We start from the raw sequence: 72089 nt of genomic DNA, 5'->3' as shown, positions 1-72089 counted from the left end.
GACAAGCAATGCAAAACACAAGCAGAATGGCAGCTGCTAGATTCCTTACTACGTACACGTATATGTACCTTCTTCTTTAGGTGCCGTCTCTAAGGCAGGTAATAGGCAGGTGATAATTAGTAGCAGACTCCAGACAGGACAATTTCATTTAAAATTTTGCACAGACAGTATCCCGAAAAAATTTTCTCATACTACCGCATGTCTGTAAAATGTTTTGAAGAACTGCTGAAGCTGGTATAAAGTAAAATAACCAAGACTAAAACCAACATGCGAATTCCAATTGACCCAGCAGAACGATTAGTTATTACAATAAGGTAAATAAACAAAGTAAGATAAAATTTTATTAAAGTAAATTGTTATCAACCGATATGAAGATATCATGGACCGAGCATGTAACAAACAACGAAGTCATGAGAAGAATCAACAAAAGAATGGAAGTATTGGAAACCATCAAGACACGAAAGCTGCAATACCTGGGGCATGTTATGCGTAATGAGAGATACAACCTACTTCAATTGATTATACAACGGAAAATCCAGGGCAAGAGAAGTGTAGGAAGAAGAAGAATCTCATGGTTGCGTAACTTGAGGGAATGGTACGGATGCACATCAATTGAACTATTCAGAGCAGCAGAATCTAAGATCAGAATAGCCATGATGATTGCCAACCTCCGTCGCGGAGATGGCACGTGAAGAAGAAGAAATTGTTATCCTTAACAAGTCGTTAAGGTAAAATAAGTAAAAGTATTAATATAATTGAATTAAAGTATCTTCCGATGCAGCTGGTGATTAAGGGACTAAATACTGTGAAGTTGATTGAGTGGATCCACAAGGAGAGACTATATGAGAGTAAGGCGAGGGTGATTGGACGGACGAAGGAAGCGGAGTTTCTGAGCACTGCAGTGACAGACTGGATGCAGCGCAAAGACGGGTTGAAGATAACGGCGGTTGTTGCGAGCATGAAGATGACTGCTGTGTATACACTTGTTGAGCAGGTTGCATATAATTTAATTGTTGGTTGGTACTCGGCTGATTGTTTATTTGTGGTTGTTGCGAGCATGCAGATGACTGCTAAGTATACACTTGTTGAGAATGTTGCATATAATTTAATTGTTGGCTGGTACTCGGCTGATTGTTTATTTGTGGTTGTTGCTTGTATGAAGAGGACTGCTGTGGATATGGAGACTGTATACTGTATTGTAAAGGTTGCATATAATTTGTAAACATAAATATTCCATTCTCTTTAGTCTAAAATTGATTAAATTATGTTGCGGCATACTATTCATAATTGGCAATAATGACATTAAAAAAGCCGTATTACCCATAACGTCGTCCAATCTCTCCTATTTTTGTAAAGCTACTGACTGCGACAATATCGCTGTGATACTTTTTAAATCTTCATCTTCCTCTAATCTTCGTTTGCGAACATTTGTCTTTAATCTTTTGTTTTCGGGTTCTTCAGCTGTCTGAATTTGAGTATTGCTTTCATTTATTGTTTCCGCAACCTGTTCTCTATCTTCTTCTTTTCTCTCTTGGATATTAGATGACGTTGGCCTCTTTTCCATATGAACCCCTAAAAATGAGAGTTGATCATAGTATATATATTTTCGCTTTCTTTGTGTAGCGGCTTGTCCGCTTTTAACTTTGTTCTCTAGGGTAACTTTTCGTTTAAATTGATCACGAAGTGATTTCCACTTAGTCTGAAGTTCCTTTCCTAAAACAAAAAATATTGTTTTAGATATTTAGCAACCGGATCGAACTTTTCTGCTTTGGAGTATTACTTCCATGTGGCAAAGTCAACCATTGGACAAATAGTAAAAGAAACATGCTTGGCTATATGGGAGACATTACAAGCGTTAGAAATGCCTATACCAACTAAAGATAAATGGATAGAAATATCAAACAAAATGTTCACAAGGTCCAATTTTCCGCACTGCTTGGGCGCTATAGACGGTAAACACATTCGTATGATGTGTCCCAAGAATACAGGAAGTGAATACTTTAATTACAAAAAATTTTATTCCATTGTCTTATTGGCCATCGCAGATTCAGATTATTGTTTCACAGCTGTAGATGTAGGGTCTAACGGAAGAGAGTCTGACAGTAACATATTAAAAAGTTCAGCTTTTGGACAACTTTTGGATAGTAATCCAAAGTTGGTTTATCCTTTTGTATTTGTTGATGACGAAGCTTTCGGATTAAACACTAATTTATTACGGCCATATCCAAGACGAAATTTTAGCCATAGTGAGCGAGTTTTTAACTACAGGTTAACAAGAGCAAGACTTGTAGAATGTACTTTTGGTATATTAACCAGCAAGTGGCGGATATTCCTTACACCTATTTTACTTGAACTTGACTTTACAGAACTCCTTACAAAAACCGCCTGTGTCCTTTATAACTTCGTACGAAGAAGAGACGGTTTTGATTTTAATGATACCCTAAGATCCACTACAAGATATATCGGCCTTAGGAACTGGGTGACGATCATCGGGAATTTCAGTCAGAAATCAATTTAAATCTTATTTTGTAAGCAAAGAAGGAGAATTGGTATGGCAATATGATAAAATTTAAAATTCAAGTAAAAGATACCTACCATAAAAGCAAATGTTTTTTTAAATTGCATATTGTAGTTGAATAAGTATAAGTGTAAGTGAATAAAGTAAAAAAACTCACCTTACTTGTTTTTTTCGTCTGGGGATAAATCGTTCCAGTTTTCAACCATTTCATTTGCAATTTCACTCCACAATTTGGCCTTTAAATCCCTATTAGAACATTCCTTTAAATGTAAAATGTAAAGCGCAGGGCGCCTTTCAATTTCACTGATAAATTTTTCTGTATCAAACATACTTAATTTGAAAAATTATTTTTTGTTGTGTCTGTACCTCTGGCGTGACAAACCTCTCGTCTATTTGAACACATATGAAACAATGAGTTGCATGCTAGTCCGTTTCTCTCGCCGCTTGGACAACGCAGCAGATTGCGATTGGCTGGCATAAAAGGTTTGAAATTGAAACACTATCCACTCACATAACTTCAAAAGATGTTGATGTTTCTTTGCAGCTATACCTTTAGGCTCATTGCGGAGAGTAGGCAACTTGTGTGGAAATGGTGCTACTTTTAACTAGATTTTCTACGAAAGTTCACCGTTTTTAATTGTGTATCGGTAAATTCTGTTTTGTAATAAAGCCGACTTTGCCTATCACGATGTTCTTCTAGCCACACTGCCGATGACATAAGAAAACTTTGCTTTTCAGTATTTATTTTTCGGCTAACAAATGGAGTGACTACAGTATATTGAAGTTTTTAAAGTCATTTAGTTCTATATTCCAAACTGTAGCTCATACCGATCTTACTTAGTGCTGCCAATCCCACGGTGTAACAATACTTAATGCCGGGTGCTTCTTTAGAGTACGTTCAATAAGACCATGAACATGGTTTGCTTCTATGTGGGTATGACCTTTAAGTAAAAACTTATGAATGATTGTTTTTATTAAAGGGGGGCAAACACTCATAAGAAAAAAGAAATTGACTGCCATCATAATATTTCTGTTTTGACTTGGACAGTTGTGTGACCAAATTATCAAGGTCTCTGTATTAGAGTTTTCTACAACTTCTTCTGCCCACTTCAATAAGGCTGACGATATTTCGTTACCACCTTTACCAGCAACAGATTCATCTCGCATCACACACTAGGACTTCTTTTCTGTAGCATCATAAATGGTGATATTTAAAGTCCAAAGCTTTAAGCAATAAAAGCTTTTTGAGTTAGATAGATAGGGGGTGGGTTTACTTTGTCAATCTTTTTACCGATGTATCGGATATCAGCAACTTTTAAGTGCTGATAGTAGTTTTGTTAACAAGTCTAGGGGGGCTTTCTTTTTCGATAACAGTGTCACTGAGTGTGAGAATAATTGGAAAATGGTCCCAGTTCATATCCAATGCCTCTTCTATCTCCATGTAATTTGTTGAAATATTTCTGACTACAAAGAAGTCGATAAGGTCTGGGATTTTATTTGTGTCAGTACACCAGTATGTTGGTTTTCCCGTTGATATTGCGTCGCATTTTATGTATTTCATTGCTTCTAAGACTGTAAACTGCTGTGACGATTACTTCATAGTTTTTACATTTAATTTTTACTGATGTGGCCTGAAATTCTTTAGTTCTGTATCCCATTTCCTGATAGTGCATAATATTTTCTTTGATTATTACTGCACTACCTCCTTGGATGCATTATCAGGGTGAGTAGTATGATAAAATTTATAACCCATATGACTCATTCGTAAAATGGGTTTCAGAAATGAGGCATATGTCTATTTTTTTTATTTCTAGTATCGCTTGTAGTTCTTGCTGATGTTTCAAGATGCCATTTGCATTCCATTCTACTATTCGTAAACTACCCGCAATTACCAAGTCTTTTAGGTATAGCTCCTTTGGTGCTATAAACGTTCAGATATCTATAATTTTTTTTTCGCCCATTTCATTTAGACTGGGATAAAACTTGAAAAATTGTTTATATTTTCCATACTATTTTTTCTTAGTATTTAAATATTTATTTCTTTTTTTCTAATTAATGAAACCTAATTAAAATCACCTCGACTCTTACGTAGCAAAATGTAATTTTCTGATGTGACGCTGATAATATTCGTGTCATATCCGGTGAAAATTAATATTTAAAATGTTTGTAATAGGTGTGTTTGTTAAAACGTTATTGTATTAACATAAATTTTATTATAATCAATAATCATTGACTTGGTAAACATCTACAAAAGTTACGACTGCTTCTGAATTCTGAATGCATCAAAATATCGTTATTGTATTTTTTTTAAGATTCAATATTCTATTGTGATTGCTTACCTGCAGAATAATAATAGTTTTAAGTGTTACAAATTGTATGTTATTGTTTACTGTAGAAATTTTTGTAATAAATTATAAAATAATTTTGCCTAGGAGTTTATAATCTTTATGTATTTGAATCGGTCATTTTAAAAACCACAATATCCACATTTTGTCAAAAATAACTTTACATTATCATGTAGTTTTTACCAGCCTCTATCATTTCGAGAACAAAACACACTAATCTCATCCTTAGTTAGTGGGATATTCATTTAAAAATTTTGAGCTCATTTGAAAACCACTTATATCCGAGATATATGTTGTTTTGTAAATGATTCGTTAGGAAGCGCACTCATCGCATTGATGACATTACGATTTAAAAGCAACAATATTTTTGTGAAAATGGATACCGACGTACGTGAATCAAAAGAAAGGCGTAAAGAAGATGTAAAAAATGTTACTTTCAAGTGCGAAATAGTTAAAAAAGCTCCGGTGCAAGGTGTAGAGTATACAAATTATAAAGGAAAACAGGGTTCCCAAAATTGAACAAGGCAAAAGTTGCAAGTAAGTATTTCGTACTTTATAACCTCAAACAGTCCCTTAAAAAATGTTACTTTTAGATGTAGGAAGAAGTGTATTTCTTAAGACGCAGATGAAATAAGTTAGAAGTGTATGCAAAATTCAGAGGATTTACCACAAAAGATAAACAAGATACGTATTTACAAAACCTCACAGCTCCTCATATACATATTCAATACTGTTTTATTTTGGCAGAAAAGATGTATGTAAAGAACATTTTGAAAAATTACATGGGATAAGAGACAACAGAGTACGTCGTATTTATAACTTATTTGTTATTGGTAAATCGTAAAGATTTACGTGGCAAAAGAACGCCAGCTATTGGCAAGCTTGTTTTTATTATTATAAAATTTGAGAACACATTGAGTCCTTTCCCAAAAAAAAGGGCATTATACCAGTGGAGAATATGAATATTTGAATGAAAAACTAAGTGTGAAAATCAGGCATGAAATGTTTGTTGCGCTAAATCCTAACTTGAAAGTTAAATATAAATTTTACTTAAAAGTATTTAAGCAGAATTATAATTTTTCTTTTGGGAGGCCATAAGTGGATGTATGCTGTGAATGTAAAGAGTTAAACTTAAAACTCAAATCAAAAACCCTCAATGATACTGCAAAACGTGTGGCTACAGCAGAAAAAATGGTCCATTTGCGTGAGCAAAAAAATTTTATAATAAAATGAAGGAAATCACAGAATTATGTCAAATGATCGTTCTGTTGGAGGTATTTGTATAGATTGTATACATTTACAATTTTACCGAGTTCATACACCATTTCAGTATGTGCAAGTAGTATTATCATCGAGTCAGAAAAATAATTTTACTGTATTTTTGATTGAAAATAACAGCTTGATAAAGGTGATAAACTTTTAAACGATGGTGACCTAAATATTATAGAAAAACTTGTCTATCTAAAAACTTCTAGCAGAGATGTACCAAAAGAACAAAAGCAAGCATTCACTATAGCATCGTTCAATCACTTTTCTTACTCTAATACAACAAAAGGATATGTGCTCGTCCGTAACTTCATAGACGGTTTTACACAACATTCATTCAAACTTTCAATAGCAGATACTACTTCTGGTTTTCCTGTAAAGAAAGCTTACCCTGATCAAAAAATTTGTATTGAAGATAAGAAAACGGTAAATTTACGCAAATTTAGGCAATATGTAGAAAATGAAGAAGTAGAAGTCTGTAAAGAGTTCTATTCCGAAATTTTTGACTGGCCTATAGCAGCAATAGAGTACAAAGATATAATACATAACTGTTTATGACAATTTCTTTATTTTGTTTTATTTAAAGTTTAATATGTAAAATATATTACTTTGACATTGGGAAAACGTAGTTTTATATTAGAAAATTTTCGAAAAATAGCAGTCATTTTAAAAACCACATATATCCATCGACTTTGACGTTGTTTTATGTAAGAAATAATATGCCAAAATCTACAACGTACAGTGTGTTCGTAAAGTATGGAATAAATTCGATATTTCCTAAATGAATAGCCTTTTTAAAAAATCTAAAACATGTTGATTTTTAAATTTAATGTTCTACATTTTACAATAAAATTTCATTATACAAGGTGATACACATTACAGTGATGACGTCATCGGCTCTTTTTTTAAATTTAACATTTTTAACATATCCATTAGACCCGAGTATTCTACTTTTTTGAAATCAGCTCATTTTTATCGATCTAAAAATGTCCTAAAGTACATGCTGTTAAATTTAAAAAAAAGAGCCGATAACGTCATCACTTTAATTTGTATCACCTTGTATAATGAAATTTTATTTTAGACGTGTTTTAGATTTTTTTAAAAAGGCTTTTCGTTTAGGATATATCGAATTTATTCCATACTTTACGGACACACTGTATGATAGAAATCATTGCATATACTATGTAAGTTAGTACCAAGCCGCCACAATCTCTCTCTCTCTCTCTCTCTCTCTCTCTCTCCAGCTTCACAATCCTTGGTGAGTGTTCTCTGCCTCTACCTACTTCGGTTAATCATAAATTCTCGTCAGTTGTGTATTCCCATCGCATGTAAATCTTTTAGAATGTTATCTCTCCATCTGAGTTTAGGTGTGCCTATGGGTATCCTGCTAATCGAATTTTCTTTCCATACCTGTTTGATGAGCCATTCTTTATTGGCTCTATGCAAATCTCCTGCCTACCTCAGTCTTTGGGCTTTTATCTCGTTAATCAAGTTTGGTTGGTTATACATGGTCTCCAAGGTTTGCAGTGCTTCTGGAAAATATTTTGCCTTTGAAACGCCCTAAAAATTGTTTTATTTTATTATAGTAAAGGTTACAACTAATCTAATTCTTGTTCTATATATTTGATTCTTTAATCATCTTTAACTTAAGTATGTCTTTATATATTCGTGTTTGTATTTCCCTTTTATGTCATAGTTGTGAGTTATAGTAGCACCTAGATACTGGAATAATTTTGAATTTGATCGTTAAGATTTAATATTTAATACGACTCTAAAAGTGCAAAATTATGTGGAAATGCCGTCTTTGAAAAGTAGTGCTGCAACCCTAATTGTTATTAATAATAACTTATCATAATAACTATTATGATAGTTTTAATAAGATGGCGACCTGCACACTATTATAGTGCAGTAAGACGTTACCTAGATGTGAAATATCGTGGTGGATCGATTGGACGACTAGGTTCGATAGAATGGCCAGCTAGGTCACCGGAGCTCACACCATTAGATTTTTTTCTGTGGGAGTACTTGAATTCTAAGTTTTACGATATAGCATTACGAATTGTTGAAGAATGAAGACAATTTCCTCCGACACATTTAAACGAGTACGTCAAGAGTTTAGAAATAGGATGCAATACTGTTAGGATGTAGATGGAGCACATTTTAAACACTTAATATAAGAACTGGTTCTTAAATCTTTATGAATATTAAATGCAAAATTACAATTTTAGTATTTATTTTATTTATTTATCAAAATCAGCTTAAACCCAAATAAAATTTTATTATGATTGAATAGGTATGTACAAAACCTTTCAAACGAGATATCACTTGCTATAAGGTCCTTTTTAAAATTATTGGTCACAGCGGCTCTGTAAACGTCATCTATCACTATTACGTCCTCTGTTATGACTAGTTGAGAAGCCTACGTCCGTTTGTTTTCTCCCTCCAAATTTCACTATTATAAGTATAACCATTCAAAAGATACGAGTGGGGAGGGTAATTTTTGTCTCACTGTGTGTAGATATTACACGAGATGATTCCAGTATTGAAGAACCGAAATAATTTATCCAGATTTTTGTCATTAATTACCTTTAATAACTTGTTTCGTATTTGTCCTGTCATTGCATGAATTGCAGTAATGCTTTAATACCCTTGGAACCTACGTCTCCACTCTACGACTGTTTATAAAAAATTCCCTTATTTCTTCCAAATAATTTTACTATGTATTCGTTCTACCCACTATTTTCTAATTTTTTATGCAAACCTAAACTGGTTAATTTATTAAACAAGTCCTTCATTTTCTCACATTTGCAAGTGTGAAAATTAGAAAAAACAAAAATATTCATTTTTTTTTATATATAAAATAGTTTTTATTAATTAATGAATATCTAATATCGAAGCCAATTACGCGTTTATTTTTTGTTTTTTATTTTACGGTCTACTTAAATTAAAATAATATCCTAGAAATCTAAAAAATACATTTTACAATTATTAGTTTATTTTTTCTGTCCAATTACTGTATATTTGTCTTCGATTGCTCGTTCTAAATAATTCTGCATACGTGTGCGTCTGACAAACAAGTCACACGACTTTTCGTGTAGAATTTAGTTTGATTATCTGGGAAAGTTCGATAACAAGTCAACCCCTGTCAACATTATAGAGGTAATTAAGAAGATTACCCTTTTGGACTCGTTTTCCATTCCAACGATCCCGTGACGTACTCCCGTTTCAGACCGTGTGGAAGAGGCGACGACGAGGGTGATCGGTTCTTCCCGTTTTCTCCACACACCTACATCTGGATGTCGTACGATTTAGGGAACACTTAAAGGCAAAATTTGCTGATATATTTAACAGGTGTTCTACACTGTCAAAAGATACACTGTAACTAGCTGAAAAATAGTGCATGAAAAATACAAAAAACAAAAATAGAGTTTGAGCTTTCACATTATATCATTGAAATAATTGATTTATGATAGCGATATAATATAAGCTAATATTTGAGACTGTTTCATTGACGTATCTCGAAAAAACTACAATCCTTCATCTTCTTTCTTGTGACTATCTCATTTGATATGTTACTCTCCACCCTAACTTGAGCTATCTGATGCCAGTAGAGTTCCGTAAAGATTCGTAAATCACGTATATCCGTTTTGGTTTTGTATTCTCTCCGTTCCTTCATTATTTTTAGAATCTCGTCGGTCATCCAGGATTGTTTCTTGTCTGTGTTTGGAAACTAACATCCTCTGTCTGTCAGTTAAGTTAAAAGATAGGTTTTAGCTAAATACCATTGTCATTTTTGGTGTGTACATTTTTTTATTTTACAAGTGATTCTTATAAGTTTTGTACATTTATAGTACAGTAAAACCTCGATATAACGGACCTCTATTTAACGGACTTCGGATATAACGGACAAAAATTCCGGTCAAATGCAAAAAAAAATAAAAACGTAGTGTTAATAGTATATATGCTTAACCCGTCCCATATCACTGTATTTTACAAAGAATTTCGATAAAATTTAGCATGAGAGGACACATTTCTAATGGTAATATGTATATCTTTTCTGCTGAAAAATAAATTAGTAAAGCAATAATAAGAGAAACATAATATTTTATCATAAACATGACATACTGTTGAGATATGAGATATAAATTTACACATTGTAGGTAAGAGACAGAAACTGAGAATCTCTCATATATTATGTGATCAATATGGCATAAAAAAGCATATTTCGGGCATAAAAAAACAAAAGCAAAATAAATTTGCATTAATGTATGATGTAGGAGAGAACAGCAATATCAGAAAACGAATGAAATTGGCTCGTGAAACCTCACTGAAAGAAGCAATCGTAAAATGGTACGGCCGACAACGTTCTAATGGGGTCCCGGTTCGGGCAGTCGAATTGAAATCTGCTGCAATTAAATTATCAAATCATATGGACATATCATTCAGAACAAGTGATGAATAGCTCTGGCGCTTTCGCAAAAGGCACGGAATCATGAATAAAAGAATTTACGCTATTAGAATCTCAGATTTACAATGCTGACGAATCTGGTTTGTCATGGCGTACATTGCCTGAAAGCACACAAGCTTCCAAATATGAAAAATCGGATTCTGTAAGAAAAATCAGCAAGAACAGGATCTCGGCACTGCTTTGTGCTAACACCGATGGACCACATAGATTGATACCTGTAATGGTTGGCAAATCTCGTAAGCCTAGAGTTTTAAAAGATATAATGTATCATCTGTCCATTACATATTATAGCTCTAAGAAGGCTTGGTTCACCTCAGATATTTTCAAAAATTGGTTTTTCAAAGAATTTGTATCTTCAGTAAGAAAATTTCTAGACAAAAAATTGGGGATACCGTCAGAAGACGTGAAATGTTTATTGCTTTTAGAAAACGCTTCTGCTTACCCCTCTGAAAATATTATACGTTCAGAAGATGGCAACTGTAGCTGTATGTTTTTGCCAAAAAATACATCACTTATTCAACTTATGGATCAGGGAATAATTTTGGCAACCAAACAAATATATCGCACAAAGTTTTTAGACGAAATAATGGTTGTAGCACAATGGAGCATGGGACGAGATAAAAGAGCAAACATTAAACAAAGGTTGGAAGAACTTGTTTGATGGACGAGATGCAGACATAGATTTAGAAGGGTTGGAAGTTACTGATTTCTGATAATAATGCTGGAGAACATGTAGCTGGGGAAGATGTTTTACAATGGCTAGAAGTAAATGAAGGTGACTCTGGGTAAACATCGTGACTCAAAGTGAAATAGCAGATGAAGTTATGAATCTAAAAAATGAGGATGGAAGTGAAGATAGCGAAGAAGACGACAAAACAACACTGCCAAAAATAAAGCTTTCAGAGGTAAGATCGCATCTCGACGATCTAACAATACTTGATTTATAATTGATTATTCATCAGATAACGAAGTTCAACTGTATTCTACGCATTTTCATAATTTTAAAGAGTTGATCATAAAAAAACAGCAAACATCGAAAGTGCAAACAAAACTTGAATCCTTTTTCAAAACAGTGTCACTTCACGACGAATGTCCGAGACAATTAAATAGAATTTTGTTTGTATTTTGTATTTTATATATATATATATATATATATATATATATATATATATATATATATATATATATATAATACATAATAAATAAATAACAATTTATTTTAAACATAATTTTATATAAAGGACTTTCGCCCCACCCCCCGCAGTCCGTTATATAGAGGTTTTACTGTATTTGATTTAAATTTAGTCTTTTTGCAAATTTTATCTATACTAGGTTAAAAGTTTTTCTAATTAAAAATTACAATATTTACATTAAATAATTTAAACAAAGTCAAATTCAATGCGAATGATTACTTATAATAACATATGAGTGTGCTATGCTTTTCGAATTTTAATAATATTACTTGCAACTATGCAACTTTGTATGTTAATTTAAGAAAACATTGAAACCGGGCAACACTCTTGCAAGCAACTGTAAGTTGGCTACATTTGGCGCAATAAAAATGGAATAATAATTATACTGAGTTTCATGCCTTCATATAAAACTGTGTAGTAAGCATAAACATAACAAGAATATACTAGGTAAGGTAGACCGCTTTATGAATAGAGGTAAAACGCCAATATTCACTTTGAGTGGTCTAGCTGTCTTTGTCATACGCGCGTGATCGCGTGGTAAAAAAGGATAGTTAGGCCGATCGAGTGCTCCGCTTTTCACTATTTTGCTCATGATGCCTTGTCTATTCTTATGAGGACTATGGTAGTAAGAGACGTCTAGTAAAACCGACTAAATATGACGCCACGGTCAAGTACCCGTTATTATATTTTTGTCTTTATTTATAGACCCCATATAAAATTTTCACTATTTTTAAATTTCTGTTTACTTTTTAGAATGTCAAAAGAAATTGAAGATACTGTACTAGATTCCAATTTTATTTATATAATAACCAATTGAAGATATTTTTAAACAGGACTCTCTCATTAGACAAATCTAACAACAAAATCAACAATATTACTGTTATCGATAAATTTGTGTAACTAGAGTCCTTGACAACTGCACTAAAACACAATAAAGAACTTTTGATAAAGCAAATATTAAAAATTAAGAAAAATATATTATGATTAAATTACCGAAAATTTGGATACGCAATGAAATAACCATTGACACCAATATCAGGTTCTAGTCCAATCGTCAGAGAGTTGAGCCCTAAAAATCGTACGAACAAGTTGAGTTTTACCGAGAATATTAATTTTGGGACCCCAAAAGACATGTAAAAAAGTTTACCACTTTTATCAACGGGTTTACTCCTAAAACACCCCTCGTAGGGGGTTAAAAACGCAAAAAAATAAATTAAAAAGAATCTGCATTCCGCAGAAAAAAATGTTTCAAATAAAAAATGTAGCTGAAATAATTTTAAACAAAAATGTTTATTAGCAATTTTTGTGTAAAATGAACGATTCTGTCAGAAAAAAACGCTTGAAGCGTCCGTCAATTTTAAATATCAGTTACACGTGCGCAAATTAAAGCCTTTTAAAAACAGAAGTAGGTTATCTATATTGTTTTTTGAATATAAAATGTCTTTAAAATTGTTTGGTAAATGATATTTAATTTTGTGACGATTGAACTTCTCGCACTTTTCCACTAGCACATGTTTTACCGTAAGCACTAGGTAAACGGCACTCATCACAAATCGAACGTTCTTCTTTCTTGAACAAATGTTCATGAGAAAACCGGATATGTCCAAGTCGTAAACGGGAAATAATTATTTGCTTTGGTTTGGATACCTCGAGAGGTTGCCATTGTCCAATCTTATTTTTTATCTCCTAAAGCTTTGATGTTGTGGATTTCCATTTATTGTTCCAGTTCTCGAACAAGTGCTTTATGAAGTAGCTTTTTGGATCCATACTTACAGATTGGGGTGAAATGCTTGTATCTCTATTATGCTATTTATTTAATTATTCCTTTATTAATAAAGCCACTGGATAGTTCTAGTGATGATATAGAATCTGTCACGATTATTATTTTGTTCATCTTATTTGAATTTGCGCTTGGTAAATTGCATAGAGTTCTCTTGTTAATGTAGTTGCAGTATGTGAAATTCTATATTTGGGAATCTCTGTGCTGTTAAATATTGCCACTACGACGTAATCGGAATGGGAGTCAATTAGATCTCTGATGACAAGATGAGGGTTGGTGGTCTTGTTTTAGAATTTTAATAGGCTACAATTAACTGTTGAAATTTTTAGAATCCAAGGTAAAATATAAAAATATATTTTTGTATTAATATAAGGGTGGAAATTGCTTACAGTTAAGTAGGTTCATTGCATGATAAATTCTGCGGGAATATGGGAGATTGAACTTTGAAGAGTCATTAACCATGGATATGTCCAAAAATGTTATTTATTGGAATTCTTTTATTTACAGTTATGCTAGAAGGGTAATTAAATGTTAAAATCTGCCTACGTAGCTCTAGTGTGGGTTCACCTATTTCAGCTTGTACGCAATAATTTATAGGAGTTGTTCTGTACGCTCCAAGTACTCGTATAATCCTTAGGGAGGAGTTATGTAACGTATCCAAAGGTTTTAACGTTGTTGTGCTGGCAGATGCATATGCAAAACATCCGTAATTAATTTTAGAACGAATTAAGGATTTGTATATATATATATATATATATATATATATATATATAAGCGGGGATCCTACAGCTTCTGCCGCTTCCCGCATTTCGATCGCCATCTTTTTCTATCTCTCCAGGTGTCTTCATCAATGGCTCTGTCTTTCATGGTTTCCATAACACCTTGTATCCAAGACTTGGCTGGTCTTCCTCGTTTCCTTCTATTACTTGGATTGTATTTCATAGCTCTTTTTGGCCATCTGTTGTCGTCCATCCTCTGTACGTGTCCATACCATATTAACTGTCTAGTTTCTATTCTTTCAGAAGTTGTATGTACTCTATCTGTTTTTCTTCTAATTTCAGAATTAGGTATACGTTCTACTCTTGATATACGGCAAGCTCTTCTTAGGTAGTCCATTTCAACCGTGTCAACTTTTTTCTTTCCTTTTGCTGTCATTTGCCAACATTCTGCTCCATATGTAAGAATTGGCTCTACAATTACTTTGTAGATAGTCATTTTAGTTTTCATAGTAGCTTTGTTGGACCAAAGTATCGAATTCAGAATTTGAACACTCTTCCTGCCTTGTTGCACTCTATAGTCTATATCTCGTTCCGTTGTTCCTTTACTGCAGATAATACTTCCCAAATATTTGTATTCGTAGCACCTTTTCATTTGTCTAATTTCCAAATCCGGGTCTTCGTCTTCACTGCCTATTCGCATATATTCTGTTTTAGACATATTCATACTCATCCCCCATTTTTCGTATTCATCTTTGAGCTTTCTAAGCATATAATCTGCATCTTCTTCACAGCTTGCAATTAGTACTTGATCATCTGCAAAGAACAGCGTTGTCAGATAATGGTTGTTAAGCTTTAACCCCATTCCCGCACATTTTTGTCTCCACTGGTGCAGTGCTTCTTGGATATATATTTTGAATAGGGTGGGGGAAAGACAACATCCTTGTCTCAAGCCTTTCGTTACTGTAAATACCCTTGAGAAAGTATTTCCTGTTTTTACAGTGCTTTGAGGACATTTATAGATGTTCAGTATTGCTTTTAGATATGTTTTACTAAGGTCCGTTTTCGTCAAGACACTAAATAAGAGTTTTAAAGGAACTGTATCATAAGCCTTCTCCAGATCTATAAATACCAGATGCGTAGGGAGGTTTCGAGCTGTTCGTTTTTCAATTACTTGTTGAAGGGTAAATGTGTTGTCCACGCACGATCTTCCTGCTCTGAAGCCGCTTTGTTCTTCAATTTCTTTATACTCCTCTTCTATTCTTCTTTTCAATATACGACCATATAACCTTCCCAGCGAGCTAGTTACGCTAATGCCTCTATAATTTCCGCATTCTTTTCTGTCTCCCTTTTTATAAATGGGGCTAATGTGGGCCAAATTCCAATCGTCTGGAATCGTTTGGCCTTCAATTAAGCATTTATTAAAAATATTCACTAAGCTTTCCAAAAGAGCATCCGGTCCATGTTTCACCAACTCGATAGGAATGTCTCCAGGCCCGGGTGTTTTTCCATTTTTCATTTGTTTCAATTCTTTTTTCAGTTCTTCTTTGTTTATCTTATGCACCTCTGAGTTTTCTGTCATTGAGATATGGTCAGGTCTTTCCATAAATTCGTGCCTACTTTCTGTTAATAGCGTTTCGTAATATTTTTCCCACTTTTTATTTTGAATCAGGTTTATATTTCCCTCATCTTTTCTTTCTTTTCTAATACTTTTTATGAATTTCCAAGCTTGTGTCATTTTGGTTCCTCCTAAGCATCGGTCCATCTCTTCGCATTTCTCTTCCCACATTTCGTTTTTTCTTTTAGTGACTTCCTTCTTTGCTTCCCTGTTGAGTCTGCTGTAAATTCTGCGGTCTTCTGAGTCTTTCGTGGATAGCCATGTTTGATAAGCTTTTTTTTTGTCTTTAATTAATTTTCCTACTTCTTCGTTCCACCACTCAGGATTTTTTCTTTTGTCAGCTTCTTCGTACCCCAATGCCTCTTTGGCCTCTTTTCTTGATATTCTTTTTCGGCTGTTTCTCTTCGAGTTAAGTGAGTTAGTTTTGAGGCTAGTCTAAGTTTGTAGAGGAATTGTACTGATTCGGATTTGTATAACATGAGTTATACAAAAATACTTAACTAATTAGTTCAAACTACAAACGCAGATAATTAAAGATAACTTGGAAACGATCATCACCAATCTAGAGGGCATAGCAGCGACATGGAAACAATATTGTGAAATGTTGTTTCATAGTGACCATGAAGACGCGAATCCAGAAGAAATAAATGAAGAAAAGGAACCACAGATTTTAAAATCGGAAATAGAAACCGCAATAAAAAAATTAAAAACTGAAAAATCTCAAGGAGAAGACGGAATCACGGCGGAAGCACTTGAAGAAATGGAAGATATAGGAATTGAAGTAATGTTCAAAATGTGTAATGAAATCTGGAACACAGAACAGTGGCCAGATGATTAGTGTCAGCTCACTTTCATACCCATTTATAAGAAAGGCTTACCAACTTACTGTAATAACTACCGCACTATAGCCTGATCTTCCAGGCAAGTGAAGTTCTGCTAAATATAATTAACGAGAGATTAAAATTAATACTTCTACTACAGATCCCACAAGAACAATGTAGATTTGTCCCTGGAAGAGGCACACGAGAACAAATTCTCAATCTCAGACAAATTATAGAGAATTTAATCTAGAAACATTTATGCTTCGTCGACTACTCGAAAGCGTTCGATAATATAAATTGGCATAAAATTTGAGAAATACTGAGAAAAATTGGTACCCCCGAACATCTTATATACCTACTGAAACAACTGTAAATCAACAACACAGCAAACGTAAGAGTCAACAACATATACTCCAATAATTTTAAACTAAAAGCCAGTATTCGTCAAGGATGTATTATCTCTCCCACGTTATTTAATTATATACAGCGAGCACATCATGCGCATTGTATTCGACGGATGACAAGGAGGAATATCAGTCGGAGGACAAAAATCAGCAATCTCCGCTATGCTGACGACACTTTAGTACTAGCATCGTCAACAAATGACCTTAAACACATCATAAACAGACTAGATACTATTAGTCGTGAATATGGACTTAAAATTAATGTACAGAAGACCAAGGTAATGATAATCGATCGAATTTGAAATAACCAGCCGGAAATACAAAACGTAGCGTGGTTTGAAGTTGTAAGCCGTATCAAGTACTTAGGTTCTGTTATCACAAACAATGGTGGATGCGAAGAAGAGATACGTCGACGCCTTACAATGGCCAGATTATCAACGGTCAAACTTACTAAAATCTGGAAAGATACGGATTCCTATCGCTACCTAGGCGTCAGAAACTTGGACCATTAAAAAGTCCGATTAACGACGTATAATGGCCTTTAAAATGTGGGTATATCGTAAAATGATGCGCATACCCTGGACAAGACATCGCACAAATGTCTCAATATTGACAGAACTCGACATCAATACTAGGCTTACCACAATCATCAACCAAAATATATTAAGGTACTTTGAACACATTACCAGACGAATGGAAGGCATGAAGAGGTTGGTGGTTGAAGGCAAGGTAGATAGTAAAAGAACCCGAGGAAGATCGCCACTCCGATGGTCAGACCAAATTAAGTGCGCTACCGGTTACTCTCTGTCTAAGGCAGCACACCGCGCCCAGGAGAGAGAAAAATGGATATCAACCATTCGTCAAATACCATAATGTCACCACATCCTCACGAAGAATAAAGGATAGAGGAGGAGAAGGATAACATGAGTAGTGTTTTACCATCGGCACCCGAAGTTTTGTGAGCTAGGTACTTCAACAAGTTAAGGCCATTTCAATATAAAAGAAATAACTGCTGTTTATGACTTTTCCAATTTTAACTGTTGATCAAATATCACTCCTAGAAATTTTATTTCGTTTATATAGAAAAGATTTGGGTTTGCAAGCATTAGGTTTAGTTTATCCTCGATCTGTCTTTTTGAAAATATTATACATTTTGTTTTATTAGAGCAAAACCTAAAAACGGTACTTAGGGACCAATTGACTAGTTTATTTAAGTGTTCTTGTAATATTGACGCCATACGATTAATGTTCTTGCCTTTGATATAAATAATTAGGTCATTAGGTTAGTCAGCAAATAGTCTTACCTGAACAGGTTTCGCAATGATTTTTATTATATCGTTTATTGCTAATAAAAATATAGTAGGACTGATAATCGATCCTTGTGGGATTCCGTTTTGTTGTTCTCTAAGATAGGATAGAGCATCATTAGCTCGGACTTGAAATGTTCCTTGAGTTAAAAAATTGTTTATGTAGGCCAAAATATTTCCTGGATAATTTTTTTAGAATATTCAATATACGTTGTTTTCATACTGTATCAAATGCTTTAGTTATGTCAAAGTATATTGCCATACATTTTTGATTATTTTTAAAAGCTTCGTAAATACCGTTTTCTAGATCTATCATGTTGTCGTTTGTAGATCTGCTAGCTCTAAAGCCAGCTTGTTCGATGATATTTTGATCATTATGTTCTAGGTTCCACATTATTTTTTTGTTGACTATTTTTTCAATAAGTTTACATGAAGAACATGTTAATGATATAGGACGATATGATTCTGGTTGTAATTTATCTTTATTTGGTTTAATAATAAAAACATTTTAACTCTTGTAGAAACATCTTCCTGAGATATTTTTTTAATTTAGATTTTTATTATTTTCCAATAGTATTTTCCATTTTTCAGTTGGTTTAGAACTAAATAATTAAAATAATCCGATTAACCAAAAGATAGATTTAATATTTTTTTATAGATAAATTGTGTGTAAAATTATAATTTCATACCTTTGTAACTGACTATCTCTTATATTTTTTATTTTTGTAAATCAGAAGTAAACTATTCATGCATACAATATTAAAACGATAATTTTCATGTATTTTACACACTTTAATTTAAATTTTTGAACAAATTAGAACTTGTATGTCATTTTTAAAATGAATATTTATTACTTGCATAATTTAATGTATTCAATTTTGTGCCAATAACCCCAAAATTAAAATAATGCTAGTCTTAGCCTTGCAAAAGCAAAAATTAACTGATAGTGACAATATTATTCATATTATTTATACATATTATTTAAAAGGTTGTAATTGTCGTTTATTATCATTTACAAATGTTTACGCTAAATTGTTAGGCCTGTCGCTTAATCGACCAGGTAAGATAATAATACGAAAGGTACAATGGAAAAAACTATATAGTCACTTTAAATTGATGCAAGAGGGATTTTAGATATACATACACTACATTTTTAAAATAAAAAGCTAAAATTTGATTCTAAACTTTTATTATTATAATAACTTAAACACAAACGAAACAAACTGTTTTAAGTAATTTCTAACAAAACTTAAGAGCTAATCCGAAAAAAAATGCATAAAAAATCAGAAATAATCACTATTCTTATCACCGCAATTATCTTTCCGGCAAAACCTTCTCAGCGATCTAAATGGATGTTTATTTGAAACGCAATATCGAGTGTCTTTTCATCAAAGAAAAATACCAAAGAATAAGCGTCCGGGATATAAACAAATTTAAATGTTTTTATATCAACTCGGCGACGCAAATAGGATTGAAAATACTTTGGTGTTTTAATACGTACGATAGGAAATGAAACACACTAAAAATATTCTTCGGTGTTTTAGCAAATACGAGGGGGTTTCAATATATACCAAGGAATTTACAAATGCTACAAATGCCATCGACAATAAACTGATATAAGCCATATAAATTATCGGATCCGGACGAAATTTATCCAATTGAAGGAAAATAAACTTCTGTAGAAAAAATATGTGTAATATTATAAACTTTCTTAGGATTTAGGTACATATAAAGGCTTAAAGACTCATAAGGGTAGCTTTTGTAACCAAATCTTTCAAAACTGATTGCAAAACTTTAAAAAATCTACATGTGATGGTGTATTGTTTGAAAATATGATACATAAGGTACAGTCGTACAGTGTAGGTATAGAGTATGATTCTTTACAGGAATCTTTCCTAAAATAAAACCTAAAGTACCTTTTTAAGTAATTGTAGCACGGATGTGGAAGGGAAATATACAACCCAGACTGCAGGGTTATACTTCACAGAACAGTTAGGTGTAGGAGAATATATCTCATTATTTATAGATATTCAAGTGGCTATTAGAAGCACCAAGATGGGTTTTAGCCTAGTGAAGCAATTTTGGGAATAATCCCAATGATTAGCCACACTAATATGGGTTTCAGATCATCGGAGAACACACAACAATCAAAGTCTAGTCGTAGGATTGCTAAAAAGCACTGTATGCGACCGGAAAAACGTCTGGATATAATCATAAATATTTTTAGGAAACTGTAACTACTCAAGCATATGGCAAAATGTATACTAGATATACATGCGTTTCTTCTTTTTTAAGTGACACGTGTGTGGTTAAACGTTGGCTATTTTAACGTTTATAAGCTTTTGGAATGTTTTTCTGTCCGTTGCTGTGGGACATAGTTCTTAAACTGTCATATCGCACCATTGTCTAATATATCATAGCCAAGAGAGCTTTTTACATCCTATTCATTTTTTGCCTTTCACTTTTCTCAGTATGATATGGCAAAATAAACGGTATTTAGATCCCGTAATTAAGTGTCCAAAAGCTGACCAAAACCTGACGTTCAGTGTCCATCAATCTGAAAACACTCGTTGAAAATATGCGGAACCCACGATATCCTTAGAATTCGGCGGTATCACCATATTTTAAACGATTCCAATTTCTTTAACATTGTTGCTTTTACAGTCCATGCCTCGCAACAATTAAATAAGATTGACCAAACATAACACCTCAAAATCATTTTACGAAGGTTTGGTGACAGATTACGTAGAACTGGTTACCATGTCTTAAATGCGTTATGTGATATATCAAGCAGTGGTATTATCTCCTCATAAGAGTCTGCATTTGTTAATAAACGAGCTGTATATTTAGAATGATTTAGACGTTCTACTTTGAACCCTGTTGATAAGCAATTAAGAGACATTTTAAATAAAAATTTTGCTCTTTGGAAAAAAGGATCAATAGAAATTGCTAAGAATAATGATAACAATTTTTTTTGTCTTTGTATGCGAGCTACAAAAAGTACCTGAACATAGACGGATCCGTATAAAAATACAGCTTTCAGAAGTCATTTAGGGGGCTCTACAATTCACACATTCATCCAGCACAACAGGGTTATCACTCGTACCCATCAATACAGACCTACAATCAATTTGGTTACGGGTCAAATCATTAAAGCGAACGTCCAGTAATACAAGATAGCTTCTCCGGATACATAGGTTACAGCAGCAGTAAACACCCCTCATTCTCAATCTGTATTAGTGGAGCAGCCTAATCGCCATCAAGCACTTTTTGTGTAGAATGAACCGTTCTCTTACAAACAACGCTTGAAGCGACCGTTGGTTTTGAATGTCAGTTACGCGCACGAAATCAATGTTTAATAAAATTTGTAGTAACTCGACGGTAAAAATTCGATTTCTTTTGGTTTAGGTTTTCTATCAACAAAAATCAAGATGCGTTTTAAAGGTAAGGAGTTCAGGTTTCGTATGCAATGTTTGTGTTTTGCCACAAAATAACTCAGATTTTATAAAGGTGTGGCGCGAATAAACGTGGCGCGATTTTTCTATTTTTATGATTTTCATGAGATCAATACAATAATATCCCTTTTATTGACTGCCCACTATGAAGTTTCAATTACTAGAAAACTAAAGTTTAAAACCTATAGCATGAATTTTTAGTTTTGACTTTTTGCAACAAATGTAAGGCATTTGAAATATGCTTAAAAAACGCTGGATTGACGCTTTTGCATAACAAACGATCTACAACGTTTAAAACTTTTTTTCAATTACACTAGTACGTTTTTCGAAAGAACCAAACATCTGCTATAAAACTTCAGCCAAACTTTTGTTATAAACTACAACCAAAACCGTCTTTTTGGAGGTATTTCTCATGACGTCCGATCTATTGTAATGTAAACCATTAAATTCTGCGTTTTTTATTCATATTTCAAATGACTCATATTTGTTGCTATAAATCAAAATTTAAATTTTATGTCATAAGTTTTAAAAATTGATTTTTAAAAATTCAAATTTTAATACAACTGGTAAGAAAAGTGATCAATTCTATTGATCTCATGAGAATCGTAAAAACTGGCAAAAATCGCGCCACGTTTATTTATTTAAAATCTTTATAGAAACTGAGTTTATATGCGGCAAAATAACAAAACTGCATACGAAAGCTGCTCTCTTTACCTTTAAAACGCATTTTAATTTTTGTCGATAGGACACTTGGATAAAAAAATATCGAACTTTTACCGTAGAGCGGTAAAGCGGTTTATTCTACAAAAAAAGTGCTAATAAACATTTTTTTTGCGTTTTTACCCCCCTAGCAGGGGTGTTTTACGGGGAAGCCCGGGAGTAAAAGTGGTAAACTTTTTTGCATCTTTTTTGGGGTTCCCAAATTAATAATCTCGGCAAAATTCAGCTTATTCGTATGATTTTTAGGGGTCAACTCTCTGACGACTGGACTAATATATATCTAATTAATATGAATAAATTAAAATAATCAAAATGCTAAATATTCACAAGGTAATAAGCCATCTTGACTAAAGATAACATTGAAGCTTGAAGCTATTTTCTTGTGGCATTTTAAAGTAATTACTATTTAAATGGGAACAAGCCACAATCAAAGGCCAAAGCACGTTTATTGAGAACGATTTTTGAAGTGGAAATTGAAACGTCAATAAACGTGCTTTGGCCTTTGATTGTGGCTTGTTCCCATTTAAATAATAAAGATAACAGTTCATTAAAAAAAGTTATACTCATATGGAAGTAGTTAAAAAACTTTGGAGGGTATTCCTTTCATTTTGGATAGAGCGTCACAAATGACCCCGTGGTTAATCAATCATCTATTATAGTTGTCTTTGTTTTCTTAGCCTTGTCTTGTATCTACGGTATAACAACCAAAGAGAAGTTAACTCTTCTAACTCCATACTCGCACTGGCTACACTAGACTGTTTCAACTTGTATAATAATCCTAAAACGCAGCGTCAAGCGCTGTCATCATGTGTACAGTAACACATTTTGCTAACGCGCGTTGAACGCGATGTTCAACGCCCTCATGTGTAGTACAGCATCCAGTCGGAAGTGACTAACTATTAAGCACCTATTATTGTATATAATTCCCAAATTTATAGAAACCAAAATATTCTTTTATAAATAATTGCTGGCCTAAAAGTTAAATATGTATAATATTATCAATAGTTCATATAATTCAGTATAATAAATTGTTAATGCAACATATTTTTAGAAAGTACAAAATTAATAATTAACGCTTTGCAATTTGCTATTATAAATATTAATATTGCATATACAAAATATATTTTAAAAACCTTGATAGTTAAAAAATATATGCGAGATAACAGCGACCATGCATTTTATCTTTTCAAAACGATACGTAAAACAATTTGTATGTAATAATAGAATAATTTTATGTTATTTTAAAGGCATTGACATACACTTGTATCTCATTACAGTCTAGTAATGTTAACAAAATGCTTTAATCAGTTTATTTAAGTAACAAATACGACTAAAAGTTATATAAACATTCAAATAAATAAAGATTTAATTTTTATTGGAAAGTACAGAAAAAACAAATTGACAGCCTTAAAAAATGCAAGGCAAATAACAGTTTCTCATGCTTTCTATTTTTTCTTTAATCTTCGAAAATTATCTCTATTTTATGATTCTTTTCTTTGTATCTTTCTCAGAATTATTAAAATTGTACTATTTGATATCGATTTCTGGTCAATATATTATAATATAAATAAGATCTAAAAAAAACAAAAAAAAATTGTTTAATTTACTAGTGTTTGTATTTTGAGAACGATTTCCGAACTGGAAATTGAAACGTCAATAAACTTACTTTAACCTTTAATTGTGGCTTATTCCCATTCCCATAATAGTAATTACTTTAATATGCCACAAGAAAATAGCTTCAGAACAATAGATAGAACGTTTATTGACCACTTTACATAAAGTTTGAAGTCCGTATAAAAAATACAATAAAAGATATAATAATGTAAACTTAAAATTAACTTAACCATATTGGCTAAAGTAATATACATATGTAAGTATTAGCAGAAGAATTAAAATTAAAAATTTAAGATAAAAAAATCTCTAACCAAAAAAAAAACAAACCTAAACTGTCACATAAAAAATCTTTGAAATATGGAAGTAACAAAAATGTGCAAATAATTAAGAATATTCCCGAATCGATGACTAAATAAACTAATACATAAAACTTAGTACATTTTAATAGCAATAATACAATGTGATATGTAGATAGTAAATCGACAGTATTCTGACCAAACTGGGTACACGTTATAAAGGTGTATTGAGGTATTCTGTCTTTGAGTAAAAACAATATGTTAAAAAATGCTTTCTGATCCTATTTTTAAACAGTGGTGGAGACAGAATTTTTATTTCGTTAGGCAGATAGTTATACAAGTGAATATCAATTGAATTCTTTGTGCTCTTTGATAGTCTGAATCGTTGTGACCTAATTAAATCCCTCGATCTTGTTAGATGATCATGTAATTGGGAGTTTATAGTAAACTTATTTTTATTATCGTGAATTTCCAACAGTGTTGCATACATATAAAGCGAAGGTAGAGGCATAATACCCATGTTCAAAAATAATGATTTACAATGATCCCTTAAATCCGCTCCAGCAAGTATCCTCACCACCTTCTTTTGTAATTTAAATATTCTGTCGGCATGACCAGAGTTGCCCCAAACAGCTATTCCATATTGTATATGACTATGAAACAATGAAAAGTAACACATTTTAAGGGTACTTTTAGGTACCAAATAAACCAGGTTACGCATTACAAATATTGTACTGGCGAGTTTAGAACTTAAGTTGTCTATATGGATGCCCCAATCTAAGTTGTCATCCATAAAAATCCCTAACAATTTGATGCTATATCCAAAAATGTGTCTTCGATCTGAACTGAAAACTATATTTTGATTTTTATCCTCGTTTAGTTTTAGTTTATTATGTGTAAACCAGTTTTTAATTTTAAGCACATCGTTTCCTATTTTGTTATTTAAATTATATTGATTCTGGTCGGTACTAATAACGGTTGTATCATCTGCAAAATATATACACCTTAAGGGGTGGGTATAATGAAATATATCGTTGAGATATAGAAGAAAAAATGTAGGTCCTAATATAGACCCTTGGGGAACTCCATGTTCAACATTGTGAAAATTGAAGTAGTTATTATTTAAAAAAACGGCCTGTTTTCTGTTTATTAAATACGATCGAAATAAATTAAGAGCATTTCCCCTTATGCCATATTTGTGCATTTTGTCTAAAAGTAAAGTGTGTGAGACAAAATCAAAAGCCTTAGATAAGTCACACAATGTTAAAGACACGAAGTGACCTCTCTCTAGGCCATCAACTACTTCCCTTACAATTTCCTGAATTGCTTGAGTAGTGCTGCATTTTTTTCTGAAACCATATTGATTACAATGAAGTATTTTGTACTTTTCTATGTACTCTATTAAGCGGTTATTCAAAATACTTTCAAAAATTTTATCAAGAATGGGAATAATAGAAATAGGGCGATAATTTTCAATTTCTTCTGGAGATCCTTTTTTAAGTAGCGGTAACACTTTTGTTACGTTTAATATATCGGGAAAAATTCCTTCGATAAGGCAAAGATTATAAAGTATGACCAGTTTATCAATAATAATATCCAGAGTTTCTATCACTAATTGTTTGTTTAAGAAGTAAAAATCAGTGCATTTTGAGTTTTTCAAGCTGTATAATGTATTTCTAACTTCAGTATCACTAACAGGTGTTAAAAACAACGAGTGGCAAGGGGAGTATATTCCCTCCAAAAAATTCATGGCATCATTTTCATCTGTCTCATCTAACGAGTTTAATATATTTCCCGCTACCGAAGTAAAGTAATTATTAAAGATGATTCCTACACTCCATAGTTTGTTAATATTCATTTTACATTCACTATTTTTAATGAGAAGTAACCACAATATTTAACAGATAACCAACGAAAATCACTTAAACGTTATTAGAGCAAGACACTTCATTTTTACCGAGTACCGAAAATTCACAAAATAAATTACATCATTATTTTAAACCTTTTTGTAGCATTTAAAAGTATCTAAATCCTAAAATATATTTGTTTTGGGCCATAAAGCAACAATTTTGTGCCGCTCACGGTATCACGGTTAACAATTTCTAGTCTCTAGTATTATAGAGATATGAACGAACTTAGTAGTTGATGCCAAGATGATAATTTTCTGCCACTGAATAAGAATTGGAGCAACTTTTACCTAATCCATACATCAAACAACCTGTAGAAATACACAAATCAAATTGTACCTAAATTCCCATCGAAAACCCAAGCAATTGTTTTTCTTCCAACGGAAAATATAAAGTTGGACGAATATTTTTTTGCAGTCTGTGATTTAATACACCAAAAAAATACCCAATATCTTATTATGTATCTTTACTTCTAGCTCTCTTTCACAGTGTTTAACCATAAATTTTTTTTGTGTTTTTACCCCTGCTGCTTCTAACATTTTTTGTCCTCTCTATGTCAGGTCATGTTTCTGCCGCGTATGTCTTTATAGGTCTGATAGCTCTTTTGTTAATTCTGTCTTTCATTTCTCTTGTTGTTTTATTCAGCCAACCTGCTGCTATGTTTGCTCTATTACCTTGATCTCCCAATTCTGTTTCGAGCTTTCCGTAGCTAGATAATGTGATGCCCAAATATTCAAACTCCATCACTTGTTCTATTATCTGACCTTCCAGCTCCAATTTACATCTAAGTAAATTTGCTTTATGATCATGCATTTATGATCAATCATCTTCACTTGGAGAAAGTAGTATTGCCTCGTCTGCATAGCTGATTATTTTAAGTTGTTTTTCTTCCATTTGGTATCCTTTTGTATTTCTTATTTTTTTTAATATTTCATCCATAATCAGGTTGAGCAATAGAGGACTCAGGATTTTTCCTGTCTTATCCCTGCCAGTTTCAATAGAGTCAGTTAGTTTCTCTACTTTTACTCTTATTGTGTTATTTTTGTTAATATTTTTGATCATTTTGATTATTCCTAAAGGCATCTCACTTGCGTACAATAAATGGATAACGTGCTTTAATTTGACCTGGTCAAATTCCTTTTTAAGATCCACGAAACATAAATATGCCGATCTGTTGTATTTTAATGATTTCTCTTCCACTTGCCACATTTTAAATATAGCGTCGGTGCATGATCTTCTCGACCTAAAACCTTGTTATTCTTCTGCGAGTATTATAATTTGTTATTCTATTATTTTTTGGATTAGTTTTAGTAGTTGTTTGGTCATATCTGGTCCTCCTTACTTTAGGAGTTTGTTCGGTATTCTCGTTCGTACGGTCTTCTCCTGGTAATTTTTTGTTTTTTAATTTCCTTATTGCTTCCTTTACCTTTTTCTCCTCAATATTTATTTCTTCGTTAACTATCACCTCCGGTGTTGGTGGTTTATTATCGTTACCTTTAGTAAATAGGGATGGAAAGTAGTCTGCCCATGTATCTTTCTGAATGTGGTTCGTTTTTATTGTTTCTTTCATCTCTTTTCTTTGTCTGCTGATCATTCTCCATATTGTTTCCTGTGTTCCGTAGAAGTCGTGTTCCATCTGTTTTAAGAAGCTGTGCTAGGGCGTTTGATTTCTGACTTGTTTACAGTGGTTTTGTGTTTGTTGTGGTCTGTATTGTAAAAAGGCTTTCTTCTTTTCTTCTTCCTCTCTAAAGTATTGGGGTTTTATTTTTTGACATGTTAATATTTGTTACTTTCCTCTCTACAAGTGATTCTGTTGCTGCATTAATTATGTTATTTTTGAGTTTTTCCCAGCTTTCCTGGATGTGACCGTTTTCTAAAACTTCATTGGAAATAGAAATTGGTATCTAAATTTGCACTGTATACAGAGTTCTATGTTGGGGACGGGCGTCCACGGCCAATTGGCTTTAGTTCTTTCTTCGAACCACTTTCTGTGCCTCACACTAGTTTTTTGCATTCCTTTCTGACCTTCTTTATATCCGCCCGTCTCTTATTGTACATAGTTATATTCTCCTTTACCATTCATTAGATTGGTAAATATCCCATTTTTTAAATAAACTTTCAGAAATTTAATTTAATTTAAATAATATTTTGTTTTGATATAAATAGTCTATTTACAAATATGCCATTTGATATTACCTTGAAAATAAACAGAATATAATTAGGACATGACGATAAATAGCCAAATAATGCTTATATTAAAAAAATTTTGGTGTAGCAATGAGTTCCGATTGATCCCCCTATAGCCCTAGCGCTACCCTACCCTATACTTATAAAAAACTTTCACATAAATCTTAAATCTTTGAAAATGTATCTTTTTTTCATTTCATTTAGCAATGAAGATGGCCTGTATATTTTTTGCAAAAAATATACAGGATTTTCAATTTTCAATTTTTTAATCTCGGCTATGTGGAGATGGAGAAACTAGCAACCCCTTGAAGAGTTGTTGCGATCCCATGCACCGCGGACAATGGAGAAGAACTTGCTAAACATCATCCTCTGTTTGTATATCTTCGTATCTTCATGTATTCAACTTGGAGTTGTAGCCAAAAATGGACTTCTGATGATTTGGATCTTATCTGAAAGAAAATTTTACTATATTTAACTGTTTCTGAAGATGGTTGTTGCCTGTTTGTCCATCAATTGTATTATCTTATATTGTTTAGTTTCCCTAGCAAGAGATTTTTGCACAAGATATGGAGGAGGCACAAGAAAGGATGTAAAGTCAACGGAAAAATTGCTATTGCCGATACGTCGACGATACTGTACTACTTGCCGGAAGCGAATAAGAACTACAAAATCTGATGATCAAGGTAGTGAGAAAGAGTGAAAAATATGACCTTAAAATTAATGCAGAGAAAACAATGGTAATCACAAAAAAAGAATACTGTAAACATAAAAAATGACAAACTAATTAAACAAGATGAAAAGTTTAAATATCTATGATGCTGGATACGTGAGATCTTATGTAGATTCCGAAAAAGAACTCAGATGTAGAATAACGTATGGTCCTAAAGTTTTGGAAAAAATTTCACCTGGTCTGATTGAGAAGCAAAATGCATTTAACAAAGAAGGCCATGGAATTGAAATGTCATCAGTTATTGACATTTAATAAACAAAGCAGAATATTTTGGTTTGTGCTCTGCAAAATGTCTCATAAAATTGATATTCGTTGAGGTGTTTATTGTTAGTATTTATCGAGATCAAAACATAAGCAAATCGACAATTTATCGCACAATCAGAGAATGTAAAGAAGGGATACCATGTGTTAACTTGCTTAAAAGTGGCCGACCGCGGATTTTGAACCATATAAGAGAAGCAAGACTGATTGAAGCAGCTAAGAACAAAATTGGGGTCTCACAGCGAAAACTGGCCAGAAGATTTCATGTTGGAAAGACTACAGTATACAGGACCCTATCGAGTAACAATATTATCTAGCGGAAAAGAAGGAAAGCTCCGAAATACACAGAGGATCAATTAGAGAGAATTCCGAGATGTTGCCGCGCGTTAAGGCGAGTGCATTTCGTCAACAAGTTGATCGTGATGGACGATGAAAAATATTTTACTTTGTCCAACTCTGAGATGAAGGGTAACGATGGGTTTTACACAAACGATTACGAAAATGTATCTGATGAAATAAAATTCAAATGTAAGAAAAAATTTGAGGACAAAATTTTGGTATGGTGTGCAATTTCTGAGGCTGGCTTTATCTCACAGCCCTACGTTGGTGTTGTTCGAGGCGAAGCCTTAAACGCAAATATTTATATTCAAAGATGTATCTCTAAATTGCTTCAGTTTGTGAACACACATCATGCAAATAATCAAATAGTCTTTTGGTCAGGTCTTGCTTTATGTCATTACGCGAGAATCACAAGGGACTGGTACGAAACTGACAATATTACCTTTGTACCGAAAGCAGACAATCCCCGCAACTTACCTCAGGCTCGTCCAATTGAAGAGTTATGGGCAATATTAAGTCGGAAAGTCTATAATAACGGATGGGAAGCACAAAATCCGGAACAGTTAAGACGCCGCATATATACAAAAATTAGAGAAATTGACGCCGAGGTCGTCCAAAGGATGATGCAACGTGTCAGGGGAATTATTAGGCAAATCGAAAATAATGGTCCCTTGTCTGTCATTTGAATTTTGATTTATAATAAGGATAGTTAAGTTAAATTGTTGAATAATTTGATATAAAAATATTTATTACTTTCTGAATTATACGCTGTTAAAAACATCATGGAATACCCTGTATACACAGTATCCAACTACATGGTGTAGAAGCATCAATTCATTGCGACGCCTGAAAGTCTTTGAGATGTGGATATTTGGCCTCACTTTAAAAATTCCTTGGGCTGATCATGTTAGAAATAAAGAAGTTTCAAAATGTATTAGTAGAGATCGTGATTTTGTAGAAATTATTAAAAAACGGAAAATATCTTAGATATATATTCAGACATGAAAAATGTAACTTCCTTTAACTAATAATGGCAGTAAAAATAAAAGAAAAACACGATCCCGGCAGACGACAAATGACATGGCGTGTAGCAACTAGGACTAGACAGGACTCGACCTACAAACCTTAATATGAAAAGCTCAAAATGAGAAAAAAACTTGCAGAAGTCACTGCTAAACTCTATTAGGCAGGTAATAGACGGGCGTAAGATACGCTGCGAGAGATACGCAGCGTATTCTAAGTTGTAATAGGAAAAATGCATTTCAATGGACGGTAATACACGAGCGTTGCTCTCGCAATCACAAAGAAATGATAACAGCGCAGCAAGAGGAAGAAAACGTCGACGCAGACTGAATTTCTTAGTTATATTATATTTTCTTATTTAATTTTTTCGGGTAGATTTGGAGTTACAACTTTCATTTTCAATTCTTTTAAATTTTTTACCTGATTTTTTATTTAGTGGTAAACAGTCGCAAGTGCCTCAATTTTGGTCAGGTACAAGAAATTTTTGATATTTTTGACACTTTTATTAAAAAATGTTTCCATAATATTAAACATAAACCTTGTTTTCTCAAATACTGCTAAAATTGAAATACAATCCTTTACCTCTAAGGTACAGATATAAAAAATTTGGCCGTCAACAAAACTTAGTGATCGTTTTTTATTTCTAGGATTATTCTAATATCCAAAATTTAAATTATATTTATCAATCAATAAAACCTTAAAAAAAACGTTACAATATCCACAATACTGTCTTATCTATACAGGATTTAAGTGTTTATACTTTACTATAAATATTCAAGCATTTCACAACGCGATAGAGTAAAAGAGTGCAACTAATGTTATATTAATGCGGTTCTAAGAAACGTTTTTTCTTGTTCAAATCAGATAAGAGTGCAGACTGTTAGTCATAATATCCTGTATGTGACCCCATGTATAGTTAAAATAAACGCAAAAATGGGTTAACGTACAAACATGCACTTCTACTGCCTACACAAAAAATAAAAATGACTGTTAGTGTTCGATGTATTTTAAGTGCGCGAAAAAAGAAACAAACAGTTTTGTTACTTTGGGCGTACCAAAAAAAAATTTAAGGGGGCTATATTTAAATATATATATATATATATATATATATATATATATATATACATTTCGGGAAAATATTTTAGACCAAACACGAGCAAAACGATTCTATTCTGAAACCGAGTCTTCTGCTCGATACACAAAAACACTCTTAAATCTTGAGAGCCCGGCATGTCTCTGTCAAGGTGTTATTATATGACGTTTGGAAAAGTGATCAGAGCAAAATACAGATTTAACGAAACTGTAGAGGAAATGGAAGAACATGCACCTGCAGGATAATTACTATTCAAATGGGAATAGCTTCAGCACAATGCTGGATAATTGTTCGAAACGACAATAAGTAGCCGAAAAATCTGACCAGGATATCTTTTCGAAATAGATAACATGCTTTCTTACAAGCGTAGATCTCTTGATTTACATAAAAAATCTTTCGGATATAGTGTGAAAAAAGGAGAACTTTAACTTAAATACAAAAAATTGTACTGGTTGCTTGAAAGAAACTCAAAGCTCTCTGTAGATAATAAAGTAATAAGGAGCAGCATCCATGGCCATCGATAAGGTTAAAACAGTTTCATTCACCGAGACTTACAGATAAAGGCTAGTGAATAAATAATATTATAGCTGACGGAACTGTTTTAAGTAAAGGAAAATAATAATCAACACAATAACCTACCTGAATTAAGACACGAAATAGAAATTAGTTTTCAGGAAGTAGAGATAGCCATGGATTCACTCAAAAATAGAAAGTCACCAGGACCAGACGGAATAACCATCGAGCTTCTAAAACACGGAGGACAAAGTACAACCCTAGAGATGACAAAACTTATACAAAAACTAATATTGCACTGCAAGATACCAGACGCATGGAGAAACAGCATAATGATACCAATGTTCAAGAAAGGAGATAAAGAAGACGGCAACAATTATAGAGGTATAAATCTACTAAACACCGCACTTAAGCTTACCAAAAAAGTCCTAACCAACAAAATCAATAAACTAACAACTTTATCAGATGAACAACAAGGATTCAGATCAGGAAGATCCTGCGTAGACGCAGTATTTGTACTAAGACAAATCACAGAAAAGGCCATCGAGTACAATAAACCAGCAGATCTATATTTTATAGACCTGACAAAGGCTTTCGATCGCATCGAAGTAGAAGACGTCTTACACCTGCTGTATAAAAGAAATATACCAATCAATATTATACAACCCATCGAAAACATCTACTTCCATAATCGAATACAGGCAAAGGTAAATGGAAAACTAACACAGTATATACCACTACAAAGCGGAGTCAGGCAGGGTGACTCGTTAAGCCCACTTCTTTTTAATATAATAATGGACGAAGTAATACACGCACTACGTAAATGTCATGGCTACAGAATGGGGAAGAAATAAATCCAAATATTATAATAAAGCAGGAAGCAAGGTTTAGATATCTGGGAATAGATATAACTAGTTACTGAGATGTTGAAGAAGAAGTACGACAACATAACTTAAAAGCAAGTAAAACGGCGGGATCTGTTAATGGCACAATCTGAAAGAACAAACACCTAAGACAAGACATAAAAACAATAATTTATAAAGCAGCAATTAGACCCATATTAACATACACGGCGGAGACAAGACCTGACACATCTAAAACGAGACGACTACTAGAAACAGAGATGAAAATACTCCGACGAATATCAGGGAAAATTCTGTTGGATAGGGAGAGAAGCGAAAATATAAGAAGAGCATGCAATATAGAAGACATAAATGTATGGGTGAAAAAGGGAGACAGGAGTGGAACGAACACATTAGTAGAATGGCAGAGGATAGAATAGTACGAAAAGCACGAGGTAAGTGACCAAATGGACGAAGAAGTATCGGCAGACCAAGAAAAATATAGTGCGACAATTTAACCCGGCAACTGTGTTGTGGGGTGAAAATCACCCACGTCGTTCATTAGAGCTTGTTAAAATAGTGGCAACATCGCCAGATTCATCTGGCGCCACGAGTACCTTCCCATAATATATCAGATCTTGTATTGCATCATAAATTTCAGTATATAAATAAGATTTGAACGAGTGGTGTCGCGTTCTTTGGACTTTTGGGTGATTTTAACCCCACCACACAGTTGAAGTGCAGTAATATTTAGTTTTTGGGTAATTTTAACCCCACAACACCGGTTAATTATTAACAGGTAAGTTCTTATACTAGCACAATTAATCTTTATTTTTTTAACAAAAACATAATGTAATTGGTAGGAATATTGAAAATTGATTAGATATTTTTAATTTCAGACATATAGAAATATGTGTAGTTGGAAGAAAGAACAAGAAGCTCTCTTGAAGCTTTGGCAGGATGAATTAACTGGATCAGAGTTAGGATCAGAAAGCGAATCTGAAAATGAAAGTCAGCAGGTTAGCCTTCGTCCCAGTGAGGATGTTTTAGAAAACCAACTTCAATCAGTGGAAAATTGTCAGCCTGGAAGTTCTAATCAGAAAAATCAATCATCGTCGGAAGATTCCTCTCAAGACAACAATAAGTTTGAAAATAATAAAGTAAGGCAATCTAAGTTTTTTATCGGACGGGATGGGAAAACAAAATGGACAAAGAACTCTCCTAATAAATCGGTTAGAACACGACAAGAAAATTTAATAGCTTTACTTCCCGGTGTTCGAAATAATGCAAAATATTGCAAGTCGCCCATTTCTTGCTGGGAATTATTCATGGATAATATTATTGTGGAAGATATTGTCCACTGCACTAATAAAAAAATCAGTTTAGTCGCTCAGAATTATAATGACCAACATAAATATATCACCAAGTCTACGGACGCAGAAGAAATTCGTGCAGTTTTCGGATTATTATATCTATCAGGCGTTTATAAAGCCAACAGGTTAAATCTGGAGGATCTGTGGGCTACAGATGGAACAGGAATTGACATTTTCAGGCTAACAATGTCCCTGCAAAGATTTATATTACTTTTAAAATGCCTACGATTCGATAATATCGAAAATAGAGAAGAACGAAAAAGAGTAGATAAACTGGTAGCTATACGAGCTGTTTTTGATCGATTTGTATCCAATTGTCAACAATATTTTATTCCTAGTCAATACTTGACGATCGATGAAAAATTGGAATCTTTTCGGGGATCGAATTTGAATCTTTTCATTCCTTTTCATTTCCTTTCCTTCAATATATTCCCAATAAGCCGTCCAAATATGGAATTAAAATATTTGCCTTAGTGGATGCCAAAACATTCTACATTTTAAATTTAGAGGTATATGTTGGCTCACAGCCTGAAGGACCTTTTCAATTTTGTAATAGACCGTTTGATGTAGTAAACAGGCTTGTAAATCCAATCCGTGGTACTAACCGCAACATTACATTCGACAACTGGTTTACCAGCATACCGCTAATGGAACATTTGATTAATGAACATCGGTTAACATCTGTTGGAACTATTCGTAAAAACAAGAGGGAAATACCGACAATCTTTTTGAATTCCAAAAACAGAGCTGACAACCACGCAATTTTCGGATTTAAAAAAGACATCTCTTTGGTGTCCTTTGACCCGAAGAAAAATAAAATAGTGTTAGAAGCTTCTTCACTTCATCATGATACAGAATTTGACCACAAATCAAATAAACCTGAGATTATAGACTTTTATAATCACACAAAAGGTGGCGTAGATATGGTTGACGAAATGTCTGCGTTATATAATGTGTCTCGTGATAGCCTAGCGATGGCCTCTAACAATTTTTTTTCACTGCTTAATAATGCAGGAATAAATAGTTATGTTATTTATCAACATAACAAGCCAACTGAAAAACTAAAACGCAAATTTTTTTTAAAAGAACTTGATTTGGCACTAATTAAACCATATCGACGGTTGAAAGGCAAAAGTTACCAAACGCCAATTTGGGCGATATTGAGTTATATATATCATTGGAATCAGAAAATTTTTCTGCGTCGATTGGTTCTATCCTCATGTGGCTACGATGAATTTTTTGTCGCTTGGTAACTTAAAATAATCGTCATTTTTAACAATTTTCGGCGACCAAGCGACTAGAATTTTGTAAATTTAAGAACAACTTTTTGTTTTTTTCATTTGGTACCTCTTCCATTTTAATCATTTACAATTAGTAAGTTTTTATTAGATTTCATTTTAAATGTTTGGGCGCCTAGTGATTTTTTACAAACAATATCTAAAGTTTTAATTTGCTTAAGAAATTTTACTCGACCCAAAAATATTTTTTTTATCACTTATTACTTTTTTTCGCACACTAATTGAATAACATTTTTTATTTAGTTAATTATATCGAGATGTAACTTTCTTAAACAAGATGAATAGATCTTTCTTTCTACCGAAAATAGGTCGAAGTTGTCGCTTGGTAATATTTTACCTGCCGTTTTTTTATGTTTTTTTTACTTAGATGTAATAACATTTCTTAAAAGGGAAATTTTACAAGATTTCACGTAACCTGTTTCGCTGCGCCGTTTAGACGGGCTCCAAACCATAGTTTGATTTATAGATAACAGAATACCCATCAGTGTGCTTCGAATTGTGCAACAGTTAAAATCGATATTTTTTACGATTGGGTATTACTAAATCTTAGAACTTTGGAATAAAGAAATTAATAAGCAATTATATTTTGGAATCAACAGTGTTGTTTTCTTCATATTTATAATGGAGAGTAAAAAACGGACACATAATATCCTAAACCTAGCTTTGGCAAGCGCAGGGACATCTACCAAAGGTTTACCTTCGGTAAGTACATGTGTTTATTATATTTTAGTGTTTCTAATACTATATTAGTGTTTGGTGTTACTAACTTCTTCTTTAAGTGCCATATCCTAATCTGAGGTTGGATATCATCATCGCTATCTTTACTATATCGACCGCTGCTCTGAAGAGTTATATAGAACTGCATTTAAACCAGTCACTTAAATTCTTCAACCATGCCACTCTCCTTCTTCTTATACTCATTCCGCCTCTTATGTTTCCCTGTATTTCAGTCTTAGTATTTCATATCACTTTCTCCTCATATTGTGTGCCATAGATATTGTAACTTTCTTATTTTTATTGTGTTTATTATTTCGCATTCTTTTTTCTATGTCCATGCTAATCTAAGCATCCTTCGGTAACACGACATTTCAGATGACTCTAGCTTATTTATGTGTTCTTGGTTTAATGTCCAGCTTTCAAGTCTATATTGCAGTATCGAAAACACGTAGCATCTCAAAGCTCTTAGTCCCAGTTCTAAGCTAAGGTCTTTGTTGCAGAAAACTGTTTTAATTTTTACAAATGCATTTCTTGCTATGTCTATCCTGCTCCTTATTTCTTTTGTTTGATCATTTTTTTCCGAAATACAGGTACCTAAGTATTTGTGTTTATCAACCCTTTCTATCAGTATATTTTCCAAATGTATGCTCGGTTGTATGTTTGTTTTCTTAGTTATTATCATGTATTTGATCTTTTTTATTGGTTACTAACTACATACAGGGTGTTTCATTGGGAAAATAACATACGTTAACTGTAGAAAGATGCGGTCTCAAAAATACCATGCTTAATGGGTCTGACTTCATTACTGACATAACAAAGATACTGAGTGTTTTATCTATCTTGCCATTTTCTTGTTTGGTCCATAACTTCTTAATCACACTGTATATTTATTTTATATTTGGCACGCAAATATTCTTTAATGAGTACAATCAATTAACTTATTTACAATTGTAAAAAATCCAGGTCCGGATTAAAAAATATTGAAAAAATGTTTCGATCCAAAAACAACACCCTGTACATTAAATTAAATATACACTGTGGTTAAAAAGTCATGAACCAAACAAGAAAATGACAAAATAGATAAAACAATCGGTATCTTTGTTATTAATGAAGTCAGACCAATTAAGTATTGTATTTTTGAGACCGCCTAAGTGTCCTTTTTCTTCAGTTAACGTAATGTTACTTTCCCAAAGAAACACCCTGCATAACTAATTACGATTTTATTTTCAGAGTGAGACCGTATCTGACGATAATCTTTCAATGACGTTAACTGGGAGTCCTACAGCTGACGATAAAATCGATATCATTGGTCCAATAACTGAAAATTTTTTGATAGATGAGGTATTCGCTGGACCATCTGGGCCTGTTCTAGAACTTGTAACTGAAAATCAACACGAAGATCAGAAGGGAGCTCCACCAGATGATTATTCGCTAGTTCAAATTGGAATTCCAGAAAATGAGCCAACAGACAATAACCCTAAAGGTATATTAGATATGTCAGAAATGAATACTTTTCCTAATGTTCAAATAAGTGCTGAATCTACTAACTCTACAACAATGGGAGATTTTCAGGCTGGTGGATCTGAGTGTATTAAGTCTAAAACCGGTCGTAAACGTAAGTTCAAATCTGATAAAATGTATATTGATTATCTATCGGATGACGATTTTTCTACATTTGTTGATTGTGGTGAAAGTTCAAATTCAGAAGAATGGTCAGGAGTCACATTTTCTTCTGATGATGAGGTATCGCCAAATACACGAAAAACAAAGAAAACTAAGTCTAAATGTAAACCAAAAGTGTGCAACAATAGTTTTACTGACATTCATGAAGATACGGTAGCAGAAAAGGGTTTCAGAATGAAGAAAAAAAATTCGAGAAAAGAGCTTTCACAGAAAAGAGCATCCGGACAACAATATGAACGAAAAGATGGCAAGATTATTGAACCCAAATCTGTTGAACCAAACCCTTGCATTGGGAAAAGATGCGGAAACAACTGTGAAAATATAGATACTGAAAAAAGACAAAAAGTATTTGATCATTTTTGGGGACTCTGTGCTAATCGTCGAAGAGATTGGTTAGTTAGCGTAAGTCAAAAAAAAGATATTAAACGTAAACGGACCGATACTGTTAAACGAGAAGCAACCTATAAGTATCATATAAATGAAGGAGAAGGAAGAAGAGTTGTTTGCTTGCAATTCTTATCGGCCACGCTAAACATATCGTCAAAATCTATTTACCACACTGTTAAGAACTCTACTTGGGGTTGCGCAAAAAAGGATTTACGTGGAAAACACCTACCTCCGAATAAAACGAAACCAGCTACCATACAATCAGTGTACAACTTCATCAAAAGTTTACCAGCAGTACCATCTCATTATTGTCGACACGATTCTACAAGAGTGTATTTATCACACGAACATAAAAATATTACTAATCTCTACCGAACATACAAAAAACAATCAGAAGAAAATGGTACCGATTTTGTAAGTGAGAGGGTATATCGTAGAATATTTACTGAGGAGTTTAATATAGGATTCCATATTCCCAAAAAAGATAAATGTTTAAAGTGCTTAAAATTCGAACAGGAAAATATTTCAGACCCAATAAAGGCAAAAGAAAAATCTGACCATGAAGTTGAGAAAAATGAGAGTTACAACCGCTTTTCTACACACAAAAACATACACAAAACAGACCCTAATACACTTTGTGTGAGTTTTGATTTGGAGAAAGTCTTAAACACTCCACATGGTGATTCAATGCTCTTATATTATTCACGAAAATTGGCAGTGTATAATTTATGCTTTTATGAAAACGGAACGCGAGAAGTTTTTTGTTATTACTGGGATGAAAGTCACGGCAAAAGGGGTGCGAACGAGATATCCACCATTCTCAATAGGTACATTATGAAGGTTGACCAAAGGGGTAACATCAAAAATTTACTTCTTTATTGCGATTGTTGCCCTGGACAAAATCGGAATCGGGTGGTTTTGACAATGTTACACTCCACTTTGCAACAGTGTAAAAATTTAGAAACAATTCAGATCAATTACTTACTTACAGGCCACACGTATATGCCAGTAGACAGTGTCCATGCTGTCATTGAAGCAAACCTAAAGAATACTATTATTTACACACCATCTCAATGGTATACAGTGTTCAGCACAGCACGAAAGGATCCCTTTCCTTATAACGTTGAAAAACTCACTTTTGAAGATTTTTATAAGTGGGATTCTATGTCTGACAAGTACTTTAAAGGTAATCTCACCGGGAAAATCAGTAAAATAAGAATAGTAACTTTTAAAAAAAGCGATCCCTTGAATGTTACAGTAAAATATTCAATGAATAAATCTGCTCAATCGAGTAAGGTTGAATTACAATCGAGGACCAAAGTACCTCTAATGGCATGCTATCAATCACGGCTACCGATAACAAAGGCCAAATATAACGATCTCATTAAACTTTGTAAAGAAAAAGTGATTCCCGGGCATTTCCAGAACGAATTCACTGATCTACCTTATTCCGAAAATATAAAAGATACTTTACCAGAATCAGATATCGAAGACGTTGAACCTGATGATGCTCAAAACTTATTGTAACTTTTTAAAAAATTCAAGAATGTTCTGATAATAGATATGATGTTTAAATGTTTAAATGAAAAATTTTTTGTTTTAAATGAAAAATGTTTAAATGTTTAAATGAAAATAGATATGATGTTTAAATGTGTCTTTCATACGTAGTTCTAATGTAACTAATTAAAAACCTTATTAGATACTATTCTTTATCCACGGTTAATTTTGATCATTTATAGAATCTAAGATACCACTGAAAATTGTGACTTCAAACTTAAAAATAATTGTAATATCCATTTTTTATTTGTATTTTTACATTAGATTTATCTTTTTAATTGCTGGGTACAATATATATTTCAATAAACTACTAAAAAAATAAATTATTTTATTTTATTTACTTCCTTCTTAACCTCTTATAGACCAGCTTCCTACTTATAGAACTCTGAAAATTTTATTGTTTAAATTTAAAGAAAAAGTTTACCCTGTATATTTTTGGCTTTGTCTATAAATAGCTTCAAATTATAGATTTTGTTTGATTATAAAATCCATTCAATAAAAACATTCCACAAATTTGCTGACGTTATCTTCAGTTTCACATACTAATTAATAAATTTCGTTCTCACAGTTTTTTATCTTTCAATGGGTTATGTCGAGTAAGGATTATTAAAACCAGAAGTTATAAATAAATCTGGGAAATACACACTGCTGAATCGTCACCTTAAAGTATCATTTTACTGTTGTATAAATAGGTCAATGGTATTATTTACTTAATATCTTAACATTTGCAAAGTGGTAAGTATGCCTAGAAATCAGTAATATTTCGAATGAGAAATTTATTATACATGCAATGCATGTCGTATAGATAAAGACGACGCGATTCAAAGTAAGATCTGTTAGTAATATAATAATTACTTGTATATTATACTTTTTAGTTTTCTAGTTGAACCATCTTACTCGTTACAAAACATGAATGATTTTCGGATAGGTCTTATTTCCGAAAATACAGTCAAACGTGTATCAAGTTTAGTCAATTTTACTAGGTTCCGATAATAAAAATTAGTCACCTTCAGTATTTTTTTCCAGTTGAAGGTACAAAAATATAGTCGGTTGGTAACTTTTTACTGGTTGCGATTTAGCAGAAAATATTACTAACCGACACTATTTCATAAACTATTAAAAAAATAGATAGTCTACAAAGGGCAGTTTATAAAGTATCTAAACTGCATTTAAAGTTCGTTGGAATTATGCAAATATAACCACTAAATCAGGTTTTATGAATTTTTTTCAAAATTTTCAAACTTTAAACCGCTCTACTGTAAAGTTAGCCAAATGTCGCTTGGTCATTTTTGCCTTTCAGCCGTCGATATATTGAAAAAAGAGGTAACAATCAAAGAATACCATCAGGCATAAGAGCCAAACTAAACAGAAATGATGGCGGAGAGGACTCTCAAGGACCTCCAAACAAGAAGCAACGAACAACATCCAGATGTGGAGTGTGTCCCCGTGGAAAGGACAGAAAGTGCCAAAAAAATGTGTGAAATGTGATATTTTTCTTTGTCTTGAACATTGTGTATATTTTTGTTCTAAATGTGCACATAATTGTTAATTATGCTATTTAAACAAAAGTTCCTAGTTACTTTTTATAAAATTTGTATTTTTTTTATTCTATATCTCTAATAAAAATTTTGGTAACAAAAATTGTGGTAGTGGTTTAAATATAAACTAAATTTTAGTATATTTTTTAAATCGTTGAATTTTTAACGGAAATTTTTTAAATGATTTATCTTTGAAAAATATTATATAACAATATAACCATGATTTAAAATCTTAAGGTTGCATGTAAAAATAAAATATTTTCTCAATTTTATAAATAAAAAAAATGGGGTGATAATTACCCCAACACACAGCTCCTGTCAGAAAATTTCACCACACAGTCGCCGGGTTAAACAATTTAGGAGGCTAATATTGAAGAAGAAACAGGCTTTTAAGCCTACATACAAGAAGGAAGAAGTAGAAGAATAAATAAGTAAATGTGCCATCAATCTTGGGCAAAGATTGCATCAACATGTGAATATCGAGGCTCTCCAACTGTGGAAAAGTAAGAAGACTGAAAGGGTGGAGTCCTTAGAATTAGTGTAGTGAATAGTTTAAAAGAGTATAGTGCGACTTAGAGTTCACGACTGCTTGTGTAAATAATTGCTATAAGTAGGAAAGACCCTGTAGAAACAATATTGAATGTAATTATAGTTATAAGTATGTGTTAGTATTAATGTAGGATGAAACAGAACTGCTCATTGATCTAAGTTATCCGTTCTTATAGTCTAACTACATGAGCTATCCATCATGTCTCACGGGAGTCAATATGTTTCTTAATAAACGTTTGTATTTAATAATCTTACATGTGCTAAAACACCAAAAAAAAACAAACTAATGACATAAACTTGACTGTTTATTTTAAAGAACATTATCTGTCTAAAAAGGAATTGATGGACCCTCACCTTATATGAAATGTAATCAAAGAGTTATACAATTTGCCATTTATTTAAATAAAAAATAAAATACAATACAAATTAAATTACAGAACAGTACACAATAGCCTTTGACATTACTGGTATTTTATATTAATTCCTTTGACCAATAATGACCAATCTGGCTGACTCATCACTTAATCTATTTCTATGTTTTCTAATTACTAACGATGTTTTAGAAAATAATCTCTCAGCAGGTACTGAAGTTGCAGATATTGAAAGAAAATCACGAGCCATTTTCGATAAAGTCTAAACTGTCTTCCGAGCTGGCGGCTCTGGGTTTACTTAGGTACTTTTCCAAGTCGTCAAAAAAAAAAGCCTTGATGACGAGATCCAGATGACGTCGAGTGGCATACATACAGTTTCTCAAAGTCTATTAAGTCTTCATTTTCATCATATTCACAAACTTTGTTTTCATTTCTTGATATTTTTAGAGATTTATTCACTAAGTGTAGAGTTTTATATTCTTTATAAAGTTCATTAAATTTGCGCAGGCTTTCTATTTTAATTTGCTTTCCCCATAATGTCATGTGAAAAGTCTGAGCTTTATGCCTTGGGTCTAAAATTAAAGAGATACAACAAATCCAGTTGCTCTCCTTATAATGTTTAAGCATTTTACCTCAAGCTGCTTGAAAAGCCAAAATGAACCTTTTATGCATTTCAGATCGATTAGGTTTCTCATCTATTTGTTTTACGATGCATTCAATTTTATCGAGCAAGAGATTGAATGATACTGGTAATGTAACATACTTTTCTTCACCAAGTTTCGTTGACAAAAGTTTAAAGTTTATTAGAAACCTCTGTATATTTTTGAATATTTGCCATTCACTATCTGTGATTTGGAGTGGCTATAATAGTAAATAGAAGTTAACAAATGTGTACTTAGTTTTATAGGAATATCAGATAGAGTTGCAGTACTCAAAATTAATGCTAAACCAGATAACGTGAACAATATTCAAGCATATGCTCCAACTATGAAAAGCTCAGAGCAGGAAATAGAAATATTCTATGAACAATTGAAAGAATCCCTAAAACATACCAAAAAACATAAAGTAAATATACTGTTAGGAGATTTCAACGCCAAAGTAGACAAAGGAGGTGTTGGCAATACTGTGAGACACTTTGGACTAGGAACGCGAAATGATAGAGGAGACCGCCTTGTTAAGTTCTGCCAGGAAACGGATAGTGCAATAATGAATACCTTTTTCCAATTACCACCTCGAAGACTCTACACATGGAAATCTCCAGCTGACTGTCTAAAAAAAAAAGATTAGAAACCAGATTGACTACATCATCATCAACAAACGATTTCAGAATTCCAAAAAGTCCATAAAAAAAAAGCACAAAAACTACTGGACATCCAGAAATTGAACGATAAAACCACAAGAGAAGAAGTCAAAGAGCAGATCAACAACAAAATAAACAGCATGGTAATCTCAGATATTAATCAAGAAAATATAAGTGTGGATGATATTTGGAATAAAATAAAAAATATCTGTAATTCAGTGGTAGATAATAAACTTAAACCAGAAAACAATATAAAGAAACAGCCATGGATGAAACAAGAAATATTAGAACTAATGGAAGAACCAAGAAAACACAGAAATAAGAATGAAAAAAGGTACAAAGAAATAAACAAAATCATTAAGAAAAAGATTAAAGAAGCAAAAGAATCATGACTACAAGATCAATACATAGAAATAGAATCCCTAGAACAGAAGCATGACACTTTTAACCTACATAAAAAGATCAAAAATTTAATGGGAGGAAACGGATCACGAAGTCACAACTTAATACTAGACGAGCACAACAATCTGCTCTACGAAAATGAGAGAATACTTGAGAGATAGAGGCAATACATGGAAGAATTATTCAAGAAAGAGCAAGAGATAGAAGTCAGTGTTTCTGGATGTTCAGGACCAGAAATAACGCTCAGTGAAGTAACATATACAATAAATAGACTAAAAACCAACAAAGCACCTGGACCTGATGACATACAAGCTGAAATATTGAAACTATTTACAAACAACCAACTTAAACTCCTAACGAGTCTACTGAACAAAATCTATGAAACTGCAGAATTTCCTACAGATTGGCTAGTTTCCACCTTCATCCCTCTCCCCAAAAAGGCAAATGCCACAAGATGCTCTAATTATAGAATTATAAGCTTAATAAGCCATGCACTCAAAATCCTTCTTTCTGTTATTCACTCTCGTATATATAGAAAACTTTGGGAAAAGATTAACAGTGTTTATTTTGGGTTTAGAAGCGGACTGGGAACGCGAGAGGCCTATTTTCCATACAAATATTGATAAAAAGAGCTCTAGACGTAAATTGCGAAGTCTACGCATGCTTTAGAGACTTTGAAAAAGCATTTGACAAGGTGCAACATCAAAAATTATTTCAGATACTAAAAGAATCTAGTATTGATGACAAAGATTTACATATATTTAGAGCAGCTGCCAACAAAGTTATATGGATCAACGTGATTACCAACATCCACAGAGGATAGACACCAAAAGAAGAAGAAGATCTGTAATTTGAAAATAATTCAATTCGGTGACAGATGTGCACAATATGGTAATGCCAGTTCTCACTTTTAAACCAAATCCAATCATATGTGTGAAATTCCATCTCGTTGGAGAGTCGAGTAATATATTCAGATTTGATGGCAGGTCAGCTGCTTAGAAGCAGACAAAAATTTCATCTTCACTATCTCACTTCTTTTTATTTTACTGGAAATACTGCGTAATTTTGTTATAGCTGTACGTGAGTCAGCAATATTTGACGCATATATCTTCTTCAGTTTCATCTTTATAGGTTTCATACTGCTGTTTTTGTCGGTTATTGTCAGTTTTACTGTGTAATGCTAAGGTCTTTAATAGATCTTATACACTAAGACATAATTATTAAGTATAACGTTTTACTTCGTTACTTCAAATATTTCGGTATTATGTTTACATGGTGGCCGGCATTATCTGGTTTTAATTTGTCTTGTTACTTTTGAATATTAATCGGGCTTTCAGCAAATTTTGTTTAACCGAATGATCTCATCGCACACTAAGCAGAAACGATGTTTAGTCTTGGGCTGATAAGATTTTTGGTATTTAGATTCCACTTAACTAAATTATAATAAGGAAAAAAATTAAATTATTAAGTGAGCGTCCTTAACAGTAGGTATGTTAACCTTAATTATATTTTTAATCAGCTAAGGTGACATATTTTTAAAAAGTTTCGATACGATATTACTGTCGGGGTCGCAACGCAAGAAGAATATTATATGATTAGAGGGGATTAGAGAGATTAAGAGATATTCTCAAAATCTGGACCATTAATTTCAGAGCAAAGAAGTAATCTGCTGGAAAAGAATGTACAAAATATTTTATTTTTACATTGTAATTATGTACGTGTCAAATTCGTCAAGTGTTTTTTTAATGAATATTTTGATTCGCTATATATGTTTATGGTATTGTTTGTAATGCGTATAAGTCGAATTTTCCAAATTTTTGTTACATATTTTTTTGGGTCTCATAGAGTCTCTAAGTATATACCCGAACAACTAAAATCCCTAAAACGATACTCAGTCCTAACTGCAAGACGCCACAGTCTCGCACGCTTAGTCTTGTTCTTGGTCAAATCTTGCACGGTCAGTCTTGGTCTTGGTCTTGCTAAAATTAGGCGGTCTTGGTCTTGTGAAAACGCAAGCACAAGACCAAGACTGCAACACCAAGACCAATTTAATTACTATTTAAATGGGAATATGCCACAATTAAAGGTTAAAATACGTTTATTGACGTTTTAATTTCCACTTCGGAAATCGTTCTCAAAATACAAACATTAGTAAATTATTATTAATTAATTATCGTCCAATATCACTACTATCACAACTTTATAAAACATTCACAAAAATAATTACAAATAGATTGACAACAAAGTTCGATGTATATCAACCAGTAGAGCAAGCCGGATTTAGAAAAGGGTTCAGTAGATGTGACCATCTTCACACACTAAAGGTCCTAATAGAAAAAGTTAACGAATACAATTTACCAATCTGTTTAGCATTTATAGACTACGAGAAAGCTTTTGACAGCATAGAATTATGGGCTATTGAGGAAGCACTGGTCAACAGCAGAATAGATTCTAGATATAGGATATTAATACATAATATATATCAACACGCTGAAATGGTAGTCACGATGGATAACGGAATGAAAACGAGGCCAATAAAAATCAACCGAGGAGTAAGACAGGGAGACACCATATCTCCAAAACTATTTACTGCCGCACTTGAAGACATCTTTAAATCACTAAATTGGGAAACGAAGGGACTATCGATAAACGGAAAGTATTTAAACCATCTAAGATATGCAGATGACGTAGTACTAATAGCCGACAGCTGGAAAGAACTGAAGACGATGATCGATGAGCTTCATACGAAATCCATAAAAAAAGGACTGAAAATGAATCTGAGTAAAACTAAGCTAATGTCGAATAAAGATGATCAACCGACGATAACCATCCAAGGAACAAAAGTGGAACATGTAGAAGAATACATATATCTGGGTCAGAATATCAAGGTAAACAAAGAAAACCAAACTACCGAAATAAGCAGACGAGTAAGAATGGGATGGGCCGCATTTGGAAAACTCTCATACATACTGAAAGACAAAAAGATACCCCAAAACCTTCGAACAAAAGTGTTCGATTCTTGTATCCTTCCCGTTCTCACTTACGGAGCTCAAACCTGGACATTCACAAAAAAGAACATGGACAAGATTCGAAAAACTCAGCGAGCCATGGAACGACAGATGCTTGGTATCTCACTAATAGATCGGCAAACGAACGAAGCAATCCGGAACAGAACAAAAATAAAGGACGCAGCGAAACAAGCAGCTAAATTAAAATGGAAATGGGCTGGACACAACGAACGTCTCGAAGATGGTAGATGGAACAAAGAAGTCGGAAACTGGCGACCATACGATGCGAAGAGACCAAGAGGAAGACCTCAAATGCGCTGGAGCGACGATATCAAAAGAGTCGCAGGACCAATGTGGAAACGCCTAGCACACAACAGGGATGCTACATTCTTACAATTGCTTATTCGACAATTCGGATAGAAAAAGGGCTATAAAAAAATTTTACTAATGTAATGTAATGTACTGTTTGTATTTTGATTTCCGAAGATTTCCGAAGTGGAAATTGAAACGTCAATAAACGTATTTTAACCTTTAATTGTGGCTTATTCCCATTTAAATAGTAATTAATTTAAAATGTCACAAGAAAATAGCTTCAGAACAATATCAAGACCAATTTTGCGCAACACTAGCTGTATACCATGAATCACAAAAATTTAAATTTAAAAAAACTTTTATAAAAGGTATATATTCTAAAAAGACCTTTTCCGGCTACGTCACAGGTAGTTTTTGGACTAATAAGTGGCTAGAGCCCATAGAGAGATGTTTTTTAGGGTCAGCAACCACTGGAAGTACTGCGTTGCCATGTAGTAAATCTGTTTAAAACTTCAATATCATTTGAATTTATCAATAATGTCGAGCCATTCTTTGTAGATTTCTCTTGTTGCTTTTTACTCATTTTAATATTAAAAATTCTACCAGTTAGTTGAAACATTACTTTTACTTACTACCAACAACAAAGACTATTTCTGGAAAATCTGATGTAGAGAACAAGGTTAAAAAATAATTTTTCTTTCTATTAGTGTTTAATTCCCCTTGGAGTTTGTGAGCAAACATCCGCACCTGTACTCGCCTTTTTATTATTGCACAGAGTTCTATGAATAAAATGTTTGGCAAACTAAATTTAAAATTCTAAATACGTTTTAAAAATATGTTATATGCACTCTAAGCAGCATTTGCTATTTTTAAATTTATTTTTATCGCCTTCAGGCGAGTACATTGTACCCGAATGTTTAGGCTTCAGTTTATCTACACCTTCCCAAAAATTCGTTGCATTGTTTCCACAAATGCATTATAATATATACAGTTAAAAGCAGTATACATGTAAGATCTGTTAACACTACTTTATACTAATAATAATACTAATATATACTACTCTCCAAAATTAACGCACCACCTAAAACGGACCATAATTTTAAAACTATATTTCTTCTGAACCCTTAACTGGATTTCGATGATTTATTTTTCACATTATAGGTACATTTCTAATTAATAACTATATTATTGTTTTTTTGAGAAATGTCAACGTTTTACCTTTATACAGGGTGTAAAAATAAAGTTATGTTTTTTCATCTAATTTTGCAAACCCTGTGCAATGTATTACTAAAATACAGGAAAGGAAGTGCTTAAAAGCCACAGGACTGAACAGTGAAAGTGATAAAGAGGCCTATAAAGCGCTGAACAGTCAAATAAAACGACTCTGCAAAAAGGACAAGAACACATACTTGAACAAAATCGGCACGGAAATAGAAGGGCATAAAACCGAAACTAAGACCAGAAACATGTTTAAAAAAATAAAGCAGATAACACGTTCCTTTACACCAAACTACCTTGCTATCAAAAATGATAACGGAACTCTACTCACTTCTAAAAAAGATATTTTACACAGATGGAAAGAATACTGTGGACGACTGATGATGGAGGAAAGCACAGACGCCCCATCACAACAAGAAGATGCCAGTTTGGCGATGGAACCTGACGTACTCAAAAGTGAAGTTGAAGCAGCAATTATGAGGCAAAAAAGTCAGAAAGCTGCCGGTCCAGATAACATACCTATTGAAATGATTTGGGCCCTAGATGACGTTGGAGTGGATATAATACATCAAATTTGTCAAAGAGTGTGGGAGACAGGTAAATGGCCTGAGGACTGGACACAATCACTATATATTCCCATACATAAAAAGGGAGCGAAAGATTTATGTAGCAACTATCGCACAATTGCTCTAATTGCGCATTGCAGTAAGATACTCTTACACATAATTCTCGAGAGGATAAAGCCCTTTTTACTACCTAACATTGCGGAGGAACAAGCAGGTTTCGTCCCTGGACGTGGTACTAGAGAACAAATTTTAAACGTACGACAGATTGTAGAAAAATCCAGAGAATTCAACATCACAACATATTTGTGCTTCATAGATTATAGTAAAGCTTTCGATTTGGTCAACTGGAGTAAAATGTGGCAGGTTTTGTCTGAAATGGGAGTCCCCAATTATCTGATACTGCTAATTAAAAGCCTGTACAATAAAAATTATGCCAGAGTTAGAATAAATGGAGAACTAACCGATAGTTTCAGGGTCACAAAGGGCGTGAGACAAGCCTGCATACTATGCCCAATTCTATTTAACATCTATGGTGAATGGATAATGCGGAAAGCTACTGAGGACTGGAACGGTGGCATCACCATTGGCGGGAAGAAGATTTGCAACTTGAGATATGCAGATGATACTACTATCCTCGCTAGTTCTGAAGCTGAATTGATTCACCTGCTACAACGGATAGAAGACGTAAGCTTAACGATGGGCCTTAAAATAAACAGAGATAAAACGAGAATCATGATAATTGACAGAGCTAACAACAGTCAAAATCATCTGGGCATGATAAAAATAAAAAATGTCAACGTTTCACGCATATACGGGGTGTAAAAATAAATTTGATTTTTCATCTTTATTTGCAACACCCTGTGGATTTTATTTAAAGCAAATGCTAGATCTTATTAATCTTTCGAAAAAGCTTAATTTTGGTCCAACATTTTCGTAAAAAAATCATCGATATCTTTATTATCAAAAAAAGTACGTTCAAATCATAACGTGATTTTATCGAATTGTAATACTTATTAATGGAAGCAGTTAGTTGGCCATTCAAAATCGAACAATTTGACAGGACAGTTTTAGACTGTCAATATTGTTTACATTTCGAAAAATTGTTTTGCTATTTTGCGTATGTTAGTTAGTTGACATGAGCCGAGATGAATGTGTTTAGGTAATTACTTTAGCTGATCCAGGGTTCAGTTATCGTAAAATAAGCTTGAGGTTAGGAGTATCTCATACTATAATATCACGAGTCATTCAACGTTTTCGATAAATAAACGACCATACAAGACGCCGTGAACAAGGAAGAGGAAGACTTACAATACCACAACAAGATCAGTTTATCAGGCTTCGTGCTATAAAAGAAAGTTTTCTCACAATGAGGCATCTACAAATATAAAAAGTAGATGTTCATAATATTTAAATTAGTACAAACATTATACAAAGGCGTCTCGTTGAACAATACCTGCATATAAGGATACTAGTCAGAACACCAGCTTTAAACGTAAATTATTGTAGAAGTGGATTACAATTTGTCAGAGAGCACCTTGACTGGAATGTTGATGACTGAGAGTACGTGCTGTTCACTGATGAATCGAGGTATTGCTTATATTGCTCAGATAGACGTCTGAGAGTTATTTGACGGCCAAAAGAACGCTACGCACAGTGTAATATACGACCTATTACTTTATTCAAAGGAGGATCTGTAATAGTTTGGGGAGGCATATCGCTTACAGTGCGAACGGACCTTGTTGCTTTACGAAGAGGTTCCTTAAAAAGTGAAAGGTATATTACAGATAGTTTGTCTATGTAGTTATATTTGCTCCTTATATAGAAAATAATTTTCTTTTAATGCATAATAACGCCCGACCACATACTGTGTGGTGCGTGAATATTTGGACGAAGTTGGAATACAAACCATGAACTGGCCACCCTGCTGCCATGATCTCAATCTTATAGAACATTATTGGAATGTTATTGATCGTCAACTCAGGAGCCGACAACCACCACATGTCTCTCTTAATGACATAGAAGTTATGGTGAGAGAAGTTTGGAATGCAATTGATCAAGACCAAAAACGCCGCTTGATTTTAAGTATACCTTGTCGCTCTGAAGAAGTAATTAGATGTAGAGGTGAAAATACTCAATATTAAGTGTTTTTCGGAAACGGGAATTGTTAAAGATTATTTAGGTTATATTTTGTTAGGCTTTACTTGTATTAAATGTCAATAAAGTTTATGTAAGTAATGTTTTCTTTGCTTTAAATGTTAATAACGTGTTACATTTAAAGTTTTGCATAATCTTTGATAAGAGAGATATCGAGATAATTTTTTTACAAAAACCTTGAGCAAGAATAAATCTATCTCAAAATATTAATAGGATGTAGCGTTTATTTTTAATAAATTCCACAGGGTGTTGTAAAAACGATGAAAAAACACAACTGTATTTTTACACCCCGTATACGGGTAAAACGTTGATATTTTTTAGAAAATATTAATACGTTGATTTACTAGAAATAGACCTATAATATAAAAAATTATAGTAGTACTAGAAAATGAGCCATAAAGGCACTCCATGGAGTAATATGGAACAACACTACAAAGAAAACAAAAACGGATCTTTCAAAGCATAGTGATGACTATTCCCTCATGTGGAGTGTAAGTATGGCCAATGGCAACATCAATACGAAATAAAATAAGAACAGCTAAACTGGACTTTATAAGTACACATCTACAAATCACCAGTGAGGATAGAATAAGAATACAGGCAATATATATAGAAGTAGAATGCTCAATTACAAAAAGTTGGAAAACATGACCCTGCAATAGTAGGGGAATATACAAAGAATGTCAGAGCACAGATGGCCGAAAATAATATTGGATTGGGACTCACTGAGAAGAGAACGGAGAGGAAGACCTGCTACAAGATGAGAAAAGTATATAGGGAATGCAATGATAGACAGAGAACTCAGAAAATGTGACTGGGAAAATAGAGTGCTATAGAGGATAAAAATTGCAAACTCATAATGTTTTCTATCCTTCCGACAGTCTGTTTAGTCTCAGATTGAAGAAACTATAATAAACAGAAAAAACCTGAAGACGGATTCCGATTCAGCACTTAAAGTTACTAAGGCAAAAATTGTCAAAACGTTAATAGTTTTGACAACGAATTCGGGACCAGTGTGCAAAAACACGTCTAAAAACATATCTGGGTTAACTTCCGGTCATACAAATGTTTCACTTCCGGTAAAAATTTTTGTTGACTTCCGATTTATTTTTGATATTTTTAGATGTAGATTTAGTCGTAGAACATGCAACATTTATTAAAAATTAGGAGTTCTCATTATTTAGGAAGTTCCTTATTGGATTGAAATAATGTCGATCCACGACTTTACTTGCAAAATAACAATTCGCACAGAAAAATTTTAAATATAACCTCTTAGGAATATATGTTACTACGACAAAAAGACAGAAGGATGCAATAATAAATAGATGCGTCAGACAAATTTCTCAGAATATAGTTCATTTCCAGAAAAATACTTTATTATGCATCCGTAATAATCGATGTCGGGATACGGATTTAATTTTTGTTTGACGTAAGTACCTATTAAATGATTTCGAAAAATGTTGGAGAAGCGTAAAAATGTACTGAGAGCAATTAAAAAGAAAAACATTTTGTTTATTTTGTTCATAAAACAATTAAAAATTATATTAGTAAAGTATGAAAAATATAAAAACGCCTTTTTAAACCACCTTTGAACTTTCTTAAACCCTCTTTTCACATTTGAAACTTGTAAATTAAAAGTATTTTATTTTGTAACACAAAACATTTTGAGAGTATTGCACAAAGCAAATTAAAACGTTTTAATTATTTTTCCATATCAAAATGAAAATGACAGTGAATAACAAATTTGAATAAAATTGTGGGTTTGGGCATTTAATTAAAACGTTGAGACGGGCCTGGGGGGTTAGAGAGGAAATGGAAGGGGGAGGATGAATGGGTTGGCAGTAATTTTGATGTTTTATACAGTTATACAGTCAAGGCAAATTTACATTTCCATGTAGACTATGCCATAATGAAATATTTTTGGTAACAAATGAAAAAATAACTTTGAACAAATAATGAAATATTTGCTAATAATTATATGATTCGGCAATAAAACTCGTCTTATTTTTGTGAGAAAATACATTTCTTTTATTAATGAATACCTTTCCTCTATTTTTTGTTCGAATTCTTGTTTATTTTCCTCTCTCTCCAAAGACGCTTCAGGTCAAATCAAGCCTCGACCTCCTTCAAACTATGCCGGTCTCGCGCGGCTCTTTTACGAGTTTACACTTCTAGCAAATTTTGCAGATTCGCTGTCACTTTATTCTACCAATTTTTTCTTACCATTCCTTTTGACCCTAAGCCCTGCATTTTACTATCTACGGCTCTTTCTTATTATCCGGTTATCATCCTCACCACATGACCAGCCTATCAAAGTCTGTGTAAGTTTAACGAATTCTTAGATCGGTGACTCTTTAAATAGTTGGTTTCATGGTTGTACTTGGATCTCCATACTCCGTTTTTGTTAATAATTCTAGACCACAATATGGTAGGCCATTTTCATGCGAGTCCTGGCTTTTTGAGGTATGGTAGGGAGGAATATTCGGAAAAATTGGAATAAAAAACTTTAAGCTTCCTTTATGTATTGTATATCATCACCCAAGTCTTGTCTCCATAACATAATATTGATCTGATAATACAATAAAATGTCGACACATAGACACTCACCGACTTAACGCGTGCAGTTAACATCATATGCATCAATTTCAATAGCAACTTACTAATACATCAGTCACTTAAGTTCGCAACTGCATTACAAGTGGATACCACATTAGTCAAAAACAGCTCAAGCAGTAGCATTATTAAGAGAAGACCTAAGCCAGAGGGCCTAGGAAAATCGACTAAATTTAAGTTAATCTGCTGTGTCTTGAGTATATTGTCGGTACCAAGATACTAGTGATTATGCATGCCGACAAGGAGGAGGCCGTAAATGAATAACAATGAAGAAAGATGATCGATTTCTTGTATCGAAGTCTCTGAGACATCGACATTTGACTGGTGCTAATCTCAAAGAAGAGCTAAAAGCGGTTCGAGGTGGCTTAAAAAGGTTTAAAACTTAGTAAAACATAAACAGAGTATCTGGAATGTTTATTTAAAGATAAAGTTACTACAAATAAAATAAATGTTACCTTTCAATAAAGATTTCAATAAAGCTAAAAGGAAAATTCTACAAAACTTCCATAAGACACACTCCCTGTAGCGGAAATTGGAATACTTAAATTGGAAATTGGAAATTAGGTTAATGTTCTGTATCTTCTGTTGGATTTTGTGTAATTTTTGGTAAAAATCTTCGGCTATTGCCAGAATATTTACCCGATTGTTACAAAATTTGCACATGACGTGACCTATCCAGAATATTATCAGAATTTCTACGTGGGAGTGTTTCTTTATTCCTGTATTTTTCCATCAGTTAGTTGCCTTATAATGAAAATTGCATTTGTTGTTGATTTGCCGTGCATAAAACCAAACTGATTATTGGATACGTGTATTATAAGGGTCCCTTGTTTGTAAACAGGTACTGAAATATTGCTTCTCCATTTATGCGGCATTTGTCCCACATACATAAGTATATTAAAGCTAATAGCCAACTTGTTCTTGTCTCTCTTAAAGCTGTCCATATTTCCCGAGGAATATCATCTGTGAGGGAAGCAGCTAAAAAGTGGTTGGGTCAAGTAAAAAAGGGGAGAGATAAAGACGAAAATATATTGACAAACCAAATGACAAAAATATAAATTAATATAAAGCAGAGAGAAGACACGCCAAAAAAGTGTGTAGGAGGAAGAAAAGAGAGCACATGGATAAAAAGCTCTAAGAGATTAAAGAGCACTATATTAAAAATGTGAAAAACTTTTGCCAGGAGGTGAAAAGAATCAGTGACCAAGGCGCAAAAAACAGTATTACTACAAGAGTAAAGAAGGGCACCTAATAGGAGATAAGCAGGGGAAGCTAGATAGATTTCAATACCATTTCAGAGAACTGCTTAATGAAGAACGATGTAGAAATGATACGAAACAAGTCAAATGGTAGGAAAAGTCACCGTCATGGTAGAAACAATGGAGACTTCCACCGTGGAAGAAAAAAGAGAAATCATGTTTGGCATAAAAAACAATAAACGTGCAGGAAAGAATGGTATTTATGCAGAACTAGTCCAGCATAGGGAAAAACCACTTTTAACGCGGATTTGTAGCCTGGTGACAAAAATCTGGGAGAGAGAGGAAATGCCGGAAGTATGGAGAGAAGCAATAGTATGTTTCATTCATAAGAAAGCAGATAAAACAGTGTTCGAAAACTCCAGCGGTATCACTCTTCTGAATGTAACATATAAGGTACTCTTCAGAATCATAAAAAGTAGACTGGAAAGGCATTTAAATGAGCAGGTTGATAAATAGGTACCATCGAGAATTCAAAATGGCAGATCCACCATAGATCAAATATTAGTGTTAAAAATGATTCAGGAAACAAAAATCAAAAAAATTTGCTTTACAAAATACAAATATTTGTTTTCTTCTTCTTCTTTTTATTTACTTAGTTTTACTACTTTATAAAACTTAGTTTTTATAAAGGTGCTAAATAAATAAACGTAGCGCGATTTTTGACAGTTTTTATGATTTTAATCAGATCAATAAAATTGATCACTTCTCAATATAGAATAAAGAGATCAATCTTTAAAACATATGACATTAAATTTTAATTTTGAGTTATGGCAACAAATATGAGGCATTTAAAAGATGAATAAAAACGCAGAATTTAATCTGTCTGTTTTTTAAAGTTCTCGTTCTATCGTTTTCGTGGTCATCCTACTGATCGTCTTCCTATTAGACAACCTTATTTTGTCTTTACTACTCTTTTTGTTGTCATTTGGCGTATATGATCGTTTTTTTCTACTCTTTTATTTCTTAATTAGTGCTTGTAGCTCTGTCTATAGTGTTTTACCATCAATTGTTCCAAGTGTTTTCATGTCTGCTGTTTCATGTCAAATGATGTTTCTAACATCATTTTGGTCCTCTTTGTGTTAGGTCGTGTTTCTGCTGCTTAAATCATTATTTGTCTGATGACTGTTTTGTAAATTCTGCCTTTCATTTCTTTTTCGATATATTTATTTATTCAGGCAACCTGCTGCCCTGTTTACTCTATTCACATGAAATTCCACTTCTGTTTCGAGCTTTACGTAGCTAGATAATGTAATGCCTAGATATTTAAACTCTATTACTTGTTCTATTTTCTAACCTTCCAGCTCTTTCTTATATCGTAGTAAATTAGAAAGGTATTCGGAGGAGTTAAAGTCGATGAAGATGTTTGGAGGAGAGGAACAAATGCAGAGATCGGAGAGCTGTACGGGAATCCAGCTTAGATGGTTAGGCCATCTTACGAGAATGGCAGACAAAAGGTGGGCAAAGGACCCGCTGCTGAGAAGGGAAGAAAGGGGAAGAAGGGAAGAAAAGAAGAGAAAAGGACAACCACGAAAAAGTGGCAAATTGGAAAACTGCAGCTATAGACAGAAGAAAACGGAGGAAAACAGTGGATCAATTCCAAGCCATGGGTCTATAGGGCATGTTGAGCTATATATATATATATATATATATATATATATATATATATATATATATATATATATATATATATATATATATATATATATATATATATATATGTCTGCTAATTGATGATAGGAAACATTCTTCAATTTCACCCATACCGATTTAAGAAGCATACCAGCACACAACATTTAAAACTTCTTTATCAAGTAAAAATTTCAATGACATTACACTATCAGCCTTTCTTAAAATTTCATCTACATAAAACTACTACATCATCCTTTATTTACCTATGAGCAATTATACCAACTCCATTCCTAGGGTTACTTTTTTCTACATATTACAATTTGTTTTCTTCACCTCGTCTCTTGAATACAAGCAATTTGTACTCTCCTTCTTTTAAGCTCATCTATCAACTCTATACTATTACTTACATACCTGTAACACTTCAATGATTTCAAGACTCTCTCCTGATTTTTCGAACCTGTTTTGGTGTTCTCAATCAGGAGATGTCATCATTTCAGTATAATTTTTGGTATAGTGGAGATGGCCTCTTCATTGTTATGGCCTGACTTTCGGACATTTGATGCCCAAATGCCATTTCTTTTAGCGTCATATCCTGCACGATTTAGCTAACAATTTACCAATTCAACAAAAGTGCAGTATTATCCCACATCTGCTTATATTTTTCGAAATATTAAAAATAGAAGCACTTCATTATCGATTAAAGTTTTTTATATTTGAAATGGATTTTAGTAAATAACTTGAAAGTATACCTCTATAATTTTGAATTGAACGAACAAAATCGTCTGAACTATTGAAGTATACAAAAAAGACTCCACTCATACGAGATTAATAACCGAGGATAGAATATGTACATTTTCCATTTAGCAACAACTATTCTATTCATAACAGACGGCTAAATATAAATATAATTATTTCTGCTATTTTGAAATAAAATATAATATTTATAACGATTTTATTAATCTCCATACAAACGATACTCATTAAAAAAATAGGGTGCAAACGGCACTCCACCGGATGCTGGATCCGATTCCCTTTACCCCACTCCGCATTCTAGCCCGGTACTTCCGCCCCGGGACTTCCCGCAGTTTACATTTACCCCCGACCCTTCATCCTTTTGCCCCTCTTTCCCCTTCGACCCTTCCCGCGCTCCGTCGTAGCCCTTCCCCCACTCCTACACACAATTTTTGCTAGGGATCTCATTGTACATATTTTCGCATCTCTATTTTGCGTTTTTAGCTTTCTCTCTCGATTTTATTCCGTTTGCAGCAGGGACGGCGTGTAAAAAATTGATAGAAAATTATTAGGGGCAGTAATTAATTAAATAAATTATTGATTTTGTATTAGTCGAGATATTTTTGTACATTTCCTATTGGAGATTTTATTATTTGAATTATTCTTTTTTCCTTCATCAATATTAAAGTAATAAAAATTGGATTGAGAACACACAAAAATAAAACTAGCTGTTATTTTATACTCAATTATGACTTTATTTAAGACAGACACACGTGCTCTAAATTTTCCAACCACCTTAAATTTTATTTCATCTATTCATAAAGCTTCTCCTTTTTTCGATTTCCATTTTGTTCTGTATTACTGTTTTCCTATTGGTTGAGTAGATATTTAGTTGTTCTCTTACGGTTTTATTTCTCTTTCTATCAAGTATTTTAATTTCTTTCACTCCCATGTAAATTATTATTTCTTAATGCCTTTCTCAACTTTAAATGCAATGTTCTTACATAGTTTTGAAGTCAACAAACTATGTTCCTTTATTTGATGATATATTGAATTAAAAATATTATGTTAGTCAAAAAACTAAACGCATCAGAGTTAAAATTTAACAAATATGAAGGGTATGTAAAAAGGAGGGTATATATAATTAATTCAACAAAGAAAAGTAGAAGGAAAACGAGGACTAGGAAGGCGAAGAATTTCCTGGCTGAAAAATCTACGTACGTGGTTCAACACAACAACCACACATCTTTTCAGAGCAGCAGTTTGCAAAATACAGATTGTCATGACGGTGGCCAACATCTGAAACGTATAAGCACTACGAGAAGAAGAAGATGTACTCTTAAAATAAACAGGATGGACGGGATTCGATGAATGGTACGTGAAATCAGAAGCTCTATCATCAATACTTTTAGTATTGACCCATAGCAAGATTTCATTTCCATCTTCTTCATCTTCATTTAACAAGGTTATTAGAAAATTATGACAATTGATATTTTTAGAGTCAAATTTTTAATTTATAATGTAAAAATAAAGTTTATCTGAAACTATAGGGTGCAACTGTAGTGTGGATCTAAAATTCAATCTAACCATCAAAATAAACATCTTCGACTAATTACAAAAATATATCGCTTGTTATTAAGTATTAACTATACCACGACCTACTAATAAGATGGATCTACTAAGTTGTTTACTATGTCACAATAATATATAAAAAAAGCTTACTATTTCATACAACCATCTTCTTCTTCTACTTCTTATTCCTTAGCTTTTCTTTTTTCAGGGGTTGCTGTTACTTAACCCTTCGTCGCCACTCATTTCTGTCCATCCAGTCTTTTTCACCCAAACCTTTTTCTCTCAAGTCCTCTGCCACACAGCCCTTTCATCTTCTCTTCGCTTTTTCTCTACCTTTTCTTCCATCAATTTCTAACAGCTCTATCCTTCGTCCCACATAGCTTTTATGTCTAAGTCTGGCATGACCAAACTATTGCAGTCTTTGTTCTTAAATCTTTTTTAAAACTGTAGTCACCCCGGCTCTTTCCCTAATCAAGTTGTTACTGATCCTGTCCCTTCTAGTCTTACCCAACATTCACCGTAACATTTTGATTTTAGCTACCAACATATTCTTTTCCTGGATCTTCCTTATAGGCTACACTTTAGCGCCGTACACCAACGCAGGTCTTACCACACTCTTGTATATCTTTTCTTTTAGCCCTTCTCCGATTTTACGATCGCACATATACTCCGTTTTCGACCTGATAACCTTAAGTCCTCCACCTTTAATAGCCCTTCTCCAACACTCCAACTTCTTCTCCAATATTTCTTTGTTCTCCTATACTAACACCATATCATCAGCAAAGATCATTGACTTTTAAATTGTTTTGTATGAAATGTCTCTCCATGCTTTCACAATCCAAATTAAGGCGTTAACAATCGTTATGGACTTCTCCAGTTTAGCCCTTAATAAAGAAAATTCTATAGATGATTCATCTAATGAACATTCTTCCCATCAAAAACTTTCTGTACAGGGTTTTAAAGTTTTTAATCATTCCTTGGTCCAACGGTTGACAATGTGCTGTATGCAGTGTGCATGTGCAGTGTGTAGTATTAGGTGGCAAAATTATTACTTATATGTTGTTAGATAACGGAATATCCGGATGGGATGTTGCGTTGTCTAGGAATAAGAAAATTTTTCTTTTTTGACGTTGCATTTTTCTGTCAAATTTGTGCAGCCAATCTGTTATGATATCTCCATTTGATCCAGGCCTTCTTGTTGTAGTACCAGTCGACTTGAAGTTTATCAACAAGAAAATTTTTAAAACATCGAGGATTTTTATTTTTACCAATCACCAAAGGTTTTTCTTTTTCCCCATTTAAATTTGCACACAATAATACGGTCAGCCTTTCCTTAACAGATTAACCCCATGTGTACTTTTCATTACGAAATGTAAAAGTTTTACTTGGTAAGGCTCGATAATACAGACAGTCTCGTCAGTGTTATAAATATCTTCAGGTAAATAGCCATTTATTAAATTTGGCAGTTTCTTTGCCACTCTGAAACGTCGTCAAGGTAAAAATTTGCAGCTTCTCCAGAAATTGTTCTAAATTTAATGTTATGTCTTAAGCAAAACTTGTTAAGCTGGCCATTGGAATTTTTAAAATTCAAATTGAGTTCTTTCGCCGCCTATAAAGCTCTTTTTTTTTATTATCGATCCAGGTAATGGAATGTTCTTACTTCTCATTTTACAAAACCAATCGTACACTATAGTATCTATGGCAATACCTTCAGTTTTAATCCTCTTTTTTTGTTAAACATTTCCACTTTCACTATACCACTTTGTTAAATCGGCCTTTTCCTTTAAAATGACACTAACTTGAGTTCTTCCTATATAAAACATTTTGGCAAAAACTCGAACACTACAATTATTTTTTCCAGATGATTATATCACCGATATTTTTTCTTCCAAACTTAAAAACTTTATTTTAGTTGAAGACATTGTTACTCTTAGATCAGAATATGGCAACTAAATTAGAAATGTATACAAAGGATGAATAAATTCTAAAATGGGTTTTTCCAAACCTAAAGTACCTAGTTGCATGACCATAAGTACCTACTTATATAATTAACTATAATAAGTTATGTACATATTTGGATTTCCCGAGCCCCAATTTTAATCTTTTAATCGCCTTTACCTGACTGTCCGTGGTTGGCAGGTAAAATTACAATAATTTCTTAGAAAAACTAAAGGCAAATTTTGTCCGGAGTCGTTCTGAAGAGTGTCCGTTGTTCGGAGGTGTCTTCCTATTTACTCACGTTCGGTGACTTAACTTGGAAATATCAGGTATGAAGCTATTTGAACCATGAATGAACAACTAATTTTGTTTTGAGAACCTATTATATACATTTTTTTTAATGTACCAGTATATGCAAAATACAAAAGAAAATACAAAAATATAAAAATGCATGCGCATATGCACTTTTGCATATTTTCCTGACTCCTGGCTCATGATTATTGTTCCCCTTTAAATCAAAAAGTATGCAACTTAGGTTTATTTTAACTATCCATGATACGTGGTAGGAATTCTTTTGTTGTACGTTTCTAAAAAATGATTCTGTCAAGCAGGGAAATCTTAGAATTCCTAGTGTTGATTCTGTCAAAATTTTCCCAAGCAGTGATTCGACTATATAGTAGCATTTAAATAAATATGACCATTATCTCGATTTTCTATAAAATAAAATAAGAAGAATAAAATGTACAGACATTTTTTAATTTGATTAAGTTTTATTGTTTAGAAAATATATTGGTGAGTGGTACTGTATATCTAACTTATAAGATATGAGTACGACGACATTAATTTGATCGAAGAATACGAAATAAAATCAAGCAATTCAATTATTATTATTATTAAATCTATTTTAAATACTTTAATGTTAAACATACAAAGGTGTTGCAATTAATAAATCTTAACACTCTTAGCATAGATACATTTAAATAATCAAACAACAGAACAATTCAACAAAAAGATATCACAATATGTGACGTTTTCTAATATGAATATTAATTATTATAATATATTAATATTAATTAATAAAGGGTGTTTTTTAGAGGTATATAAATGTAAGTTGGTAGCACTTTTTAATTGTCGGACATTTTGACAGCTGTCAAGACATTTATGTTAAATTGGGTTTGGCATTTCACCATAGATAAAATTACACCTAGATTGGTAACAGGGATAGCCAAGGTCTAATCACTTTCGGATTTCGCTCCCATTCGTTTGGTGGCGCTGCTAGACTCGTTCCTGCGCGGAGGGAGTGTGCTGTGGACGCTGTGGTCAATTCAAAGTTGAGTTTAGACAAATACGGCGCCATATTTGTATTTGTTTTATTTTTTATATAAGTAGTGCAAAAAGGTACAATTTTAGACGATTTTTTATTATGGCATCAAACAGATTATATGGAATACCAATGGAAAAACGAAGAAATGAACAAAGAAGAAGATGTTGTGTTCCAGATTGAATGGATACTACTAGCAAGCATTACCGTTTTCCAAGTCCTCGAAATTATATGGATATGTTTGATAAATGAGTGAGTGCTGTTAAGAGCCCTAAATTGTAAATTTATGCGACTGAAATTGTAGTAAAATGCCTTTTGCAGAATTAGGCTTTTATTCACATAAAACTTGACATAAGAATGACAAAACAATTATTTAAATACTAACCAGTTGTTGTCACAACGTTAAGAAAACTAAATTATATTACACTTGGCTTGTATTAATATTTCTTGTAACACATATAACATTTCTTGTAACATCTTTATAAATAAAGGTTTTGTTCTATATTTTATTCTTTAATTTTTTTAATCACTTTGACATTTTAATGTAATGTAAAATAAATATAGTCTCAACTCAACAAGAAAACCCAAAAGGTATACGAAAAATATTTATTATCGTATATGATAAGGATTTTTCTTGTTATTTTAGGATTATATCGATTTTCCTTTACTTTAAAATGAGTTTACAATCCTAGGCAATATTACTAAACTTTTGAATTTAGCGCCATGTATATATAGTTGCGCTCCCGATCACTAGGTGATGCGCCAATCATTGTTTTATTCGTTAACAAGGAAGTTTCAATGCTAGGTGGTAGTGTGCTATGCATTTCACCATGAATAGACTTGACGCCTGAACAACGCTTCCCAATTGTATCCCAACGAAATATGTATCGCGCACTACGTCCATTTTATGGTCAACATAATAGTCCATCAGAGCAAGTAATTCGGTTAACCATGGAACGTTTGTGCACCATGTTTACTCTAACTGATAATATGCATCCAAAGACACGTCGTACAGTGCGTACAAAAGAAGTTGTTGCTGCTGTAGAGCGTAGCATACAGGAAGACCCGAATCAGTCTATCTGCCATCCAACAGCAGTTGAAAACGTCCATCCACTTTATGAAAGATTTTGCAGAAGTATCTTTCTTTACGTGCTTACAAAACCCAACTTACGCAAGAATTGAAGGTACATCATCACCTAGCAAGGTGTAGAGTCCTAGATTCGGTGATTGCGTCCAAAACGATTGCTTTATGGTCTGGTGGAATCACTGGACCGTACTTCTTCAAAAACGATAATGGTCAGAATTGATTTATTGAAGGAAATGTTTGGTAACCGCATAGTTTCACGTATCGGACCGTAAATTGGCCTCCAAGATCGTCGGATTTAACACTGCTAGACTATTTTATGTGGGGATATGTAAAGGTGCTAGTCTACGACTATAAGTATGGAACGGTTAACCACTTGGAGGACGACATTCGCCGCGTTGTTGTCGATATACGGAGACAAATATTGGAAAAAGTTATCGAAAATTGCACCTCCAGATTAGACTTCGTCAGAGCCAGGCATGGCGGTCATATGCCAGAAAATATATATGTAAATTATAATACCAAGAGATTATCTTCTAAATAAAGTCAATTTTATGTAAATTTCTAAAAATCATTTTTGTTTTATTCCACTTCTATACCTCTAAAAAAACACCCTTTACTTATTATTAAAAGTTTGTTTGCGGTGATAATAATTGTCTATTATCATATAGTATAATTGTCATATAATGTTATTAGATAAAACAAGACGATATTATAGGGTAAACATTATTTTCCCTCAGCTTTAAGATAAAAGTAGAACTGATAATTGATCAGAGTGATGACCAGATCTCGTTTATTATTAAACATTCTACAAAACAAGCACTATATTAACCTTAATATTTGATTTGTTTTAAAAATTATAGATTAAAAACATACAAATTAATCCCATAGGGGACAATCTGATAAATATCAAATCTGTTTACCCTATCTATCTAAAAATAGTAGTAGGGGAGAGCGGGGCAAGTTAAGACAAATTTCGTATTTTAATTTTTACAATTTTAGTTTAGATTTTTTTCGTATAAAAACGTTGCGATATGATTTTTCATATGTTGCAAATTTTTCTAAGGTATTAACTTTTTGATTAAATTGATACTTATCTTAAAACTGACATTTTTTGTATAATGGTACAAAGTGTATCAATGTTACCCACATGAGGGCAAGTTGATATTAGCTGGGGGAAGTATAAATTAAAAAAAATGGATTTAAGTTAGAAATTAATCACTCAATAGAATATTAATTTATTTAACAAAAATAAGTACAAAACTGAAAAGTAAAAATCACACACAACCTCACAAATTGTGAGGTTTTTGTTTAATACTTTTGAACCGGTAATTTCAAAGTCAGAGGTACAATGAGTACAAGTGTACATTTTAATGACACATACTCTATCCAGTGTTGACCAGGTTTGGATTTTGAGTACGGCTCAAAACATATAAGACACAAGGTATCATGCCATAACTTCTATGTCGCTGACAGCCAAGACCACCGTTTGCCCTCTATCCGCTGACGTAGCTTTCCGTACTTGACGTATTCATTTTTCTGCTACAATTTTATTTTACCTGTGTACTGTTTGCACTTTACCTGTTATTACCATTTTACCTGTTATTTCAACTACATTCTATATATCCTTGTTTTCAAATCTGTATATTTCTAAAACGGATTTTAAATCATCAAAAAATAGAGCAATATTGGTTTTATTAAAGCTGGTTGCATGCTAAGGCCCTTAGTTTCAGGCTCTCTGGTTGATAGTCGATCGTGTATTCTCATAAATAATGTGAAGTAGTCATTTTTAGCCATTTTATGGTTAACCCTATGCATGACTTAAAAGAAATGACCAAAAAAAGAGATCTTTGGAGGAGATCAATATACGACATCACGATGACCACTACACTTCCTCCGGAGAGTTAAGATTGAAGAGGGATGGTTAACCCATGTTTCAGGTAGGTATAGCAATAACATTCTCATTAGCCATAGCAAGTTCATAAGCTAATATTTTAATGTTTTGTGGAGTAAGTCCATAATCAATTTTCGATGAATGTATTATGTACTCTTCAAGTTCAGACTCTAGGCGATCTGAGAAAATCTATTTTGGTTTAGTACATCCCATTGTAATCTTTCGGCCGTCGAATTCGTCGTTTTTTCTAATAAATCTAAGCAAAATCATTTTGTCGATCTCGAAGGCTATCGCTGCGTCCCGCAGAGACATCGTTTGGGCTTTGACGGCTTCATAGGCTTTCTCTAAGTTCTCAATTGGGATTCTTCCTCGATTCATCTTCCTAGTATAGTCCTGCACCATATTTCTGTATGAAAAGAACAAGATATTGGACCGTATTAATGGATCCCGGCTCCTTGTACCATCTTGCCCCTATTGAATATTTTGCTCTTAAATCAAACTAAACCCTAAACCAAAAAGGCTGGTTTTCAATTCTAGAAGATATCTTCTTGTTGTTATATTCAGTCAAACACAATACTCAAAAATTATGTTGCACTAAGAAAACAAACATTCAATTATAAAATCGCCTAGAGTGTTTCATTATCAATCAATAAACAGAAGCTTCTACTCAGTCATTTTCTTTCGGCATGCGCGTCGGCCCGCTGTATCAACTTGCCCGCGTATCAACTTACCCTGCTTCACCCAACACATTTTGAAATAAAGTGCTTAACAATTGATAAGGAACGAGGTAATATTTTATACCAGAAATATTCAAAGTTGCAAAAATTTAATATAATTAGAATATTATTATTATCCAGACTTTGTTATTAATTTTAAACGAAATAAAATAAATTTTGTTACCATCCGTTTTTTCTTTTTTTTTTTTTCGTCAGACGTTTTTTATCGTCAGCAAAAAGTTGTATATTTTCATTTGATATTACCACATGTTGGTCTCAGTTGTTTTAAAGAGTGGAGTATTTTTATTAATTAGTTTTAAACTATGCCTCAAAGACCTTTAGATATTGTCCAAATGCAACAGATCGTGAGGTAGATCGCTGTCGATGATCGATATATGCAAATTATTGTTAGACGAAACCCAGCATATACTGCTTCTGGCAGTACATTGCCAGAAGTACAGAACATTGCGGGATGCCACTTTCAGAATAATGTCAAACCAAATCGGTAGAAGCAGGTTGCACATGAGTGGCTTAAGAGCAAGAAGACGTTATCTTATCCAGTACTAACCAGGAACATCGCCGATTGAGAAGACTGTGGGTTAAAGAACACTGCAACTGGACAATTGGACGAATGGATAATCTTTTTATTTACAGATGAGTCTAGATTTCGTATAAGCAATTAAAAACAATTAAAACATATAAACAAACTAGAAGAGAGGTATAATGGACATTATAGGGTGCCTACAACTGCTTTTGGGGGAGGATGTATGTGCGTTTGTTTGGGGTGGTATTTGTTTTTATGGCCGCACCGACTTAGGGGATCTGGCAAATGCTACGATGAAAGCTCAGAGATGTAGATATATGATTGCAGAACCAATGATTGTACCATTTGCGGGTGCAATCGGAGAAAGTTTTGTCTTTATTGACAACAATGCCCGTCCCCACCGTGCAAGAATTGTGAACGAAAGATTACAGCATCACTGTTTTGACAGAATGGAGTCGCCAACCCGGTCACCAGATATGAACTGCATGAAATATATTTGGGGCACCATAAGACAACTAAATGTGTTAGATAATCCTGTGAATACGCGTCAACAGTTAAGTGAAGCTGTGAAGCCATATACACAACTTTGGATCAACGGTTTTTGAATGCATTTATTAAGAGTATGCCTAATAGAGTAAAAAGTTTAATTCGTACACGAGGAGGTCCAACAAAATATTAGACTATTTTTATTTAAGTTTTGTAGGCCAATTATCTGGTTATTTTGGATTTTGTAGAATACAATTTTATATTACTTTATTTAAATAAATGTTTTTTCTTGTTCTCTTGTTAAAATATTTTAGTTTTGTTTTTGATTATTTATATTTCAAAAAAAAAATTATATTTATTTACTGTAACCAACGAAAAAAATACTACGACGTTAAGAAACTTTTAAAATATTTGAAATAATAATTATGATCCTTATCAATTGTTGAGCAGTGTATTTCACTTGGGATATTGACAGCAAAGCTGGTGACGTTAATTCGTTACTAAATTTTGTGAACATATAGACAGTAGTGTAAAATATTTCAATATTACTAATGTATCAGTTTTCCTTCAATACGGTATCAAATCTATGAGATTTTTTAAATAAATTTTCCATTCCCATTTTTAAAAGAGTTTTTTTCGAAAACTATATTTTATAAAAATCGACGCTACTGGACATTTCCCTTAATATTTAGTGGTGGAGCTTGAGGGTGGTTTTGGGGGGAGCGGGGCGGCAGCTGGCAGCCCTTGTTTGCTTGATATATGCTTTACTTTTTAGATTTATGTGTTTATAATATTAGAGATGGCCTCGTTTTAATGTTTCTGGGTAAAACACGTGGATGGATTTTTTTATGTTTTGTGTGGATGTGGAGTATTGCGTATTGGAGGATTTGTATAGGAAGGGTAGGAGGGCAGGAATTGCCAAGGGGCTCGAAGGTTTCTGGCTTTATTTTTTATTTTTACGAGAACTAAATTTTGTTTTATATGGAAGACGTACAGTCATATTAATGACACGAGTTGGGGATATTACATTATAAACTTGATATGTGACAAAAATGAGGGATCACTCTTTATCTGTCCAAGAGTCATATATTGTTCTTTTCTATTTGCACATAGAAATTGATAGTATATAATAGCTTAATCAAATAACGATTCCTAGTATCAGCTAAAGTTTCTCTATAATAAACAATTCTTTATAATACATATTATTACTGTTAAGCTATATTATTATACTTTATATTTTATATATATATATATATATATATATATATATATATATATATATATATATATATATATATATATATATATATATATATATATGAAAGTAAAAGATTGCACTTCATTTCAATCGGAACTCCACCATTGCTCTACACATGTTTCGAGTTATTCAACTCATTATCAGGAGCACTTGTGGAAGTTCAACTGAAATGAAATGCAGTCTAGTATTTGGTTATTATAACCAACATTTACTATCAGAGAGAGGTCTCTAGACTTCTTGTTACTTCATATGTATGTATATATATATATATATATATATATATATATATATATATACATGTTCGGAGTTCGGAAAGATTTCCGCGGTTAGTACAAGCTCTAAGTTTAATATATATATATATATATATATATATATATAATAACGGATTTATTACGGCTGTCTCCGCTTCGCCCCCAACCATCTTTTTATGTCATATGTCTTTTTCATTATACCAAATTTATATATATATATATATATATATATATATATATATATATATATATATATATATATATATATATATATATATATATATATATATATATATAAATATATACATAGCGAATTATAAGCAAAATATAAGCATATTATGAGAAGAGTTCTTCAAAGATGGGAAAAAGGCATCTCAATAATTTGCCGAAAAAAAACAACCTACAAAGGGCAACACGGCCCTTCTTGCAGATAGTCATGAAGAGTTAATTTGATCTCATACAACTAGTTAAAAATAAAAGTCAAATATTTGGTCTGCAGTTAAATACATCAAAGACAAATATCATTAAAGTGGATAGACTACATAACAATCATCCACACATAACCAGACTTTCACAAGGAGAAAAAAAGAATGGATGAATGACGAGACACTCAGTATGATGAAACAACGGAGACAATTTAAAAACAAAGACAAGACAGAGAGATCAATCACAAGATCAGGAAGATGATAATGCAGGCAAAAGAAAAATACTTTGAAGAGAAATTCAAAGAGATCGAAGACCTTCAAAATAAATATGATCTGTTTAACCTACACAAGAAAGTTAAAGGACTGGCATAACTAAGAAAACAAAATCCCACTGGTACAGTTCTGGATATACACGGGACTACTATAACACACACGGAGAAAGTACAAAGATGAGCAGAATATATCGACGAACTGTTTCATGATGAAAGAGGATATCTGGAGGACATAGAACTTACGTTAGAAGAAATAGGTCCATATATTACAAAAGAAGAAATATTACACGCATTAAAAACAATGAAGAGTGAGAAAAGCCCTGGACCTGACATGCTTCCTATAGAAATCCTAAAAATTCTAGATAAGCAGCAAATTGATGTTTTAGTGACACTCTTGAACCAAATTTATAGTTCAGGCGTATTACCCAAAGAGTGGTTGACGTCGAGTTTTATTTGTATCTCCAAAAAGAAAAACGCAAGAGAATGCAGCGATTATCGCACCATTAGCTTGATGTCTCATGTGCTAACGTTACTATTAAAAGTCATCCTTAACCGAATATATCACAAACTCGACATAGACGTTAATGATACACAATTTGGTTTTCACAAAGTCCTAGGAACGCGTGAAGCTCTTTTTTCACTTAATATACTGATATAAAGATGCCTGGACCTCAATCAAGATATATACGCATGTTTTATGGACTATAATAAAGCATTCGATAAAGTACGACATAAACAATTAATGAATGTCCTTAAATCAATGAATATTGACTACAAAGACCTCAGGATCATATGAAATTTATACTATAAACAGCGAGCAAAAGTACGTGTTAAGGAACAGCTGTCAGAAGAAATTGAAATTAGATGTGTGTGAGACAGGGATGCGTATTGTCGCCAATTCTTTTTAATGCCTACTCCGATGAGATCATGAAAAACGTTCTTGAGGATGAAACAGCTGGAATAAAGGTAAATGGAGTTCCCATTAACAACATTAGATATGCGGACGACACTGTGATCTTAGCCAAAAATATTGAAGATCTTTAGAGACTGGTGACCAGAATAGCGTGGTATGGAAAAGAGTATGGTCTAACAATGAATGTCAAGAAGACGAAATTTATGAGAATATCAAAAACTCAAAGAAATAACGAGAATCTTCTAATAAACGGAACCAACGTCGAACAACTGAACAAATATGCATATCTGGGGACAATGATTAACTTTACAAATGTTTACATTCAGGAGATCAAGGTCAGAATAGAAAAGGCTGGAGCAAATTTCAACAAAATGAGAAGTGTGTTATGTATAAGGGATTTAGAATTGAAACTAAGAGCTAGGTTGGCGAGGTGCTATGTTTTTTCGACTTTATTTTATGGAATGGAATCTTGGACCTTGGACCGAAAACGTTAAGGACATGCATTAATGGATCTTTGCCATATTCTTCGATGTATTTTGTCATTATGTCAGCATGTTTTTCTAGTTAGCTTTTTTGCAGTGTAACCTTTATTTGAAAGGTATTTTGGTGGCTTTTGTAGTACTGTATACGGTTATTATCACGGGCCTTGCCTGGTATGTTGCATTTTTGATATGGGCTTGTAAACTTTTCTTACGCAAGTATCATCTAATGACATGCTGATAATGGTAGGTTCTGGGCTGTAGCCTTTCTTTAATATTTTGCTTTGGAACGAATAGTAGTAGTAGTAGTAGTAGTGTAGTTTTAGGTCGTACAACATTGCCAGATTGTTTTGTTCTCCCACTTTGTCAATGGACGAATACCCTCAATGCATATTATGTCTATTAAAATCCCCGAGAATGAACCGGTTTTTTAAGATGCGAAATTTTTTGGAGAGAAGACCAAATCTCTCCTAAAAGGTTTATATACCACTGTAGAGGCTTCTACTTTGAGGGTCATAATTGCAACGTCATTGTGACATGTTTTCTCAGCTGATCTTACAACAATGTCTCTCTTCACCAGGATGGCGCTTCCATACTTCGCACTTGGGTGATCTGTTATAAGCTGATGAGTTGCTGTGTCGCGGTTAGCCTTTTATATGCACAATATCTCAAAAATAGTTATTAGCTCTTTTTTTTTCTCAAGCAAACTAGAAATATAAGCCTATTTTCGTTTTGAAGGGGATATCTCATATCTATTTCGGTGAGGAAGGTAAGGAAGATGAAAGATTTCCTGGCTGAAAAATCTACGTACGTGGTTCAACACAACAACCACAAATTTTTTCAGAGTAGCAGTT

The 72089-nt window shown here is 33.1% G+C and overlaps 2 protein-coding genes across 2 annotated transcripts; both read left to right on the top strand.

Moving 5' to 3' along the window:
- Positions 1-1861: 1861 nt before the first annotated feature.
- On the top strand, positions 1862-2518 carry LOC140436238 (uncharacterized). Its single transcript, XM_072524939.1, has one exon. The coding sequence runs from the start codon at positions 1862-1864 to the stop codon at positions 2516-2518; it is 657 nt and encodes a 218-aa protein (XP_072381040.1).
- Positions 2519-36481: 33963 nt separating this feature from the next.
- On the top strand, positions 36482-65905 carry LOC140436227 (uncharacterized). The gene is made up of 4 exons (XM_072524927.1): positions 36482-36789; positions 38035-40397; positions 57023-57337; positions 65791-65905. The coding sequence occupies exons 1-4, from the start codon at positions 36709-36711 to the stop codon at positions 65903-65905; spliced, it is 2874 nt and encodes a 957-aa protein (XP_072381028.1). The 5' UTR covers positions 36482-36708.
- The last annotated feature ends 6184 nt before the right edge of the window (positions 65906-72089 follow it).

Source organism: Diabrotica undecimpunctata, chromosome 1 (genome assembly GCF_040954645.1).
Source record: "Diabrotica undecimpunctata isolate CICGRU chromosome 1, icDiaUnde3, whole genome shotgun sequence".
NCBI lineage: Eukaryota > Metazoa > Arthropoda > Insecta > Coleoptera > Chrysomelidae > Diabrotica > Diabrotica undecimpunctata.
The sequence above is the reverse complement of the archived record's forward strand: the minus strand, read 5'-3'. Positions and strand labels throughout refer to the sequence as shown.

Bases quoted from the DNA above. Each gene is read 5' to 3' on its own strand.
- LOC140436238 (XM_072524939.1), top strand. From the start codon at position 1,862: ATGCCTATACCAACTAAAGATAAATGGATAGAAATATCAAACAAAATG.
- LOC140436227 (XM_072524927.1), top strand. From the start codon at position 36,709: ATGGAGAGTAAAAAACGGACACATAATATCCTAAACCTAGCTTTGGCA. The intron at 36,790-38,034 runs GTAAGTACATGT...TTTTATTTTCAG, and splicing joins CTACCAAAGGTTTACCTTCG to AGTGAGACCGTATCTGACGA. The intron at 40,398-57,022 runs GTAACTTTTTAA...CTAACCTTCCAG, and splicing joins GATGATGCTCAAAACTTATT to CTCTTTCTTATATCGTAGTA.